Genomic DNA, 72,089 nt, shown 5'->3' with positions numbered 1-72,089 from the left:
GCTTGCCTGCGGGTGAGTCTCTGATTTGACGTTTGTGGAGATCAACTGCACCCACCGCTCCGAGCATTCTGACTAATGTGGCATATAAGAAGGTGCTGATGAAGTGAATTCACGCCTTCTTAAATACCACATGGATCAAAATGCTCGGAAAGGTGGGTGCAGTTGACCTCCACAAACGTCAAATTAGAGACTAACCCGAAGGCAAGCTGGCGGCCATTACCGCTCGCGGAAAACTGGATACTGAGAATACTGACACCATGGCCCAATACACCGGGTTCATCATTGACGTTTGAATTGTGCGCTGTTTACTAAGAATGAATACTTTTCATTCATCGAGTGTTCATTTTTAGTAAACAGCACACCACTCAAACATCAATGATGAACTCGGTGCATTGGACCATAATATAAAATGAATTTGGATTTTGGTCCGCGGATTTTTCCCCATACGTATTTTTACATACGCGGATGAATCCGCCCACGTTTTGTTTCAGTGTACGCTAAGACTGGTGAACCCAAAATGAACTCCCTGCGACTAATGCAAAACGAACTCCACGACGAAATTATGACGTTTAAGCGGGTGCACGGGTCCAGTGTCCAGGACCCAGTGCACCGAATGAAGACAATGTCGATTGAGCGGTGTGCTGTTTACTGAATGTTATTATTATTATTATAATCTTTATTAAAGAGGTTTTTAGCCCAAGGCTAGTTCACCTCCGAAAAGTTTACTGAATGTCATTTTACTGTTTCACTGTCACTCGAATGAACTCGATAAAACATAAGAAGCTTGCGCTTGCTGGCATAAACCGCAGAGCTATTGGACATCATCCGGGACAATGCTATGCCACTATAGCTGTGGAGGCACGCTTGCAGGACGCTTATTGAGCTTATCGTCGATCATTACCCCAAGAGTTTGATGGAGCGTTCAGAGGTGACCGCGCAGTTGCCTGCCATTATCACCGCTTGTTGCTCCGACTTTCGGTTGTTAACAACAACCACCTCAGGTGCTACTAGGTATCTAATGTGTGTCCGCTCGTAGCGCCGACTCTTTATATGTGGTTATGGGTATAGGAATAGATGGCAGGTTTGTTTGATTATTTTTGCTTATGTGTCTCTTATTCCTTTCTGTAGCAGAAATGCTTTCTGTCGCTTGGATTGATGGTGTTTAAGGTACAAATAATAAATGTTCAGCACGTGCGCGATACTGGACTGGAATGCTCGTACAAGCTCGCTTGTGTTGTGTACCGCGAGCGTGGTATTTTCGTTTGAGTTGTACAAAATACAACAGCGTGCGTACTTGAGTGCGTAAGCTCGAGGGAGTTTCTCTAGGCCCCCCTTTACTTACTTTATCACAGCGATGTCATCAATTTTAGGTGAACTGCTGAGCTGGGGTTATTTAAAGAAGATCCACTGTTCATAAGCTCAATGTATGGAATCGAATCTTCCGAACAGCTCCTGAGCGGAGCGCCCATCTGTACATCCAATAGCTAAAGACCAATAAAGCAGCTGGTAAGGATGGTATCGGGTCTCCAGTAGCCTTGCGAGCAAAGGCGTAGGATTGCTAAGTCGGAGATGACGAGTTCGATTCTTGGTCCGGTCTAGGATGTTTTCGGGTTGGAAACATTCTGGACACCCTGTGGATAGTGTATCCATTGTACTTGCCACACAACCCAAGTAACCAGTAAGCATTATATAAAGCATTTAAGTGGCATTATATGCGCCTTTACTGCAAAACATAAAATGCCGATAAGCCCTATAGTCGCCTTTAATGCTATTTTAATGCAGTTTTTGGCCCAATATATGGCTGCTTAAATGCTCAATCCTACTTTGTCGATAAAGTAGAAATTTCGCTGAGTAGCATTTATTCAGCATCCGAAATGCTGAATAAATGCTTAATTTTAAAAACAAGAAAAAGGTTTTCTTAATGACATTTTTTTCTAATTATTTTTTTACATAGTTTTTTTTCATATTATATCGTTATTGTATTTTCATATTTGAAATGGAACATATTTTTTTACTTTCTTCGAGCGGGATTCGAACTCGCGCTCTTGCCACCGACGCTGTAGTTGTCATCGCCCTTACCAGCTGGCCCATAAGAGAGAGATGGTAGCAGGAATAGTTTTGCCCAACATAAACAAAACCCCCTTTCAGGACCATTGAAACTTAATCTAACTCATCTCAGAATGCAATCGTCACAAACGTCATACCCAGTTGCAATGAAACAGCTACAATAGTGCTGCTTTAATGCATCCATTGAAAATAGTGCAATGGAATAATCAAATGTAGCTAAACTATGTAATTAGTGATAGGGTTAGGTTAACACCAAGTACTGCTGTCAATGGTCGGAATGAAAAAAAAAACATTCTGCACGTACCGATTTCTATTTTCAAATGTAAGTTCATTGGACAAATAGTCCCCGCTATATGGTCCATCTTGGAAAACGTTTGACGTATGAACACTACAGGCCTTAAAGTGGCACTAATGTAGCTGTTGCACCATTGCACTTAACAAAAAACAACATTGTGCATTCAAAATGCTGTTATAAGACTATGCCTCTCATGATTGCTTTGAGAATGCTTATTTAGAACAGCCAGGTTTTCGAAATGCTTATTTACAGCTTGGAGCATATGCAATGCCAGTATAATGCTACTATAGTGCTTACTTTAATGCTTATTGGTTACCTGGGAAGGTACATAATCATGCTATTGCGGGCATAGAAAAGCTTTCAATTAATAACTGAGGAAGTGCTAATAGAATAGTTGGAAAGCAGGCGAAGTTCCAGTTGGAATGTAGAGCCATTGAAGCAAAAGAAGAAGAATGGTATCGTAGCCGAATTCATCAAGATGGGCCCGAAAAAGTTGTCCACTTGCCTTCACAAACTGATTGTCAGAATCTGGGAAACTGAACAGCTACCGGAAGAGTGGAAGGAAAGGGTCATCAGGCCATCAGTCAGCCTTCGTGGTATCAGGCCGAAGGACGTCATGCCGAAGTTCATTGAGCTGAATGATCATTAGGCCGAATGTCCACTAAGTCATATGATCATTAGACCGAATGAGAAGTAAGTTCTTCCTACTTTCTTCTCAATTCTTTTTTCTTCCATTTTCTTTTATCCTCTTTCCAGCTTCATTCTAAGTGAAATCTCTAATATGTTTTCGTTGGTTAAGTAGAACGCGAAGTTGCCTTTATTCTTTTTAATGTTTCTTACATTTCAAATCAAATTTACAAGCAATTGTTTGCTGCTTATTTTTTAAGAGTCAATTAAATTCATAGGTAAAGATGCATATCCAATAATAAAACTGAATAAAATACTAATAGACAATCTTTGAAACCTAACATCATGATCATAATAAGCTCTGAATTGTAGATCTATCATTGTTCAGTAAATTGAATCCAATGTGATAGTTTTATGAAGCATTTTATTCACAATAAAAGCAATTATAGAACTAATCGTCTTGGAAACACTGACAGGAACAAAAGCTATTCAGTGCCAGTGGTTGCTTTATCATCTAGCTTTAAGATTTTAATTGACCGGTGAATTCGTGTACGATTTAATATTCGCAAGTAATACGTCTGTTTGTATGTGATAGGATTAAAGAGTAGATAACTTACGGTAAATCGTACGATACAAATCCTGTGTGATCCATCATGAGCTAACTGCTTCAAAAAGGCAAAAAAAAAAATTTGACGCAGAGGTTCACGACCGGACACACAGTTGAATACCTACTTGCCGAAAAATAATGATAGTGCCCAGCTACGTAACGGTGGTGTGTCATTCAGAGGGTGCGGATAGCTGCAGGTATCCATTGCTTGAAGTGATACAATAATTTGAATCAGTAATCGGTAGTCAAAAGATGATTATTAATCTAATTTCTGCTAAGCTGATTTTTTTGTGATTGATGTGCACGGACATGATTGTGCTGTTTTTCAGCTAATTAGAAGGTGTTGTTGAGCATTAACCCCAGCTTAGATTCGATTGTTTCTAGCTGAATATTTAAGTTTTGTTATGAACTGAAAACAAATTCTTTAATATTCCAATATTTATTCACTCTATTCCGGTCAAAAGTAAACATCTAGTTCAGATAAAAATTAAAGTTCATCATTTTCTAGAACATTCTTTAGATATCATATTTCCAAAGCTAGATATCGAACCAAACACTATATGCCTTTTAATACACTTTGCTATTTTCAGAGCAAGCTAAGAATGAAGCTATTACAAAAGTGTTTACTTAATTTTTTGCTACAGCAGCTGAAATAAAGATAAGAAAAGAAAAATGTAAACGCATATATTGGAAAAAAAAACCCCAACAAACATTGGAAGCTGATAGAGGGCCTCATTTTATTAAAAATCGGTTTCTTTAACTCAAAAACTAGTATAATCGGCCTTAACTGTTTGTTGGGAATTGCAAAAATTACAATGGAAGGAATTTTTAAGTAATTAGGGTGTCAGAGGTGGAATAGAATGTCAGTAAAAATAAGTACGGTTTGTTATTGTAGCGTTTATCAGTTTTTCTTTCACATTACCAATAGCGATTTGAACAATTTCATTGGTGGGTACAAGCCTGGGTAATTTATTTGAGAGTAACATTACTTTCATTAGAGTAACAGAATAACATTAGATCATAGTGGTATTAGACTAATCACTATTTCTGGAACAACAGTTGAGATCTGCCCTGACCACGTCTTCGCGAATACTGAGGAAGGATGATGAGTTGCACACCTGCTTGAGAAAGATGCAACGGAATCTTCAATCTTTAATATGTGCCACGGAAGGTTTTTGAATTTTGTATAAAAGGTATAATATTGGGGCCCTCCTCAGCCTAGCGGTAAGACGCGCGGCTACAAAGCAATACCATGCTGAGGGTGACTGGGTTCGATTCCCGGTGCCGGTCTAGGCAATTTTCGGGTTGGAAATTGTCTCGACTTCCCTGGGCATAAAAGTATCATCGACTTAGCCTCATGATATACGAATGCAAAAATGGTAACTTGGCTTAGAAACCTCGCGGTTAATAACACTAAATAGCGAGGCGGCAATGTCCCAGTGGAGGATGTAATGCCAATAAGAAGAATAAGAAGATAGAAGGTATAACAATAGGAATCGTTTTGATAAAACGTGAACGATAGATAGCGAGCCTTGGTTTGAATCTACGACATCTTGCTTATAAGACAGAAAAGGTAGCCACTCGACCACTGTACTCAGATTTTGTTTGCGTGTGTTAAATTCAGAATCGATTTATTGTCATTTCATTAAGGTATTCCAAAGCGCAATAACCTACTGGGAATGTCTGCCAATTCCCTGGTCTGGGTGACCTTAAGTAATTACTGATGGAAGCAGCAGCCAGCCAACTCATGACAAAAGCAAAGTGTCTTTTGACATGCGATTGTCACAACTAGGGCTAAATTAGAACTCATTCTTCCGCGCATGCGCACTGATCGAAGAACAAAAACTAGCTTGTAACTACCAAGTAGCGATATCTGTTCAGCTGGCGAAACGGCTTTTCCGGGTGTCACATTTCAGGGTGATCAGTCAGCAGTTGGAAACGGCGCGCGGTCAGCCTTTTTAATAGGATAATTGTGACATTAGGAAAAGAAAGTACATTTATCTCTGCTGGGTGGCCCGATTAGAACTTGTAACACCTGGCGAAGCCGCTCAGCTAATAAGCTAATATAGTTGTCCGCATTAGTCCCCCGTGATCCGTAACTGCCGGCTAACCGCTCATTGTAGTGCAGCAGTTTTGCATTTACAAAAGCCGGAAAACTGGTTCGATTTGATTGATACAGAGGGAATGAGCAGCGGGATGATGACTGGACGCTGGTAAATGGAGCATTCTAGATATTGGGTGCGCTGGCGACGATGTTTTGCTGGTGGCCAGGTGGAATTAAGTTTGCTGAGTACATATTCATCAGAACAAGTTTGTTGTTTTGCGACAGCGACGATTAGAATCTTAATAACTCGTTAATTTATGAATTAGCGACTATTTTCCGCTTAACTTTTTACAAGCCAGGTGACCTTTTGGGGAATTGAAATACACAATCTGGGACATTTAAAGGCGTTAGTAATTATTTGGTTTGAGTTCGGTTGAATCGGATTTCGTTGGTTGTTTCTAAGCGCATACGTACAGTAGCAAACAATAAAAATGCTATAAAGCTGTTGGAGCACAGCAGTTGCCATCTAGAAAACGGAAATGATAATTACCTTTTTTTTAATAATTTAATATGTACGGTTGTGCCAATCTAGGAATATTTCGTTGACTAATGTTCTTTCTAGGAGCAAAAGGTATTAACCCGATACGCACGTAGTCGGCTATCCCATATTGGAGCAGTTGCCCTTCTTATTTTTCTCATTGACATTACATCCCCACACTGGGACTTTGCCGCCCCGCTGCTTAGTGTTCATTAAGCACTTCCACAGTTATTAAGAGCAAGGTTTCTAAGCCAAGTTAACATTTTTGCATTCGTATTTAAGACCCAAGAAAGTTGAGAAAATGTTCAACCCGAAAATTTCCTAGACAGGACCGGGAATCGAACCCAGCCACCTTCAGCATGGTGCATTAGGTTCATAGCATTTGCTTTGTCTTGCTTGCTTTGACACACTTCTTACCACACGACTAAGGATAGTCTCTTAGCTCTTAGGTATGCGATTGATCAACGTGGACCGTTTTCACCCAAATTCCGAGCATGACTCATATTCCGAACACTGGCGTTTTAGCGTTCTAAAATTTAATTTGCATTGGTTTTTCATCCGGAAGATCTAGATTACAAACGAATTCAATATCCTACGAACAGAATTACGCGAAAAATGTTGAATCGGACATTTAAAAGCGAGTGTTCTGAATATTAGTCAAAACGGTTCTCAACGATTTCTGCATCGTTTTTATATCCTCAGTTGGAACAAATCTGGCAAACTTGTAGGCCCCCATTTTTAAGGCTCCCCCAGGCCCAAGTGATTACATCGCCGCGACGACAGAAATGTTCGAATTCGAATTCACGTTTATTGGAGATCAAGGCAACATTGCTGTTGATTTTTATGTGATAGATTTGGTTAAGTCCTAGGCTAGCAGTTCTGTCAAATATAAACATTGTTTCATTTTCCCCAGCGACTGGAAGTAGAATTTGTTCATTCTTTGAATCTGTAATAAGGTCAGCAATTCAAGTCTCCGTAAATATTTACTTTGACTTTAGGTAGAAGTTCCGATAAAATTTCTCCTGCAGTTTTTAAAAAGCTTTCATTAGATGTTGTTTGCGCATGTTCCGGTGGAAAACAAACAGTGGAGAAAACATGGGTTTCTCCTGCAATGTTAGATTTCAACTCAAAGTTTTTATATTTTATGGTAGCTATTATTTTTAAATCAAAGAGATTGCGATTAAAACTCCACCGCCAGACTTTTTTTTAGATTCTGAGAAATCGCGATCACCCCTGAATACATTAATGTTGCTTCCAAAAAGTTTTTCACTATTCACGCTTTCATCCCAGCTCAGTTGCCAAAATAATCGAGAAGGACGAGCTTAAGATGTTATTATGAATTTCCTTCATTTTAGCTGGGCTTTTAATGCGATTGAAATTTTGACAGAAAATCAAAACTTCAGTCGCATTTTGTTTTGATGAAGAACTTGTTGGAAGTACGTTAGTTATTAAAATATTTACCCCGTCGCACAATGGTCGGATTCGTCAAATTTCACGGCATAAATCGATAACTCGAAAACAATCAGTGCTAAACTTTTGACGTTTTCAGAAGTAATGATCTACAAGAAAAGATCTATTTTTGGTGTAGGTTGTCATTAGGGTGGCCCTTCGATGAAATTTTTTTGGAAATGTACTTTTTCACCCTTTTGAGTTAGAAGTTCATATAACACTAATAAAACGCGACGCGATACAAGACATAACACTTATCGTTTTTACACTCGTCAACTAAGATTTAAAAAATTACTTTCTACGTCAACCGGTTTCGGGAGCGATGTTGCCCATCATCAGGAATATGTCCAACTGACTACCTTTCGTATGTTGCTCGTACACGTTCGGTTGCAAATTAAAATTAGAGAAGGTTTTCCCACATCAACTGACCGGTACACCGTGAGCACAAACGTAAAAAACACCGTCGAGAAGTCACTACACTGGAACCAGAAACAGACAAGGTTTAGAAGAATAAGTGTACCATTTTATCCCAGACTAACAAACCCAATTAAAACTGCACCTCGACGACAGGGATTGCAGATAGTATATAAAAGTGAGAACACTCTACGTGATTTACTCTGCAACCTAAAGGACAAGGTTCCACCTTCCACCGGAAGAGCAGTCGGGAATCTATCAAATTTCTTGTGACGACTGTTCTGCAGTTTACATCGGTCAGACCCGCCGCAAAATAAAAGTACGTTTAAGGGAACATAAAAATGCTGTGGAATCACACAAACCAAACGAATCGAGCGTGGTTGTACAAGCAGTAAACTATGGTCACAACACTAACTGGTAGAATTCGAGACTGTTAAAAACAGTAAGGAAAAACTCCCAGCTCAACGCTTGGGAGCCAATGTTCATCACAAATGCCTAAGAACAGCTGATGAATGAAGACGATCCTCCCATCGTATCTAACCTTTCCGGCCTGGCCGAAACAAACCTTCCCTAATTTCAATTGCAACCGAAATGTTAAAAAAAATGTTAAAATGTCAAAATTATTTTTCGGCTTCTTTTCCACACGAGTTGATTTAAATATTTTTGATGAAAAACGATTCTTTGTGGGCTTTATGGCCGTGCGGTTAGCGCCGTCAATCGTCTAGATGCATGGACTATGGAGCGTGGGCTCGATTCCCGCCCCGGTAAGGACGAAACTTTTCGTGATCGAAAAATTCGCCTCTGTTCCACTGGGTTTTATGTGTCCTGTCAGTTGTCTAGGTGTTGAGTGTTCAGTCTGTACGACCTTTGGTCGAAGACGGTGTTCTTGTCTTTTATTCTTTCAAATATTGTGAAAATCCAGAAGATGATATATGTGTTTCACCCTAATTTTTCGTACAAAAATAATACTATCGTTAAACAAAAGTGGACAAAGATGGACAAATGAAATACCATGGATTTCACGGGCCTGCATGTATACTTTCAGATTACGATTGTAATTTTTGCTAATATTTGCTACTAGCTGCAGTAGAATGCTCAGAAAGATATCACTTTTTCTTGAAAAAACGCTTATAAAATGCTTGAAAATGAAGCTAAAGACTAAAGAAAGAAGAACTGTTGAGACTACAGTGACACAGAGGTGAACAATGTGCGTTCGTCAAGGTTGACAACCTGGCGCTCGCACAACGAATAGTGCAAGAACATGACGAGAAGCATGAAATGGAGCACGCGGGGAAAAATACAAGCTTCGCATCACCATGGAAGATGGATGTGCAAAGGTTAGTACACGACCTGACAGAAAATGTCCCCGAAGAAGAAATCGTGGAATTCTTGAGTGCGTTTGGTGAAGTGTTTTCGCTACGAGAGCTAACATGGGGAGAAGGGTTCGAGTTCGGTGGGATACCGCTCGGCATTTGCTAGTCCATCGAAACATCGATTCGTGGGTAACGATCGATGGACAGCGGGTAAATACTGCAATGAGCTAGCGCATACTGGCATATCATTTGTCCAAAACAATAAGCTGCTAGTCCAGAAGAGCTATGCGAACGTGGCGAAGCAAACTGGGCCACGACAACTACCGAAGAAGAGGCGAACGGTGCAAAACCCCCGAGCGCCAAACCGGTCGGTCAGCGTTCTGTCGCTTCACCACCAGCACTGCTGGAGGCTTTCCCCAAATTGCCACGGCCGTCGAGTCAGACCGAACCGTCTGGCTCAATAAACCCAACTGCAAGTCAGTCGACTACACCCATTGCAAGAACGGTGTCTCCCAACCCGTTGCAAACACAAATCGCGCGCAGCACATCGTCGTCGTTGCGCACACAACCACAGACCGCTGAAATGGTCTTGGTTGACATATTCAAAAAGCCAGCAAACACGTTGCGATTGAAAGACCGAACCGCCGGTAACGACACGGACGATTCATCCACATCGACGAGAAGCAGCCGAAGCCGAGGATGCCCGCTCGGCAAGAAACAGCGATGCAACGACGGTGACGACGAGTAGGATGTGGACTTTCCTCCATAAATGGCTTTCACGTCGTATAACCTCGCATCCATCAACGTCGGCACGATCACGAACCCCACAAAACTGAGCGCACTCCGAACCCTCATAAGCAGCCAAAACCTCGATATCGTGTGTCTGCAGGAAGTCGAGAACGAACAGCTTTACTTGCCTGGCTTCTCACTCACGTGGAGAAGAGCCTGGACAGCCGACTTATCGCGCTGCGAGTGCACGATACAACGATCTGCAACGTCTACGCTCCCTCCGGCACTGCTCAGCGCGCTGCTAGAGAGGAGTTCTTCAATGGCACGCTTGCCTATTATCTCCGCCACCACACCGAGAACGTCATCGTAGCTGGCGATTTCAATTGCGTGCTACGTGCGTGCGATTCGTCCAGCCCGAACACCAGTCCATCACTTAAAACCGCTGTACAGCAGCTGCAGCTGCAGCTATATGATGTGTGGGAGAAGCTACATATGTCCACGTGATGCCGGTTTTACGTATGTCTGTCGAAACGCGCGATCTCGCCTCGATCGGATATACGAGAGCCGCGGTCTTCGCGACAAATTGCAATCTGCCTACACGCACGTTTGCTGTTTTACAGACCACAAAGCGCTAACGCTCAGACTCTGTCTCCCTCCACTGGGACATGAGCCCGGGCGCGGTTTCTGGGCTCTTCGACCGTATCTTCTAACCAGAGAAAACGTTGCCAAGTTCCGATAAAAGTGGCAATATTGGACCTGGCAGTGCAGAAACTACAATCTTCCAACTGGGGGATAGAAGACGGAAGAAAACCACGATCACGCAGTTACAGACAGGAGAAGACGAAATCATCGTCGAGCCTCAAGCGATCGAGGCAAATCTGTTTGATTTTTTCTCTAGCCTCTACTCAGAAGAAACAACAGAAAATGACGGCAATGCCAACAACGGAGACGATTTCGCTTGCGAACGTGTTATCCCACCGGACGACCCACTGAACGAAGCGTGCATGGAGGAGATACAAACAGTAGACATTCTATCTACTATCAGGGCGAGCGCACCCAAAAGATCCCCCGGTGCCGACGGGATCCCACGAGAATTTTATCTCCGGATGTTCGATGTCATCCACCGTTAGTTGAACATGCTTATGAATGAAGCACTCAACGGAAATCTCCCCCATGTCTTCGTAGAGGGCGTCATCGTGTTGGTGAAGAAGAAGGGAGGCGACAACACAGCCCGATCGTACCGGCCCATATCGCTGCTCAACAGCGATTATAAATTGCTCTCCCGCATCTTGAAAAACAGGATGGAACGAATCGTGCAGGCCCACCGCGTCCTAAGCAACGGACAGAAATGCTCAAACGCAGAGCGAAACATCTTCCAGGCCACTCTCGCTTTGAAAGATCGGATCGCCAGTCTCCGTCACACCGTCGCGCTGGTAAGCTCATCAGCTTCGATTTGGAGAACGCCTTCGATCGGGTGCGGCACTCGTTCCTTTTGGAAACCATGCGGTCGCTCGGGGTCAACGAGGAACTCATCTCTCTTCTCTCGAACATAGCCAGTCGGTCCACATCCCGGCTGCTTATCAATGGGCACCTCTCTCGATCGTTTGAGATCACACGGTCAGTGCGGCAAGGTGACCCATTGTCCATGCATCTGTTCGTGCTCTATCTTCATCCACTGGTGTGTAGGCTTGAGCAAGTGTGTGGGGATAATCTACTCGTTGCCTACGCCAACGATATCAGCGTGGTTGTGACGTCATCGTGGCAAATAGAAGCGATGAATGAAATATTTCGTCGCTTTGGGCTTGCCGCCGGCGCAAAATTGAATTTGCGGAAGACGGTTGCAGTGAACGTTGGCGTTTTCGAAGGGGTAACGAAATTTGTATCCAGTGGCTACAAACAGCCAACGTAACACCCAGAATGTGTTACCTTCGCCAACTCGATTAGGCTGATGACTACACGCAACTGGGATGCGCTGGCGGGCAAGTTTTCACAGCAAATGGGGCTGCCTTGCGCACACTAACTCTTCACCAGAGGGTGATTATGCTGAACACGTTTGGCACATCGAGACTGTGGTACCTTTCGTCTGTACTGCCTCCGCTTGGTGTCCACACAGCAAAAATAACAGCAACGATGGGGACGTTCCTGTGGAGAGGAATGCCTGCGCGCGTTCCCATTATGCAGTTGATACGCAAGAAGGAGCACGGCGGTTTAAATTTGCATGTTTTGGCATGCAAAAGCCGTAGTCTGGCCACCAACAGACACTTGAAAGAGATCGACTCCATTCCTTATTATAAATCCCTTCTATTCCACGCAATTCCTTGCCCCCCAATTTCTATAGACAATCCTGGCCTAAAATCGATCCTTTCAAATTTATCCCAAATTCCCCACCATATCCAACAAAACCCTTCCGCCTATCTGATCCACCGGCACTTCGTCCAGCAAAGCGAACTTCCAAAGGTGGAACGAGACAGTCCAACGCTTGACTGGCCACGCACGTGGCGAAATATCGGGATGAAAGAGCTTTCCTCATCGCAGCGATCCCAACTTTAACTGCTGGTGAATGGAAAAATCAAACATCGGAAGCTTCTGTATGTGATGCAACGGGTGGCGGACGAGAACTGTCAACATTGTGACATACAGGTTCCTAAAACGGTTCTGTAGCTGCACTCGTGTCGGCCCGGCCTGGACGGTCCTAAGTACAGCAGAGGCTAGCCGCCTACATAAATGGTTGGAGGCGACTCGTTCGAGGACCTTACGAGACCTGTTTTGCCAGGAATTGGAAGAATTGATGTAGACGCTTTAATGTTTCAATTAGATTTAATTTGATTTGAAAACGCTGAACTACAATTGTAAATAACTGTACAAATAATGACAAAATAAAACTGAAATTTAACCACAAAAAAAATCTCCTAACTCAAAAGGGTAAAAAATACATTTCCAAATAAATCTCACCGAAGGGCCACCCTAATGACAACTAATACCAAAAATAGATCTCTTCTTGTAGATCATTTCTTCTGAAGACGTCAAAACTCTAACACTGATGGTTTTCGAGTTATCGATTTATGTCGTGAAATTTGACGAATCCGACCATTGTGCAGGTCGGTCGATAAGATAGTGCTGCTTTCTTCTGCCGAAGAAGGCGTCCTTACTTACGTCCTTACTTACGTTGTGCTCTCCCGTAGTTGTTGCAGGCGATGTGTCCGCTCGCTGGACAGGTATTGTCGATATGACAGTAGATCAGCTGCAGCTTCAGCTGGCGCAATTCCGTATTCCTGATGAACTTGGCTGAATATTTGATGTAGATGTTCTGGTGCCGTCGGCAGTCCTTCAGATGCAAGGAGCATCCTGATGCTCGTTGGAGTTACTCCCTCGACACATACATTAGCAGACTGGTCCTTCATGTATGCCAAAAACAACCGGACAACCTTCATAATGCTCGGGTCACGTAGTATTTTTTTTAACGAAGGTAACGGAAACGGATCACCACTCTCGACCCACCAACTCCTTCCTCTCCAGTCATTACCCCAACCCGCAATTAAGCAATACTTCGGTTTACTTGGGGAGTATTTTTGAAAATTGACTTTAATTTATTTTAAAACGATTTTTTTTCAGTGTAGAACTCAAAGCGGAATTTGTTAATATTTTCATACGAAAATTTTACTGGTTTTCCGAAAGTACAAGCTACAACAGAACAAGCATTTCAGTTCATGATCATAAGAGTATCCTCAGGGTTTATACTTGACAAGGAATTCCATGACCGTCTAAGAGATAGCTTCAGTTGTGTTCTTCTTTGTTGTGCCAGGACAAGCTGCTTCCAAAGTATCTCTAACTTGGCGGACGGAAACTGCGCACTGGCGGAGCTGTAACGATTGCCGCTAAACGTTGATGAAAATATTGTCGTCCCCGAAACGATGGAAAGTTCTCACCCAGCAGAAGAAGAAATTATTTCCACTACGGGGCCCTCCTTAGCCGTGCGGTAAGACCAATACCATGCTGAGGGTGGCTGGGTTCGATTCCCGGTGCCGGTCTAGACAATTTTCGGATTGGAAATTGTCTCGACTTCTCTGGGCATAAAAGTATTATCGTGTTAGCCTCATGATATACGAATGCAAAAATGGTAACTTGGCTTAGAAACCTCGCAGTTAATAACTGTGGAAGTGCTTAATGAACACTAAGCTGCAAGGCGGCTCTGTCCCAGTGTAGGGATGTAATGCCAATAAGAAGAAGAAGAAGAACGAGTTCAAGTGCCAGTATCAAAATCATCGATTAATTTAGCACGAAGACGTAATGATTAGTCATCGAAAACCTCCCATTGAAAATATGTTTCAAATATCGTGATATTTTGGCGAAGTAGAGCGCGTGGTGCCGATCAAAATATGAAAATTTATTAAAGGCCTCAATATTCTTGTTCAAACACACCTCGCATCTTGCCTCGCATTCATACTTTCGCACAAGTTCTCGAAAAATGGTGAAAAATATTTAGGTCCATTTGGAAAAAATCAGTTCGGAATAATGGTTTGTTTACAAAATAGAATTGTCAGTGGGAAACTCAATTTCAATAGAACAATGGGAAACTCAAAGATGTTGGCTATTGTCAAACGTAGTGGGTAGGATAGGGGGTGCCAGATACCTGGTTCAAGCAGAGAGCTTCTCTCAAATTTTCGTAAACTCCTGCACTATGGGGAATCCCCATACAAGCGAGCGGTCAAAAATAAAATGTGACTTTTAAAGCAAATTTTAACACTGTTTAAGCTGGATTTGGTCAAAACAGCTAGAAAATATCATTTCTAATACCCCTCCCTCTCTTTGAAGGAGCATCCATCAATTACGTTATAATTTTTAATAATAATTCGATTAATGTGACAAAGCAAACCAAATTGAGAAGTATAATTTAGTTTTTTCTAAGGAGAAGGAAGGGGGTTGTCCACAAACTAAGTAAGCAATTTAAGGCCAGCATGCCCTCTCCCCTCTATTCTACTTGTAGACTTTTGTATAATAAATATATAAAACAATATTTTTTGCCTTTCTTTTGTGGAAAAAAAAGTAACAAAAGGCTTCATAAAAAAGAAAAAAATGATAAAACATACAAAAAAAATATACAAAAATTTTTTTCTTCAAATCTTTTGGTTTATTTTCATTATTTTCAACAAGTTATATACATCATCATTCTTTTTCTCCATCAAGGTCTATGTCTTCAACTAAATTTTCTTCAATTTCATCAATGACTTCCACGACTTCATCTAAAGAAGCAGAGGATAAATAACTTTTTGAATCTTCTAAATCATAAAATTACGCACTTCATCAGGATAGGTTAGTGAAACTTTTTTGACGTCTCTTTTGTTATCCAAATTGAACTTAAAAATGGATCTGATTCATGTAAGGCACGAAGGAAAACATCATGCAAGTTTTCCTCTCTTAATCCTTTTTCTGCATTATGAGTTCTGAATTTCTTCAACTTTTTATGCTGACTCTCTGGTGCTTCTTCAGCCAGTGCACCTAAAGGTGCAGGCAAATATACTCTATTACTATTATTAATCTACTATATTTGGTGCAAGTGAGTGAATAATTATTTCACCAGCATGAGCCAGTGCTTTATGAACTGTAGCAGGAATTTTATACCATCCGTACAAATTAAGATACAGTTCGTATGTACTTTTGCAATAAACATCAAACTTGTAGGGATTAATTCAAGACAAAATTTTCAAAACGACTTATCTGCTTTTGTAAACAAAGATTCAAACGGAAATTTGATGAACCTGATAGCTCTCCCCCGCAAACCAACACCATCAATAGGTAGGTGAAGGATTCCGCTACCTATTGATGGTGTTGGTTTGCGTGTGAGAGCTATCAGATTCGTCAAATCGTCGTTTAAAGTTTTGTTTACAAAAGCAGATAAGTCGTTTTGAAAATTTTGTCTTGAATTGGTTCTTGGGCATTTATAGTTATCAAAATATCAAGGAATCTTTTTTTTAACTTTGCATAAAATTATTGTATTATTGTAAAACCTTATTTACATAGCGATTATTCTAAGCATTGAAATTCGAATTCTAAGGCAGATAATTCTGTAGGAATAATTCCTCATCAATATCTAATGAATTCAGAGGCGCATCCACGTTCCGAGTCGTGGGTAGGACAAATGGAAAATACTGATTTGGGCTACAGTCGTGTATTAGCGGTAGCGTATAAATTCGCAGGTGTTACAAAGCTACTCCAGAAGCATTTTGATTTTATGCTTGTTTTTGTGAAGGTCATGGAAAGCAAATTATGGTTTTGGAGATCGTTATTAAATTAAAAATGTTACTTGGGTGGACTATTGTATGGAAGTAGCATCACTTCCATCCGTTTACACAAATAATGATTTTATTTAGGACATCTATACTTAGAAAGGAGCTACGTCCTTTTATCGGTGCCACAGAAGGTTATGGAACAGTCAGTCAGTTATGGAACAGTCAGGTATAACGGTAGAAATAGTTTTGGTAAATCGTGAAACACAGAAAGAACTAAGACATACAGAATAGGAAAAGGTAAAGGCTGTGGTCGAGCTCATGACCTCCTGCTTGTACACAGATAAAAATATGTTGCGATTTTAAATGTATTTTCATGCACATATTTGGAGCATGCAAATAAACGCAATATTCAATTCATCTTACTGTTCTGTTAAATCAAAATAAACTTAAACGGTGCTTGCTAGTAAAATACAGTCAAATTTAATTGAATATTGAATGTTAATTCGCTCAATGGGTTCAGCTGCAATTTTACACGTAATTGAATATTCAAAACTATTTGCTGTGTAGGCAGAAATGATATCCACTAGACCACTGAGCTTGTCTACGAATTGGGCAACAATTCTGGTAATGAGAAATCGATGCACAATGCACATTCTAACTATACTTAATACTACCACTGAAAGCATAACTGTTCCATGTTGATATGAAATCCATTTCGCTATGGGAAAGTTATGTTTGCCATTTAATCAATTTTAAAAATAATCAGGGCTTGAAAAATTCTTACCTCCAGAATATTTCTTCTTCTTCTTTTTCTTCATTGGCAATACATCCCCCACTGGGACATTGCCGCCTCGCAGCTTAGTGTTCACTAAGCACTTCCACAGTTATTAACTGCGAGGTTTCTAAGTCAAGCTACCATTTTTGCATTCGTCGAATCGAACCCAGCCACCCTCAGCATGGTCTTGCTTTATAGCCACGCGTCTTACCGCACGGCTAAGGAGGGCCCCTCCAGAATATTTATATATGTAATTTGAAAAAAATTCCTCGATTTTTAGGACAAATATTGTTTTTCTATTATCGATTATCGAATATATCCTTACAAGCTTCAAAAAGAAGTTAGGGGTCACAGAAATTTGAAAAAATACTCAATGGTATGTATTGCTTACTGCTAGCATTTCCTATTATAGAAAACGTTATGGATCAAGCGATACAAATCAAACCATCAAATCAAATGGTAAAGTATTGCTTACTGCTAGCATTTCCTATTATAGAAAATGTTATGGATCTAGCGATACAAATCAAACCACCAAAAATCACATGATTGCCAAAGAATCTGTTTTGGGAGCTCAGAATCCCTTACGGATAAGATTTTGAGCGGACTTCGGTATGTTTCTGGCTTCTCAAATTTCAATAGATCTACTAACGTTTGAAGAAAAGTTTTTCCGTGGGCTTCTAATAATCGTGCTTTATCATAACTTCTAAATAAATATTTATATATTCTAAGAAGTAAAGTTTAGACATCTTTGAGAGCTTTATGGATTATCAAGTGCCTGAAGTCCTAAAGAACAATCAGTCTTTTTCTTTAGGATCTCAAAAACATCTATGATTATTGTTTGGACTCTGTTAAACTTTAAAATAACATTCTGCTAACACAAAGTTTCTTACCATCGAATAACTTCATATGTTCTTACTATAATCATGGGTAGGACAATGCTTTGACTGTCCCACCCAGAAAAATTCATGCGTAGGACATGTCCTACTTGTCCCACCCACTCCCGGCGCCACTGAATGAATTGTTCAAAAGTATAGGATAACAGAAATCTTTTCTAAACACATTTCCTGAAGTACTAGCACCAGCTCCACCCGTTCGTGGTTGGTCCACTCTAATGCCAAAGTTTTAGTTTAAAATATTGTTTCCCCTTTTTTTCTCGTATTATACTTTGAATAATTTAGTAACTATCCAACTTTTGAAGCTCATTCTATATGAAATATGTAATAAACATTCGAAAAATCTTTAACCAAGCACGCAGAGGAGAAATTCCATAATTGATTGCTTCTATATATTTGAAGCAGAGTAGCAGAGCAGATAGGACAATTCATCATCGATGATGTACCAGTAATATTTGTTAGCACTTTCCCATATATCATACTCAAACACAAATTCAAAATCAATGAGAATGTATTTTTCATTTGGAAGATCAATTTTAACTGGAGTTAATTCACAAATCTCTTTCTCTATTTCATGTTTGGTTTTGAGAATTATTGCTTTGCTTTCTTTAATGAACTGTAGCATTGTAGGTCTGCAGAATCTAATACTTTTGGGCATCTGATTGAGCCAAAATATGTTTGATCTATCTGCTAACGAAAATAATTGAATTCTAGTTAATGTGGATGAGAAACTGCAAATTCAAAAAAAAATTGGGAATAATAATTAGAGTAAATTTTTAACCAATATGGCACGGTAAAAAGAACTAATCGAAAAAAAAAACAAATTGAAATATCTCTACTAATTGCAAATACTGGCAAAACATTTCTTCAGGATAATGTAGTCGAAACTTTACCCTTCATGTGTATCATAATAAAACCCGGGAATATTGAGGAAAAAAAGTTCTTCACATTTTTCACGTTTTTTTTAAGTTTAAAGTTTTTTTAAGTTTTTCACGTTTTTCTAAAGAAATTTTAGTGTATCTGCATTTTATAATTTTTTGTTCGACTGAATACCTTATTTTTTGTTCATTATTTGAAAGCTTATACAAAAACCTTTGTAACGATGTATGAAAAATATGAAACAAATATTAAAAGAAATAGTTGGAAAACAAACGAAAATTTGTCTAATTTTCCACCATTTTTTTACTTTGGAGCCTTGTATCTTTGGAACTAAAGCACGTAGAAACTTCAAACTTGGGGTTTTTTTCTAATCAGGATATGTAATCTATAAAAAATATTAAAAAATGATTTGGGAGACATGACATTTTCGATTAATGATCGCCTGAAATCCTATAGTGTCAGTACAATTCGCTGGTCAATAAATAAGTTAATCTAGACTGATACTCAATAACAGTAATCTGAAATCCGTGATGAACATATACTCAATATAAAAAAGTTACGAAAATAAAGTTTAAAAATAATCTAAAATTGTTCAACGGTAGCTTCTACTAATGAGTGATTTTTGCTTACTCTTAACGGCAATTATGGTAATTTGCCGAATGTTGAAAAATAATGGTGAACATTTTTATTATTATAAATATTGTTCAATCATACAATAAATTCGCATAATATAAGGTGATGATATTACAAACATTACTTCGCACTAATGCAAAACTATATAACGAACAACAGCGCAACATTACACGAGCGCGTTTTGCCAATCCAATTACCCGAGCCCAGCAATGATTACATAAGAATCTGCTAGAAAACAAATCGTACATCACGATTCCGGCGGAACAGATGTTGAGTTCCTTATTAGCGATGCACATTTTATCGCTTTATTATAGAATCATCCCGAGTTGAACCGGCGGTTCCTCAGTAGTTCTGGAATGATTCCAACTTCAGCGCTCATTAGTTAGATCATTACATTCTAATCTGCCCAACAACGCTCGCTAATCGCTCGGCTGGCTAATTCGATGCAGTGCACTTCGCTATCGCGTGTGTATAATCTCGCGCTCGGTCCACCATGGGCATAGTTGAGATAACCTGCTGGCTGGGGCGACTCCGCTTGGTCACGCTTTTAAGCCACACATCAACGGCTCAACTTAGCCGGGGTTGGTGTGCCCAAGTCCTTTCACCCAGAAGCCATTTCCGGTACGCCACACGTGTCAGATGTCTTCTTCTTCTCCTTCTATGGTTCCAACTGGAATTTGACCTGATTTTCAACTTCTATTAGTATTTCCTCATTTATTAATTGAAGGCTTTTCCATGCCCGCCATTGCATGAGTATGCATCTTGTGTGGCAAGTAAAATGGATACACTATGCCCAGGGAGTGGAGAATGTTTCCCACCCAAAAACATCCTAGAGCGGGCCGAGAATCGAATTGGCAGTCTTGCGCCTTTGCTGACATGGCTAACTGAGACCCAAATGTCAGATTTGTTCTTTCTTTATTTGAATAATGATTTCTTTGAGGTGATTTGCAAGCCAATTCAATGGTCAAGTTGATTTTTTTAAGTCAAACGATCACTGTCTTTAAGTTGAAACGATTTGCTATTGCATGATCTAGGTGAGTACACAACTGGCTGAACTTTAAACCCTTAAACGATCAATCTGAAACTAAACTGAAAGAAATATCTAGACTTGGAATTCGAGGATGTGGAACAATATATTGGAAAGTGATGTTCGAATGGGTCTTGATAGTAACCTGAAGGCTGTTTTGTGCTCTGAAAGACGATGTCTCGAGTGCACTTTGACTGAAACTGTGTGAATTTGAATGTGCATTTTTGAATAGTAGATAGTGCCATTATGTTAGTATATCTTTTTTTCTTAAAAAGGTTCTACATTCCGACTGGAACTTGGCCTGCTTTCAACTTCTTCTGTAGCCTTCTGTACCCGCCATTGTATGAGAATGTATCTTATTTGGCAAGTACAATGGATACACTATGCCCAAGGTGTCGCGAAAGATTCCAATCCGATAGCATCCTAGACCGGACAGAGAATCGAGCTCGCCATCTCCGGAATGTGAACCCTACGCCGTTGCTCGCAAGGCTACTGGAGGCCAATGTTATTATATATTTCAATCTTAATTACGATTGGGTTGTTTGGTTGAATACTTGTTAAATTCCGTAATTAATTAATCCACTTAATTCCCATTTGGTTTAAGAGTATGCATATAAATAGCTTGATTTATTGTTTTGCCTGACTGTAGCAGAACCCGTTTTCAATTCAGAGTCATTAGACAGTATACAGCCGATTAAAATCTAATAAAGCTTTTGTGTCGAATACATGTAGAGTATGTACAAGCAAAATTCTGGAAGATTTATGGAGTTGTCGAGCTAAGAACAAGCTTAAAAAGTATTTTGAAAGATTGATAGATACAAGATTTGGATACTGAGACAACCCTGACAGTATATTTGGGTTCCGATCAAGTCGAACGGAATACAATAATTGCGAATTTTCGATTAGGCGTAAAGGATTATGGAGGAGTTTTTTGTTCTCAAAATCACAAGGTTTTTACCTTTTTCCCGAGTTCAAAGGTAACAAGCTTTGTTTATGGATCATTGTAATTTCTAAATGCAGCACCTTCTGGTAACGAAACATATTGAGTTAGTGTGTAAAGCTTTCGTGAATATTGCTCAAATTGATATGAAGTTACATCTTTTCAGTCCATCTTGGTTGTACGAGAAAGAAAAACAAATAAGAAATTGAATAATCCCAAATGCTGCCATACTGGACTACATAAATCATCAATCAACGGATGCTAATTTTTCGTGATTCCATCGCAACGCAGACAAGAAACCGGTTAATATGGTCAGATTGCTTTTACGAAAAACCACGGATAGGTTGATTTTGTCACGAATGAATGCAGAATAAGTCCTAGGACAACATTTGCTCCGGTGAGTGCTGCTTTTTCGAAACATTTACTTTTTTGATCATTCTGAGATAACTCTGACAGTCGTGCCCACAAAATAAGTTTCATCTCTTCTTATTTTATTTCGTTGTGTATAGTTATGAACAATACTATAGTTTTTTTTTTTTTGCTAATTCTGCGTCGCCTTTAGAATCCCGTTAAAAAAATATTGCAACACCAAAATATGTTCGTACCAGTTTCTGCATATGTGGGTGACGTCTCAACTGTAAGAAAGGGCTATTTAGGATGCGACAAATGATGCAAGAACGATATTTTGGATTGTGCATTTGCAAGTTTCCATGTATTTGGAAGTGTGATTTTTTTTGGTACTTCAACAAGTTTGCACGGTAGTCTATACTTCGGTGAAAGAAGCAATTCGATCTCTCATCATCAATTTAGAGCGAAATCTGCAACCCTCGTTTTGGGACAAATCACTTATCTCTAGACGTAAACAAGATCTTCCTCAACAATAGCAACCCCGGCGGTGTCCGAGGTTTGAATCAAACAGAAGCCGGACATTTTTATAAATTTCAAACATTCTTTGCAATATTCTGCACGTATTGAATACGTAGTTCAAAGATGAATACTGTACTCAGTGATTGCAATGGTGATTTAAACGGTGTGATTTAAAATGCGAGTTAACAGGATTATTGTATATCAGAAAGTGCTTAAGCGTCCGAGGTTTGAGTTTGCACGGTACTTAGAAAGGAAAGAAGAGATAGTTGGACACCTAAAAAGCATATGTAGTAAACCTTTTTTTTCTGTCGGAACCAGATATTTGATCTATTGTGGCGGGCCCTTTTTTTAATGTATACTAAGCTAGAGGTATGTATAGTATAAGCTTGGGCTGCAAAATGGTGGGTTGACATCAAGGAAGGAGCGCCCAACAGAGCTCTGGTCCCCACAAGTCCCTATCTCACGCTTCCACGGGTCGTCCGATGACAAAAGACCGCCAGCTAAGGGTTGTGTACTTAGCTGGTAGTGCAGCCTGGGCACTGTTGTCCTTCTGACATCAGCTAGAGTGAGAAGGTACGCCTCGAGCGTCTGTTCACCAGGAGGTGCGGCTCAAACAGCGTCTGCCTGGTATCCAGCGGCTGATTAACGAAATGCTGTATCGCGTCAGCTATACCTAAGGTGGCAGCCCCATCATCGCGATGTAGGTAACGCGACCCCGGTAAGGTAGCTTACTGAAGCCTCTCAAATACCGCACGAAAAATGGAGATAGAAGACAAAGAGAAAGTTATTTTTAGCAACCGACCCGGCAACGAAATAAGGACTATGATTGGAAACTCGGTACCTGCAATGTCAGGACCCTAAATGAACCTGGACGAGTGAGCCTAGTATATGTCCTACCGAAGCCTATATCGATACTGCCACACTAGAAAAAGCAAAACTCATTGCAGAAAAAATCTACTGCCCTGATCCCGAATACGACCGATCACTCGCCCGGAGAGGATTCAAGCTGCAATATTTTCGTCTTCCGCAGCGAAGTATCAACAACATCAGCCCCATTCATCGGATTCTGGAGGTGAGCGAAAACAACAACAAGCGAACGATAAAAAACATACGCTTGACATTTGTACCTATATGTCACTGTCGTTGGAACTACCAGAGACTAGGAACGCTAAAAGGTGGGACTCTGTAAAATATTAGGGTGATGCCTTTATTAAGTTATAAAATTGCAACCATCAACATTTGCGCTATTTCGAATCAGACAAAAGTTGATGCATTAAGGTCATTTATACGTTCGACAGACTTAGATATTATCTTCCTGCAAGAGGTACAGAATGAACCAGCTTGATTTGGTAGGATTTAGAACAATTTTCAACGTACATGGCGATCAGCGAGGTACAGCTATAGCCATCAGGGATCAGTACAACGTTCAAAATATCCAGAAAAGTCTAGACAACCGAATAATATCAGTGAGAATTGGATTAACTACGTTCATCAATATTTATGCCCCCTCTGGCGCTGTTCAGAGGTCTGCAAGGGAAGATTTTTTCAACACTTCCATTGCATACTACCTCCATCATTCTACGGATCAAGTCGTACTTGGTGGCGATTTTAACGCAGTAGTAAATGCAAAAGACGCAAGTGGAACTAATAGTGTAAGTCCTATGTGTAAACGGCTTATGAATGCGGCAAAGCTCGTGAATACTTGGGAAGTGCTTAATGGCAACAGAGTCGAATTTTCTTATAAGGTACACTGGGGGAAGTGGAAAAGGAAAAATCGATAGTGCATGTTTGAATTAGTGTAAAACCAGTTTAAATGATCTAAATGCGTTCAATCAAAATGGGCTATCAAAAACAGTCAATTTTGCACTAACTGTGCGGTAATTCATACCATTTTGGTCGCTTGAAATTTATGGAAATAGATTTTAAAATTAGGAGTTGTTTTTCCACTTACCCTAGTGGGGTAAGTGGAAAGCCCATGTTGCCTTGACCTTCAATAGTGATGAGTAGTTATGTACATATAACTAAAATCAATACGGTAATTGCTCTGAGTATCTTTTGTGGAATAATTTCATTACCTTAACGGAATAGAATCCTCAAGAAATTCTCGTAATAGCTAGGGGAGGGCTGTTTTTGCCTTCTCGAACACTAAGTGTACGTAAAATCTATATGTTCGCCCCAAAGATGATCTTTTTAAAGGAAAAAGGGGACTTACAGTGTTATAAACTAATCAACATAGTTTAACGAATTGAGATGATGTCAGTAAACGTATTTGTATGTATATGTGTGCGCAAAGCCCGTACTAAATTATCAGCTATTCTTAAGGCTCTATAAACCGTAATCAATCCGATAATGACGATGATTTTATTCGAATCCGCACTAATACTAATAAAGTTTTGAACTAAATTCAATATTTTGGGGCTATTTGCCGACTTACCTTCATCATTGCATATTCATTACATTTTCATATTAATTTTTCACTTATCCAAACTAACAATTACTGAGAAATTGCTGGAAAAACGCTGAAAACTGCTTTTTTCCCTGGCCGAAATTCGCATTTTTATCGAACGCATACTAACTCCGAACGTTCGGAGCAAACACATACACACGCACTTGATTTTTCACTTGATCTTTTCCCACTGTTTTCTTGATTTAATCACTCCTAAAACATATTCACTAACTGAGTTTCACATTTTTCTTGAATTTTGATTACCAATTAATTCTCTTCACGTCCAAAAACTGTCAAAAACTGCTTTCCAAAAATCGAAGTGAGAGGCAAATTTGAGGACCGTATTGTGAATGCAATAAAATGCGGAAGACTCAAATTCACTAGCGCAATAAATAAAATGGTGAGTACAAAATCTACGCGATGCAACTTCATTCAATCCGAACAATACAACGTATACGCCAGCCACGACCACGCCAACACGCAAACAAAGGTGTGCATACACAAGAAAATAATCATCTCTTTACCGTTGCCAGATTTGCTTATTGGAAAAAAAGCATTGCTGTTTGTCGGATTGAACAAATATACCAGAAATAAATAATTAAACATGTTATGTAAGCTTCTGTTAAATTCCAAGTGGTGAATAACAAATTTTAAACCGATAAATACCCATATATTTGATACAACGTGAACATGTGTTATGATATAGAATAAACATTTCGTCAAGTCTGGCAACATTATGCATCAGCTGGCATATTTTCAACACCCCATTTCTACCCACCCCAGTTGTAAACAAAATTTATCTATATCTGCTGCACTTTTCCGTACCAATTGCCTCACTATTACAAACAAGCGATACAGTCATTCATTCTCAAAACATTGTGATGGAGTCTTGAGCCTTAAGCACTTGTCCTTAACCAATTTGTTCGCAAAAAAATTGCATTCAACAGCGAAACTTGTTATGAATAAAAATTAATGTGAATTATACAATATATTTACCTATCAGTGCTATTTTTAACTTTCTTATACATTTTTTTTTATATGTTAAACATGTGAAAGGCATCAATACCGATAGGTGGATTAATAAGGCATTTTCTCATTTATGTTAGTCCAATCACCACTGGAATCACAATGATAACAAAGAAGGAACATATTAAAATTCACAGCTATCGAAATAAACCCTGGAGGGAAGAAAAAAATTGCGTAATTAGAACATTATCCACTTCCCCCGCAGTGTTTGATACCTGGGGTAAGTGTAAAATCTATGAATTATTGGCTTTCTTGGTACAAACCACTACCAATTGAATGGGATTAGTTTAATTGTATTATAATGGTCACCTGTGATATAAATTCACTTGAAAAAGGGACAAATGATGCAAATAAGAATTGATTTTATGAATGGAAAAATCAACTTTTCGCGGAATCTAAAAACACAGTTCAAGCGTTAACCGTGCTAGTGTATGTATTATATAAATTTAAACATAGTATTAGTGTGAGCATCAAAGTATATTCTTGCATAATGTTATGATGTGTTAAAAACTGTAAAGTATGTACAATTCCAATTTTTCTAGTCGATTTTTACACTTACCCCCTTTTTCCACTTCCCCCAGTGTACCTTATCCGAGCGAATACAGCATCGTGACTCGATCGTATACTAATACTAAATCAATGAAGTCCCAGCTACACACAACCCATTTCGCAGCCACCTCATTTTCCGATCACAAAGCATACGTGGTGCGCATTTCTCTTCCGAATTTGGGGACTCCCTCTGGACGTGGCATATGGCGTGTGCAGCCTCATGTTCTGGAGGATACAGGAGTTATGAACGAGTTAGCTAGAAAGTGGGTGTATTGGGTCCGAGCGCGAAGAAATTATCAATCTTGGATAGAATGGTGGGTCCATCATGCAAAACCAAAGGTGATCTCATTTCTCAAGTGGAAATCATCAATCATCTATCGAGAGTTCAATGATACAATTGAGCTGTATCGATCTCTGCTAAGAAATGCGTTCGACAATTATCACGGGAATCCAGACGGGCTTCAGACGGTCAACCACACTCTTAAAATATATGAAGTTTACATTTGACTGAAACTTCATTGAACTAAATTATTTGGTGACATAATCTTAAATCTGACTTAGTTTTATGTCCTCTTCGATGTACCCTGCAAATCAGTTTGACTGATTTGAGAAAAACCTATATTTACGTCAACATTTGAAATTTAAAACTGATCAATTGCTTAAATCTATGGAACTCTGTTCAACAAGACGTAAATCCACACGAATCTTGCTCAAGGTTACGCAGCACCATTAACGTCAGTGCATTACGGTAAATTGCTTCTGCCACAATGATAATCACTCAGTTGGTCTCTCTGATAGTTTTAATGTTGATACTTTTTCCTTGCATCGCGATATTGTTTTTTTTTTTAAATACTTCCAAGTGCATTGGCAGAGATTATGGAAAAAAATCGATCGATGGAGATTTTTCAGTGCTTAAGTTTTGTTCTTGCACCTGTTGCGTCGGAGTCTGAACATTTTTTTGTTTTGAGGATATCTATGGCGGTTTCAGTTTGCATTGCTAATTAGGAGAAGCTTTTGCTCGAAGCACGCAGGTATGTAATTTATTATTTCTTGAACAGATACGCGACATATTATCACATACTGTTTCAATTCGAACAGAAATGGCAGCAAAAAAGGATCGCAAATAGAGTGCTTCAGAAGTGAACATGGAAAACGCTAAATTTGCATATTGAAAAATCAACAGGGGCTGTACCGAGGAGAAACATGGAAACTTCTGTATGGCATCATAAACTCACCGAACCATGGAAAAAGATCTTTGGAAGCAGTCTGCCACATATTCATCATCAGCGAAGCTATAAGGTTAAAACGATTTCTTCCAGAGTACTGTCAGAATGAACGAGACGAACTTACAAATCAGTGAAGTGGTGAAATATTCCGAACCAAAATATTGAGGGAAAAATACAAAATTTCATCAAAATACATATTTTAAGTCAACAAACATGAAAGAATATTCCAGCACCACCTTTTCAGCTGCTGCATACGAAAATCCATGACAGCAAATTGAGTTGAATTTAAATTACACGTCATGACGTAAAAATAACTAAAATTTATTTTTACGTCATGACGTGTACTTTCTATGAGTCCCTTCAGTCATGTAATTTTAAGAATAGACGTAAATGTGCGTCAAACGGACCGCTCCTTTATGTGCATCCAATCAGTTGTGAATTTACGCGGATTTTTCGAAGTGCACATCAAGGCACAGATGCTACGAATTCAGAGAAATTGCTCTGAGAAACATAGGAAAAGAACTGAAACTTTCATTTCTGGGGAACCAACATCATTATTCCATATTGCTCAAGTGCATGGGCAAAGATCAAAAACGAGCATTCAGGTGTTACAGACGGATGATAGCACTGAAATCCGCGATCAAACTCAAATTAAAGAGATGATACGAATGTATTTTGAAAATTTATACTCTCCGGCAAACACTGAGTGCTCAACTGATTTTTTGCCGTCAAGAAAACTTCCAGAAAATAACGCTGCAAATGAAAACTTGATGCGAGCTGCTACGCAAGACGAAGTACTAGCTGCAATTAAAGGTAGCTGTTCTCGGAAATCTCCTGGTTGCGATGGACTGCCTAAAGAGTTCTTTTTGAAGACATGGTCAGACAGCTAGATCATTTGCTTCGAGTTCACTAATGTCATTAATGACGCACTTCAAGGAATTGTTATGAAACAATTCTATGATGGAATTCTGGTTCTTGTTAAAAAGAAAGGGGCTGACAAGAGCGCAAGAGGTTATCGACCAATATCCTTACTAAACTTTGACTACAAGGTTCTAGCCAGGTTCTACGACAAAATCTGTCAACTGAAGCATACACGTAGAAGTTCACTGCTAGTTTCCTTCGATCTGGACCATGCGTTTGATCGAGTAAGCCACCAATTTTTGAAGCAAACCTGAATGAATTTCAACCCGAATTTCGTCGACTTTCTCGTTCAGATTTGGAGTCAATCATATTAAAAAATAATGGTCAATGAACACTTAACGCATGAAATCAAGATAAATCGTTCGGTACGGCAGGGAGATCCACTATCTATGTACCTGTTCGTCTTGTACCTCAAACCGCTTCTTGACACTATTTCTTTACGATTTCCCAACGCTATGCCGAATGCGTATGCAGACGATGTTTTCATGTTTCTTGAAAAAAGAGTCGTTAATATCTTCAAAAACTTCGGAATCGTCTCTGGTGCTATTTTGAACACACAAAAACTGTTGCTGTATTGATCGGGAATGTTAATCTTACGGGAGATACGGAATGGCTTAACATTGAGAACTACATAAAAATCCTAGGAGTGCAATTCGGAGACAACATCAAACAAGCACAGAAAGTTAACTGGCAAGCTGTCCTAAATGGTCTACGAATCCGGTTGTGGCTGCATCATCCAAGAAAGCTAAATCTAATTCAAAAAATTATTTTGATTAATTCATCTATATCAACTCAAAAGTATGGTATATGGCTTCGAATATCCCTCTTACAAGAAAATTCGCTAACAAAATTAAAGCAGAGATTGGAAAATTCATTTGGTATGGGCAAAACTTACGAAGAGTAGCATTTGCAAACATAATTCTCCCGAAGTCCAGAGGTGGCCTCAATCTTCACTGTCCTGAGACAAAAGCAAAATCGCTACTTTTAAATAGGTTAATAAGTCTGGTTCACCAGCTGCCTTTCTTGAATAGTTTATTACAAAATCCAAACAACCCCATTCCAGCTATGTTTAGCCACATCTCTGAACTAAAAATGGAATTGACTCAATTGCCGATTTATTTGGTAAACACACCAACGTCTCAAGCGATCTATCTTCATTATCTGAGTTTGAAACCGGACCCTGGATTTGTAGCAGCGGAGCATCGAGACTGGAGAACTATCTTCAAACATCTGCATAGCAAATCTTTGACATCTCTGCAGAAATCCAACTGGTTTGTGGTTATGCACAAAAAAATTAAACATCGTGAGCTGCTGTACCAACGAGGCGTAGTAGACAATCCATACTGTGAAACGTGTCCAGGAGAACTAGAAACCACGATACACAAGCTGTTTCGATGTCAACGAGTCTGTGACATCTGGAGGTTCCAACGAAGACAACTACTGAGCATCGAACCCAGACTAGCAAGAATTGAACCAGAGGAGTTTATTTACCCAGAATTGAAGAACCTTAATAGAACGTCAAGGGATTGTATTATAAAACAATTAGGTCAATTTTTCAGTTATCATATAGAAACTCATGAAAATGTATAAGAATTGGACAACAATATATTTTATATTAACATTAACAACTAAGAAACAAATATAAAGTTTAAAAAAAAGTGTAACATCTATCACAGAGGCGGTGAAAAAGCAGAGCATGGAGTTGGTTTCGTAGTGATGGGCAAGTAGAGGAAGCGAGCGATGCGGTGGAAACCCATTAGCGAACGAATCTGTGTGTTGAGGATACGGGGCAAATTCTTCAATTACAGCCTAATCAACGTTTACGCACCGACAATCGATAAATCCGACGACGTGAAGGACACGTTTTATGAATGTCTTGATAAAGCCTATGGAGAGTGCCCAAAGCATGACGTGAAAATTGTTATCGGAGACGCTAACGCTCAGGTCGGTAGAGAGGACTTTTTCCGTCCCATAATCGGTAGGGAGAGCCATCACTCCGCTACCAATGACAACGGCCTACGGCTAGTAAATTTTGCTGCTGCAAGAGGGATATATTAATAACTTAGCTAATAACTTAGCCGGGAAAACTCCAATCTTCTCGCGGTTTTCTGCATAACATTCTGTATTAAATTCTTCAAGATCTGAATGAGTATCATAGTTCTTCATCGTAAGTTGTGCCGTCCAACTGCAATTCACTGTTTTTGGATGTTTCTGCATACATTTTTGCATATAAACTTCCAACGAGTTTAGCACCGCCCAAACGTTGACCGATTTGACTGAAATTTTGTCCAGAGCATCAAGGCATCAAATAGAACCGAATAAGAGGGCGGCCCATAAAAAAAATGGAAAAAGTTTTTCCCATACTAATTTGAGCCACCCTAGTGCGTCATGCACTGGCCCCCCTTTGAAGCATTACTTTCTGGTTGTACCGAAGGGACGATGGGCTTGGCGGCAATGGAAACGGTTTAGCTGGTCGGGGATGCAGCCCTGCCTCCCTCATTGGAGGTGGCCCCTAACCCAGCACTTCCTGGTCAACCCAGGATGTCTGTTGAGCAGATTCCCCCTCCATTGTTTAGGAAGAAAAAAAAAACACATACATACATACACACATACAGACATCACCTCAATTCGTCGAGCTGAGTCGATTGGTATATAACACTATGGGTCTTCGAGCCTTCTATCAAAAGTTAGGTTTTGGAGTGATCCTATAGCCTTTACGTATACTTTATATACGAGAAAGGCAAAAGCAACATTTTGTTTGGACTTATAGAGCCAAAAACGAAAGTTGTGGTCAAATTTACTGAATCTGACCAAGTGACCCACCGGAATAACTCCGGATATGAGCATCACAAGACCCAAAATGTATTCTGAATTTTGGGATCCATAGGAGCAAAACAGATTTTTTTCCTTCACTCAGGCCAATACGAGGCTGGTAGCTTATAAAGGTCGGGATGAGGCTAACATCAAATGTCTAACGTTTCAGTGGAAAGATATTAAATTTTTAACCAGTTTGTCAAAAGCGTCAAGTGACTATTGCTTCCTTAGGCTGAAAAAAAGTATCCGTGTTGCGTTACCCGCTTTGTAAGCAATTTTGTTGCTGTTCTTTTTTTCTATCCGCGGAAATGTAGTGGAACTAAGCGGGAGCGCTCCTTCAATCTTATCAGTGCATTTTACAATCTATTCCGCAGTGTAATTCGACTAGTTTTGTCGTGTAGTTTTTTCGGTTCCCTGTACTTGACGCCATTGGCTGTTTTCAAGATTTTTCGAGAATACTTTTTCTTTGACGGGACTCCTACATCTGTCATATTAATAATGCTTCTCATATTAATTAATAAATCACAGAGTTTACATTTAATTCTGCCATAAAAACTATTTGACTAATAATAAGGTACATTAACCGGTTGGCTTAGAGCTATAATCCTTAGGTTCACACTGCATATTATATAGTCCAGAGCTCAGACTCATGAGCATTAACATTAATAACCGTATTAAGCTATTTGTAAGGTGCCAGTAGTAACAGTGGCGGGACGTAAGAGGTAAGATTGGAGGATAGAGAGTCGAGACGAGAAATATCATATATCTGGAACCGGTAAATCCTAATGTGGGCACATACCAACTTAACGATTTAAAGTTGTTCTGTCGTGCGTTACAAGGAAAAGGAACAATTGAAATAGTTTCATACTGGCATATGTTTTCTTAAAAATGCTAAAATCGCTATTTGATGAGATGCTTATTATCGACCAATCGAACTTGCACTAATGGATGCCTTCATATTTGGCATAACAGCGCTGTCGACTTGGTTCACGTAATGCCATTGGAACAGGTGCGCGGTTAACAGCTCAACCAGCCACCAGTTGAACTAAATGTAAAATGTTTTATTTATATCATTTGCCATGTTTATTGATGGCTTCCTGAACCGGAATATAATAAATCTGAATCTTTTAGAGCACTATTTGCTGCTAAAACATGTATCGACGATTCGCGGTCCTCCACTAAACGTCCGATTCGGTTCGGAATTAGTTGCTGCTCGTTGTTACTGCTGAGTACTTGCAGGCTTCAAGAGGGAGGAATGTTAATCGAGGGATAGCTTACAATTAGAACATTTAGAGACTACACGGTTATATAGTTATAATTATCGAGCCGAGGAATAATGAGTGACCGTTCGCAAGTGGCGAACTTTAGATATTAAGTCCGGCTTTTTTTGTATGTGGCCTGCAAATGATATGCAATCGTCTCGGTAACAAACCAGAGTTGAGCTGCCGCTGGCGTTAAACCAGCTGTTGATGGGTGTAATAAAAGTACATAGACATATCAATTCAAGGGGATAGTTTGCTCTACGTGTGAAATATTTCACTGTAATATGATTTTTTTTTTGCCGGATTGGTACCATACTCATCGAAAAGCAAGATAAAATTAGATAGTTTTCATCCAATATTTCTTTACCTATTTCGTCGCAACAGGTTTATAAATTCATTATTAAAATTATGAATATAGAAAGGTTGTGAATATTTCTACTAAATCATTGGATTCGGGTATTACCCTGTTTCAATTACTGCTTTTGGATTATATACGCTCTACCTTCTACTTCGTTATGTAAATAAAATGAAAACTGGATTTATAATTAATCCGTAACACCCATTAGAAAGAAGTCTACTAGCTTTATGAATACTTGGCGCATTCCACACCCCTATATTTTTTTATACGAGAACCTGAATATATTTTTGCAATACATGCATTGACTGTAAAAACAAATGTATTTCAGAATCTTAGTGAAAAACGAGAATTAACATATATATTTATATTTACTCAGAACCAGCATATGTGCCAGATATTCCCACAATTTTGTATATGAACCTACAAAATTAGTTTGAAAACTGGATATATATAAAAATTAAAAATTCTTGTATAAACGCCTTACATTTTTGTTAGCGTTTTTTTTTTCAATTCTTTTGTCTACGAATTATACATTCTTATATAGACTGCTGGTTGAATGTACATATAATTAGTTTATAAAACTTGAATGAGTATAGCAAACTCATTGAAATATCAAATCATGCAAAGCAAGATATATGACATGATTGAAAATAAAACGCAAGCAGGATACTGCAACCTCATTTCCATAATCATTCGATCATAGCCTCGAATGAGTCAAGACTGATCCTGTTACGCTTCGGCGTTATTCCGGATGTAACCCTCATTCCGACAGGTTACGCCTCCCCTATCGCAATTGAAAATCTGAAACTATGTCACGTCTAAGGGTATGCGATAACACACTTTTTCCTAACGAAACGAAACGAAACGAAATTTAAAATGTCTATGTTGATTCGAAACGAAACGAATCGAAATATAGATTTACTTTCGAGACTTCGAAACGATACGAAATCAGGGTCCATTTAATTCGAAATTTTTCGAAACGAAACGAAATTTAAATTTTTTTCCGCGGAATTTTATTAAATTGGTTTTACATTTTGTACGGAATTTCGATTTCACTTTTCAAAGTCTTTACGAGTTATAGTAAGAGAAGAAGTAGTCTGTGATAAATCGCCTCATTCCCGTTTATATACCATTGGCGATTAGGCAATACCTCAGCATTTGTGCCGCTTTCAAAGCAATACATCGTGGAGCGTGTGCTCCCGAATCTGAAAAAATAGGTCAGTTTTATATAAGTAAGCAGGGATGGGAAGAATCAAATTTTCGAAAAATCGGGAAAGATCAAACTCACCCGCGATCTTACTTTTAAATTATCAAGTGATTAAAACTCGCCAGAGATTAAGAATCGTTTGAAAATCGTATCATGATTTGAAGCATTTACCGTTACATTTTGAACTCTTTTTCCTTACTACCATGAAACCATAACGCCAAATAGAAGATATAACGTGACTGTTGACAATTAGACAGGGCTTGGATGAATGAATCAATGAAGATGAGGACCGATGCTTCAGCATCAGATAGATTCCCGAGGAAGGTAGCTTCATGAGAGAACAGTTTCAAAGTGCTTAGTGAAGAATGCTTCCTCGCTCCATATGGCACTGCAGTGCACAGTAGAGTGATTCAAATTTTGACTTTTTTGCCCCCCGATGCTTAAACGGTTGCATTTGCCTTTTTATTAACCCACCTAAATTTTTAGCTAATTTGGATGTAAATTGAATGAGCACGGGCGGTTTGAAGTTTGTATGGAAATTGCTATTAAAACAGTAACATTCATGGATAACCATTCACCATTCAAACCATTCAAGCTCTTAAACATACGAGTACATCGGCAACATAAGAAATTTTACAAGGAAACAGGCCGTCTTTGTTGCGAAACGATTTGATGATCAGAAGAAAAGTTATTAGGGAAATACTGAATCGTGGGAAATTCAATTTAACACGTAAAAGAATAACATCAATATCAATAATGAACATTTTTGTTTTCTTCGTAACTTTGCTTCCAAACGAGAAATCGCTTCGCAATCACAACTGCCTTTCAGCTTGAGAAGTATTCTGTGTAGGCAATGTGTTTATTATATTTAAATAGTTCATGGGCCACCTCACGAAACGGTCTTCCACATATGTAAGGGTCAGTTTTCACAGTAATTTCCATACAAACTTCAAATGACGTGTGCACAGTCAAATTACATCCAAAATTGCTAAAAAATTAGGAGGATTATTAAAATGGCAAATGCAATCGTTTAAGCATCGGGGGGCAAAAAAGTCAAAATTTGAATCACTCTAGTGCACAGCATGCTGTACGAAACAGCTGGAGAGTGAAATCTAAAGACACTATATACAAAGACGCGAAATCTGATCCCTGAGCAAATAATTCGACAGGCAACCCTGAATGCGCAACACTGCTCATATTGCATAAAGTTTTCAAATTGGAGTAAGTGCTTTTCTTAGTTTCAAAAAAAATATTAGTAACGCGTTTTTTACGTAAATCAGATAGCAAATACAATATAAACAAGTTGAGAGTCATTTTCTACCATTTGTAGGGGTTTATTAGGCTACATTGATCCAAAAATATTACAACAATAATTTAAACATGTTTATTTGCGGAAGTTAAATTAGCCCTTACCAAATGTTCTGCGTGATTTTTTGGAATGACAGGTCTTCTGCTCGATTGGAATAGCACTGACAGTAAATTTGGAATTCCAATTGGAACATTTCCCGTCTTTGTTTATAGTGTCTTTAGTGAAATCAAGCACCCGCTAGTGCAGAGAATATTTAACTCTCTTGCATCACTTATAAAGAGTTGCGCATTTCTGTTGGAATGAATGTGTAAAAGAGAGGTATACAATGCATTCTCTCTCTTTCTCGCAAATATGGTTTTGTATTTACACAACACTCACTCGCATCTGAACCACTGCCGATGAACGAAGGAAGCATCCTCATTTCACGCTGCCCTACTGAACGATGCCTCCTCGGCACTACCCGGCTTGTGAAGATGCCACGTTCAAAACTCCACGCTTTCAATGTATAAAACGAATGCTTTGTATTTGCCTCTTCCCTTGTTCGTGCAGTCAGCAGCACGTCATCGAGTGCACATCAATCGGTGCACCGAAATTAAAACCTCACTGCGGGCTAAAAACGAAGCATTCGTTCGTTTTTGAACGAATTTTCCAAGGCCTGCAATTAGATGATATTAGTATTGAGCACATTCGAAATAAGAAAATGAATGCATAGATTTTATTTGTTATCCCGTGGGATACTCCGCCGCACAGTGCTGTGTCCCTTGGACAAAAATGGAAAAATCGACTCTCGTATTTAGTCGAATCAAGTAGACCATGATATTAACATATGTTTCAATTATGCTGTATGTGCATTAGTATCTTTGTGAGGTCACTGGGACGATCAAAACAACTCATGTTTGTAAACATTTCCATCGCTGAAAGTGGATGATTTATCACCTGTTAGTGAAAAGCATCTTTTTCATTGCCTAAGTTTTCGAACGGTACCTTTCACTGTGAAAATCGATATGGAAAGCGTAAAATCAAGTTAGTAAGATCCAATTCAATGTGTTTCAGTGGGACATATTTCGATCATTGTGATAAAAGAAGCTTCCAAGTCTTGGGCATGAAGTTATATAGGAAGAAATAATCTACAACTTTAAACAGCTTTTTAAAAAAAGTACATCAAAACACATCTCTGAAAATCGCACCAGATCTCACTTATAGTATTCTTAAGAGAATGGAAGTGATTCCAGCTGCGCTTATTTGCTCTATTAATAGCTGTTAACGATTTTCTAGATGATACTCTTGCGCTCAATAACATGGATATAGACAAACAATAGCTTTCCGTTGATCCGTCCTAACGAAAAGCTCGTATGTTGAAGTTTCTTTCTGATTCATATAATCCAGAAGATTTCTCCGAGGAACTTCAGAAAGAACTAAAGCAGTTTTGCAAAATATTTTGATTGAGAATTGATCAAAAATGGTTAAAGAGCTTTCGATCATCCGAGAAGTTCGAGAAGCAAAACTCTCTGATTGTCTTTGTTGGTAAATCTTCCTCGCAATCCGAGAATAAATATTGAAGGAATTGCCGAGTCTTCATTCAACATCGCGAAGGGTGGACCTCAAAAACCGTTTCAGGAATGTTCGAATAAAACCAAGAAACTACGTGTTGAATACCTTATCAATAAAAATGAACCTGAGGAGTGAGAAGCTAGCATTTTCGGTTAATATATCAAGTAGCTCAAGCGCAAATCATTACCTTTTAATGACAGCGACACAAGTACTGGCGTTGTACATTGACTTGAGTTTATCCGACAGAAAGTACAATCTGCTTCAAAGTACTTTAAACGAGGTGCATGCAAATCTGCTTCCTAGCCTTTACGCGTTGAAAAAGGAAAAGGAAAAAAAATCATTCCTAAACAGGTTTCCGAGTCTGAAACGTCCGCTGAGGTTAATTTGCAAGACCTGATGAATTGCACCTCGCTAAGCATTATGCAGAAATTTTCGGTAGAGAGCTCAAGGACGGTGAAACTTGAATGGAAATAGGGTTTTGATGGACGCATAGGACATAGCACCTACAAACGAAAATTTTCGGAGGATGAGAACTCAGATCAGAGTCTGCTTGTTGCTCTACTGCCCATGATTTTATAGTTGACGTATCAACCATTCGAAATGTCAGCAAATTTCCTTCATTCTGATGATGGTGCCAGTCAACACGAGTACGCTGGCTTCTACCCCTCTGTTACTATCTTCATAATAAGATTATATGATTGTACATATCACAAAGAGCCATGGCTCCGTAAAGAGTTATACACGCCTGAGCCTACCAAATAAACGAACTTGAAAAAAAAAATATAACAAGTTCCAATGATTTCTTATACCGTCGTTAAAAAACAATCCCTCTAATCATTACTAAGGATATTCTGATTCTATAGTATAAAACATGAGAGCTGGCGTTTACATCACTTATGGCGATGATCAATTGAAAATTGGTCAATTGTTGTAATAAAAACTGTTATCATACCACATTATCATATCACATATTTTTCGTAAAAAGATCCTGGTTGTTTGAGGCATATAGTAAAATCTGGCGTTTACGGCACTTATGCAATTATCTGTTCAACATAGGTCAATTGCGCAAATGGTAGTTTTTATCATAAGTGACAATTTTTCCAAAATGATCTTGATTATACGAAGCGTATTATATGTTATGAAATTTGGTGTTTACGCCACTAATGCAATTATCAATTTAACATAGGTCAATAATGCAAATAGTAGAAAAACTAGTTAACAATCATTTTCCCAAAGACACCATTGAATTAAAACGTGTAGAATGTAAGTTATGATTTTTGTCCCGAAGTTCCATACGTTCGAAGCACTGTGCGCCGTGCGTATACGCAGATAGAGAATTGGTAATAGCATACATTTGTTACTAGAAGAATCCTGAAAACCTTTGTTCAATGCACAAAAATATGTATTTCAGATTGTATTTCACAAATGTGACCGCAAAGTTTTAACGGCAGCAGTTTACCAGATATGAAATAATTTTCCTCTTCTTTTACAAAAAGTTGTATCAAAAGGCTATTATTCCTCCCAAATTCAAACTTTTTATAAGAGACTCGGCCCATAGTTTGTGCATATCAGTAATGCAAAAATTGGTGCCAAATTTTCATCATCAACCGACTTCAATTAAGTGCAAGAAACAGCTGTAATGGTCAGTATGAGCTGAAAGCAATCATGAGTAAAGAACTCAGCAATTTTAATGATCATCCAACCCGTTCTGGATTTTTGTTTTTTGCTAATTTCATGCAAAGATCTAGACATTCCCACGACTTTGCAATGTTCCTTACATATTGTGCAAATAGTCAAAGAAGAGCTTAGCTTGGTTAACTATCGTAGTTGCTAATCATTATTGGTCGAGAAACAGCAAATATGCACTGCACAACTCACCAATTGTTTACACTCAATATTTTTCTACACTGTTGGAATCCTTTAATTCCTCGGTTAACCTGAACTTTCCAGCTATTTATAAACCACTTGAATTTCCTTTGATTTTTTGTGAATTTTTTCATAGAGTTAACTTATAGTTTCATTGACGTTAAAGGTCATAATCGTGTAAAAACCAACGTGTTAAAAAAGAACTACTACTCTGGATAAAAAAAAGTTATTACTTGCTTCGGAGTTTCCAATTCATGACCAATAATGATGCCGTGTGTTTACAGTCAATTTATCCCTTAAGGCCTTCCTTACTCTTAAAGTCTTAAGAGGTGCTTATCCATGTCCTTAAAACTGGTTTGAGGAATAAGTGGAGGTGAAGAAATCGGTTATTAATAAAAGGCGCTGAAAAAATACTTCAACGGGGCCCTTGGAATCCACGACACGACTTTGCATCTTTGACAAAGTTATACTGATCTGATTCATATTTGGTTACATTTACACAAATAGGATAGAATAGTTCTCGGGTACTTATTCAAAAGGATGTATGTATGTTTTATAAACAATGATTCAAACGTCGATTTTCCAATCTGATGGCACTCCCACGCAAACCAACACCACTAACAGGTAGCCGAGGTCTTCCCCTACCTGTCTGTGGTAATGGTTTGTGTGGAAGTGCTATCAGATTGAACAAATCTCGCTTAACTTTTCAAAAGGTTCTAAGTAACATTTTTTTCGTGAATCAATTTGAGTACTGCAATCATAAGCTTTCATGTTGTTTTATTGATTGCGCTATTCAAATTAATTCATTAAAAAAATGTTACTTAGGTCCTTTTGAAAAGTTAAGCGAGAAATCGACGTTTGAATCTTTGTTTACAAAATCACATACGTCCTTTTGAATAAGTACCCGAGAGTTAAAGATACTTTTCGTTTTCTGTTAGATATTTCTAACAAAATACTGAAGACGTTTTAAAGAAAAAAACTAAATACGTAATTGTCGACTCAGAACGGGGTTATGTAGTAAGCATTTCAAACAGCCATGCGAGCAAAGACGTAGGATTGCCAATCCGGAAATAGCGAGTTCGATTCTCGGTCTGGTCAAGGATGTTTTCGGGTTGGAAACTTTCTCGACACCCTGGGCGTAGAGTATCCATTGTCTTGCCACATAAGATACATACTCATGCAAAGGCGGACAAAGAAAAGTTTTCAATTAATAACTGAGGAAGTGCTAATTAATACTAAGTTGAAAAGCAGATCAAGTTCCAGTTGGAATATAGAACCATTGAAAAAGAAGAAGTAAGCGTTTAAAGAAAAATTTATATAACATAAAGTTTTGAAAATAGTTTTATGATTTAGTTCAGCGGCGCAGCCAAAATTTTCGATAATATAAAGTGTGGTTTAAATTTAAATTTGTTTCGAAATTCCGCGGAATTCCGTTAAATTTCGTAAGAAGCTAGTTTTTTCTAGCGAAATTTTTGTAATTTTACGAAACGAAACGAAATGAAGAAATCAAATTTCGCCATGCTCAAATTCCGCGAAATTCCGCGGAATTTCGTTTCGAACCACCTGAAACGAAATTTTTCGAAATACCGCATATGCTTAGTCACGTCAAGTAAAATGCCCAATGGGACTATTGAGATCGAGTTGTAGATGTGAATATTATCCAGATACACTGATTCACGCAAATAACGGTCTTGATTGATTAGGCTAATTTTTTTAGTAAATGTGCTTTGAGCAGGGATTGAATCCTAAAGAGAAAGAACAAGTCTCACACTTATCATCTCTGTATACATATACGATACGTAGCATACCGCGAGAGACTTATTTCGCAAGCTGACATGATAAAAAACTGATTCGGCATGCTATACCCCATGATAAATTTCTTTAAGAAAGCTCCGAATCCGGGGAGCACTGGCGCTGATGATGCATTTCAACTTGTTCTACACAGCTGTGCAATAACCAACACGATCGGAGCGAAAACAAAGCGAGAATCATTATTTTTCTGTGGGGGCTGCCTATCCGATTCTGTTTTTTCAAACTTGTATACAAGTTTGATAAATTTGTTATCATGGCTTGTTAAGATTCGGAACAGTTTTTGCCTCTTTTTTATCGTTGTTCGTTATCTATTGAGAGCGATTTCTGCAAACCCTGGCATTGAGCTACATTGTTGACGAAGAACTCATGTTTGTTTGAAGATGCAATCGTGCAATTGAGTGGTATCTAGGATAGGAATGCCCGCGATTCAGCTTATTGCTTAGTTATCAAGAACGAAGAAATTTGACTCATAATGTTTTGGTTTGTTTCACATTCCCCGCATGGTATTTTGTATATCACATTCGATGGTTGGGTATATTTTTTTTGTTCAGTCAAGCAAACGACACCAAACTAGTCAGTAAAAACTTAAAAGTGATTTTGTTTATTAAAATATAACGAACAACATGAGTAGTCGCTTTCTCAACTGTTGTAGGCCGTTTGCAGGAAAAAAGTGTTCAAAAGAGTTACGAAATCTCACCGAAAGCACCATAGATAAACTGAAAGCGATTGGTTATGCTCCAATACTGCCGAGCTACGTAGACCAATAACTGAACTGAGTGTTATTTCAAAATAAATTTGGAGCTCATAGGAGTTATCCGGAATCATTTCAAAAGAAAAAAAAATCCGACAAGAAAGAAGATGGGTTTTGCCCTCCGACAATCATAGGTTGTCCGCTAGTGCTGGCAGAAACATTGATTTCTTGCATATGGTTTAAACAATTAATTTTTGAAACGTAATACAGTCCACTCTCCACATCTCGATGTTCTGTATCTCGATATCTCTCCCTATCTCGATGTTATCCTAGGTCCCTTCTATCTACATACATTTGGGCATTCTGCATCTCGATCACCTCCCTATTTCGATATCTCTCTATCTCGATGTGTTCTGATCATGTTTTGTTCTGGATTCACTCTCCTTATGTCAATATGTTCAAATTTTTAGGCTACTAGACCATCTTTGGACAATAACAAACATACCAACATCAAGGAATGACATTTGTTTTGTTGTCGTTTTTCATAGCAACAAGCTTTTTTGGATCTAGTATCCATTAAAATTTTACTTCCATTCCTCAATCTCTTCCTATCTCGATGGTCCCTTCAATATCGAAATGTGGAGAGGCGACTGTAACATTGTATGTAGGCCGATTCAGAAAAACCTTGATCTCACTTGATCAGATGAAGTTTGCGTTTTCCATACAACTGCGCCCCACTCTAGTACACACGCTTCAAGGAACTTCACGATAATATTAAAGTAGGTTTTTCCTCATTTGCAAGCCTTCGGCCAAGGCAATGTAAGCATCTTTCCAATTCAGGGGCACATAATGTGTGTGTGTGTGTGCACAACCCATGAGAATATTTACCTTATTTTACATTGTTTGAAAAGAATCAATTCAACAAAGGATATTAAAATCTTACCTGGTAGTCTTTTGTGTGAAAATACAACATCGAATCGCTATCTACGATCTTATTCGGACTGTCCAGATTCTTCATCAATGGAAAATACTTTATTCGCTGAGTTTGAAGAAAAATATATTGATCAGTTATCATTTGAGCAATGGGTGACCACGGATAGGTGTGACCAAGATGAATACACCACTAGGTGTTCCAATCTGCCAAATTCACGATTCAGCCATCTTGGATTTTAGTATGGGAGAGCCAGCCGGTTTGTTTATGTTTTGCACCGAAAATTAATTTTTCACCCCCGCCTTCTTCTCGTCCATAAATTGGACAAATTGAAACACCTAGCTGTGTATTCATCTTGGGTGTGACCTAGAAACTATTGTAAAACCTGTAGATGAGTTTGTGTTATATTTTGCTTGAAATTAGAAAGTTTAATCCTTCACGATTTCATTAAAACAGAACAATCCAGCTTTTTGAAAAATACGAAAAATACATTACAGAATGGTGAATTTTTAGTAATTTGTAATTTTTCTGAAAATTACAGCTTTGAATTGAGTAATTCTCACTAAAACCGGGCCACTATTTGCACGAGGTTCTTAAAAATGCCTAAATTTATATTCTTTCGAATGCTTTCGGCGTCAGTTCCTTGATTTCATACACTATTCTAAGCCAAATATGTTTCAAAAATGCATATCTACAACAGTATTTTATTTGAAGGGCTCAAAATTTTTGAGCATAGTATTCAAGTTATTGTATTAAATAATTCAAGAATTTTGGTATTGGTAAATAGTACATAACTTTCGATAGAAAAAACATACATCTGAGATGTTGGAAAAACAGTTTTCAAAAAGAAATCCAAGATGATGGGCAAATTCAATATAGCTGCTTATATTTTTATTATTGCAAATTGAGGGTACACTCTTCCTCTTCCCAACGATATGCTGATCTCTATATCGGTTGAGAAATGTTGGAGTTATGACAGTTTTGGTGAGGCGAGAATTGACAAAAATCCACCCAGGGGACCATTAAAATGATTGCGTGTATAACTAACAAGGGGTTCATCTATCTGAAAAATTTAACTCGGATTCTCAATATACACGCCGAAAGCATTCGAAATAACATAAATTTAGGTATTTTTAAGACCCTCGTGCAAATAGTGGCCCGGTTTCAGCGAGAATTACTCATTTATACATATAATATACATAATATCGATGAATACGAAAATATGGAATATCATGAAAACAACTTGTTTAACTCACGAAAGACCCTTAACAATAAAATAAGAATCAAACTGCAATAAGGCAAAGACAAAGGTGCTGTTTGAACGAGATGGCGCCACAACATTTAAAGTAAAATGAATTTCATTGTATGGACAAATCATCCGTTCTCATTAACTACGCATCGCATCAATATGAAACCTAGGTCAAAAAGCAACAAATAATTTTTAGATTTTTTGTTCCCACGACTTGTTTTACAGTTCTAAACAATAAAAGAGATTTCATTGTACCTCCATACTAAATTCTAGCTGTATACTTTCAATTTCTTCAAGACTGTTTTCCACCTCGTGTGTGTGGAAGGAACATTGAAAGCTTACGATATCGAACAGCAGCTGTCACTAGTGTATATGCAATATTACATTGATACATACACACAGCAACACCACCTGTCGCCTGATAATGGAAATATTGCAATTATACCGTCAGGTGTAGTGGCTGTTGTTAAAATATTTAGGAAGGGCCTCAAGCGGAATTTTTGCTAGAACGCAACTGACGATCTCCTCTCGAAAAAAATTAGACGGATTTTTTTTTGTTTACTATATGTGAAAATTGTGAAATGTTTGAAATGTCATAACTTTTTTGTTTATTAGGTTACCATCATTTATGGTAGATAGCTAATATTATGGGCCCTGTGGAGCCCTCCTCAGCCGTGCGGTAAGACGCGCGGCTACAAAGCAAGACCATGCTGAGGGTGGCTGGGTTCGATTCCCGGTGCCGGTCTAGGCAATTTTCGGGTTGGAAATTGTCTCGACTTCCCTGGGCATAAAAGTATCATCGTTGTTAGCCTCATGATATACGAATGCAAAAATGGTAACTTGGCTTAGAAACCTCGCAGTTAATAACTGTGGAAGTGCTCAATGAACACTAAGCTGCGAGGCGGCTCTGTCCCAGTGTGGGGATGTAATGCCAATAAGAAGAAGAAGAAGAAGAAGCTAATATAATGGACCATTTTCTCTAAAAAAAATTACGTTCGTAAAAAGATAGGTTTTTGATATATTTGAGTTTTGTGACAAGAATGATATTTTGAAACATTACAAACAAACATTGAAAGTTTACATTTTCTTAAGAATCCCATTTAGTTGTCTAACTTTGCTGAAAAAATCATAACAATCAATAACAATCACATTCCGTTTTTGCTGTGCAGCTTTTTAAATATGTTTCAATCATTTTCACATACACCCTTTTGAAAAGTTAGTCGTGACTCAATATGAAGATTTGATATCGAAAAATGACGATTCAGATGAAATTGAAAAACTGTGCAAAGTTTCAACTCAATAGAGAATCACGAATTAAAAATTTCTCATATTTTGATGCTGTTGCTTGGAATCGCTCACATACCCTATTTCTTCTTCATCTTCTTCTTATTGGCATTACATCCCCACACTGGGACAGAGTCGCCTCGCAGCTTAGTGTTCATTAAGCACTTCTACAGTTGTTAACTGCGAGGTTTCTAAGCCAGATTACCATTTTTGCATTCGTATATTATAAGGCTAACACGATGTTATTTTTATGCCCAGGGAAGTCGAGAAAATTTCCAATCTATCTAGCACAGGGAATCGAACCCAGCTACCCTCAGCATGGTCTTGCTTTGTAGCCGTGCGTCTTACCTCACGGCTAAGGAGGGCCTTATGCCCTATTTTATCATCCCAAAATGAATAATTGGGTGATTTTGGGGTTTTTTATGACCCCAAAATTCACCAGGGGGTGATAAAATCGGGATATTACTGTAACTCGGCATTCTGTTCCTAATCAGATATGTTTGTTTTGTTCTTACGGTTGAATTCGTAGAACGCATATCTCATCAAAAATAAATAATGTTGTGAAATAAAAAAATTGTGAAAATGATTAAACCTATGAATAGCCTATATATAATAAAAGAATAAACAGAAACAACAAACTCAGACAGAAACTTTTAAGACATTTTAGCGGTAATTCAAAATTTACTTTGAAATACTTGGAACTCACCAGGCTTTCAATTGAAACTGTACAGCATAATAAAATAGGAAAAGCTCATTATTTCCAACGACAGATATTTCTCATAATCTAAAAAAAGTTTAAACGTTAGGTTTACAAAAACTCCAGAAAACTATCACAATAATAGAGATTGTATTTCAGATCCTGTATTTGGGTCTTACATTAGGAGCAAGCGATTAATAAATAATTAATTAGTTAATAATTAACAGCAGCTCTTACCACATTTTCCCCGATACGAAACGTTTCTAAACTTTCCTGCTAACATAAATGCCACCAGATTATTCGTACCTATTATCAAGGATTTGTTTAAGAATTTATCACTGCCCATAACAGCATAGCTGCCCCATATGGATAGGCAATCAGGCAAATATGGGTCAGTTATGCTTGCAGCGGCAGTATAGCCTTTTGCACTTTATTGTACGACTAAAACGACTCAATGCACAGATATATTCAAATATGTATTTCAATTATGATTTTGTGTCTCTTCGTATTCGGGTCAGATTTGGATGTGAACGCATGCGCCTTTCTCATGCCACCAGCGTCGTCAGTCGGAGAATGATATAAACTAGCACATTCTTGACACCAACCGCAGCATCCAAGACACAAACGATTCGAACAAGGAATTTACCGTCACCACCGCACCGCACCGCTAGCATCGCCCAGCAGATACAAACGCTTCAAAATCGTCTGCCTCACCCGGATTCCGCCAACGCTTCCAACTGCTCCATTATGCGTTGCATGGCTATTTCCATTCGATTCAATCGTTTCACCAGCACTTTTTCGGCTTGATACAGCGAGGGCTCTTCACCGGCGAGCATTCTTCGGAAAACCGCCATTTCGTCCTGCAAGTGCTGATGGAAGTCCGGCTCGTGGAGGAATGGTTGCACCGTCTGGGTGAATATTTCGTCATTCGGAGTTCGCGCCAGCACCGTGAGCAGGCGATGTATCAGCGGAAAGCGAGAACCATGCATAGGATCAGCTGCTCCGCTGGCTAACGTCGAATTCAATGAAGCGTGGTGGAAGTGCTGGGATTTAAATAAAATCATATAAATATCAATTAATTATAGTAATGCGTGTTTTAAAAATGCAATTAATGTGATTAATTATGTAAGTTATAAAAGAACTTGTATTCCATTGTTTTCTCTTTGAGAACAGATTGGATTAGTAAACCGTTCTCACCTCTACATTCGGAGACTTCTCATATTCTAAGCTCAAATTAGTAAAGCCGCGGCTGCTGTCTAACGCCCTGCTATCACCGTGATGTTCGGAAATCAATTCATTGAAGCCTCGGCCAGATTCCAACGTCCTACTGTTGGCATCAGAATCCACCAAGGTCTCTAGTTCGGCTGCTTCATCTTTCAGGTAACTCCACAACGTTTTAACCAACTGGAACAACCGTTTCTTGATGGTCAACTGCACATCGTACCTACAGGATGGGGTTGCGTTGATTAGCGCCATTACCAGAGCAGTAATTGATTGCAGCAGTAGCAAGTACAATTCTGCTCTTTTCGCTTCGGAAGGCATTTCAAATTTCAAAGGGTTTTAGTAATCATATGAAAGCTAAACGGGAGATTTGTTTCCAGGATTTGTCAAACTGTTGAAATTTTGCCACATCGAAGCCTACTATAAGTGATAAATGTCTTAGACAGGAACTAGGACAGGAATAAAAAATCGATTAAATGGTAGATTTTCAAGAATAAATCTTAGACTGCTTAGCGGAGCCTTCTAACCATGATTAATATGTTCAAATACCTGCTGTAGCTTTTTTTAAATTGTTTTTTTTAGCTAAATGGAGTTTCACAATAAAAAATTGAACAACAATGATTTGATGCAGCATTTTTATGCTGTATCGCAATGACTTAGTATTTTATTGCCCCCGACCGGCCACACATCGGCCACTTCATTCACTATTTTTTATTCATCAAGGCACTTGTATGTATTTAAATAAATTTATTCTAAATGGCAAACATTCAACTCTCTTATGGCATTGGTAAATAGAAACTATTCCCCCACCCATCTGCAACGTGAATCAACAATTAGCGAGAAATATTATGAACGATTAATACCGTTGACAGGAGTCCAGCCCTATATGAACTAATGAATTAGCTAATAATACAACATCACGTTTCCATTCTGTTCTTTCCAAGATCTCGCCCGCCGCAGTCCACCCATCTAGTCCTTCGGCGAAATGCTATCACTCTTGCCCCGGTTGTAGGTCCGTGACCCGCTCAGCATCCGGTCGATCTTCTCGATGAAACTCTGCTTCGACTTGCGCTTGGCCGCTATCACCTCCCGGCAGAGGTCGTGGAATGCGTCGGCCACCTGCAGCACGTGCTCGGCGGCGGAAATTTCGCAAAACTTGCACTCGAAGTCCTTGGCAAGGATTTCGCCTTCATCGGTGCTGACCTGCCGCAGGTGGACCATGTCCACCTTGTTGCCGACCAGGGCCACCGGGGTCGTGTCGCACGGTAGCTCCTCCTTGGCTTTGCGGATGTAGTTGAACGAATCGCGATCCGTAATGGAGTACACCAGCAGCAGGCCGTCCGCCCACTGGACGGCATCGGAACCGGCCGTCAGGGTGGCTTCGTTGTTTCCTTCGATCTGGGGAGATTGAGAGGAAATGTTGTTATAACGGGATTTAAAGTTGATATTAATATTCGAACACTCAAATATTCAGAAACATCGAAACAAAGTTGTTGTGGAAATTTAATTAAACACTGATAATAATGAAAAGAAACATATCAGGAGAATTGTCTCTTGAAATTTTATTCCGAAACTGTTTTTGTTTAACCTAAATTCTTCAAAATTGCTTAATTTTTTTAATAATCCTATCAGTGGCTCCGGGAGTGGGTGGGACAGGTAGGACATGTCCTACGAATGAAAACACTTGGGTAGGACAGTCGAAGCATTGGCCTACTCATGATTATGGTCCTATGGTAATAAAATACCATATGGATTACTAAAAGATATAATACTATCATTTAAACGTTTCAAATTTAATCAGATGTTTGAAAGTTTATCAGAGGTTAAGCTGACAATCGTGGAGGTTTCGGGTATTGTAAAGGAGAACTCTATTCCGAATAGCACCTCAGAGTCTGTGAATAATTCTTTCTGTTCCAAAAAGCATTCAATGATGTATTGAAATTTTCCAAGAAGTCTTGAAGTTTATAATAGTTTCTGCTCTTCCATAAAATTGTTGATTTTTTTTCTGGAGGTACGTAATTATTTCTGCAAGTTTAGGGAGGCTCAGAGAATTGCTGAAATTTTATAATAGACTGAAAGGTGAATTGAACAAAAGTTTAATATCTAAACGAGGATATAGCTTAGTTTAGACGGACTGTACTTGTTAATGGTTGATTCTCCGTGACTTATCAGAACGCAATGATACAAATGGATAAAGTTTTAGATTTTCCACCTATTCTGGATATACACGTTTCAGCGCGTTCAAATATAGATCAACAATGGCGCCAGTCAATTGAGAAAGGAGAGAAATGTTAGTGTGTAGTTTTTTATGCTACTAGAGACCGAGAATTCCTTTGCAACAGAAGTATAGATCAAGGATTCACTTAGAAAACACACATTAGCACATCCGGATGTGTGATAACAAGCTTATAAGAAAATTGGATTGTTTAGAGGTATTGATGTTTTTACATATTCTGAAACTGCATAAAAACTGAGGCAAACCCCAATTTTTCTGAATTTTTGCAGTATTGGAACTATTTTTTATTTGCATTTTAAAATTTATATGGGACTAAGAATTTGTTCTTATGCTACATGGGCCAACTGTCATTCTACGAATCTTAGTGTCATTCTATCGATTGAAATGGCTTATTGTTTGCTATATAAAAATGTATATAAAAGGTTTACGAACAAAATAAAAATATGTTGGAGATCAGAAAAGCATGCTCTTTATGGTAAACTATAAAAAAACCTCATATTTTTCTTTGCTAAACAACCCAATTTGGAGTATCATTATTTTTGAAATTTCTGAAAACCCGTAAATGGTACTGAACACCCTGAAAGTTTCTTGGACGATCATAAGCTTTACTGTTAGACCGTAGCAATGTTTCTGGAGATTGCCAAACGTTCGAATTCCTAGAGCTACATAGTGATAATTGATTGATGAAATCATTAAATATTTTCTAAAACTACAGAAATCCATAATCACTTCTGGAAATCGTAATGATGTTCGAAGACATGCTTCTTGGAAATGATCTACGAACTCTGAAAGTGTAATGATTGTCTTAATAGCCATAGCGAGTTTTATATCTTATCCAAGGATGTTCGAAAAAAACTCTTGAAATCCCAGAGGACTTCCGGAAAGTCCCTGAAATTCAAATTTTGTCCTACCCACGTCTCGAAACGTGACCGCGCCTCTGAATCCTATAATTTTCTTCCAGGTTTTCCTACGAAAGCCACATACCTAGAAAATGCAGAAAGAGTTTATTGCCTCCTTTTGAATTATTTTATCGTAATAGTCTTCCACTCAGTGTAGAATCATTGCAAAAAAGCCATTTTGTGGACTAGTTTGTGCTTCAGAAAAGGAAGTTTATGATATATGTCGTTAGGTATGTCGGTTGTTGCGGTTCGAGGTGCCAGGCAATATTGGTCCGACACTAACAGCAGACTTGAAGACGATGATTTAGTCTAATTCAGCTAAAAAGCTGTAAGTTTTATTTATTAAAAACATAGTTTTACATACTTAAATCTACTTACAAATTCGGTGCATTATTGTGAAGGCAATTGCTTCTATCCTGACACTATTGACCGATCTATCGACACTATAGTTTCTCACTCCTCTTTATTACAGTATTTCCTTTGCTACTGATTACCGCGTTTGTTTCAAGAACTTTGAATGATGCCGAATCTAAAGGAAGCTTTATCTTTAATTTGGGCTATCAACAAATTCAAAACTTATCTTCACGGTGTCAAGTTTACATTATTAACCGATCATAAACTCCTAACGTTTCTGAAAAACTCTTCTAAAAATGATAACATTTTACGATGGGCGCTTGATCTGAAAAACTATCCTTTTGATGTTTTATATATAGAAGGAAAGACTAATGTTGTGGCAGACGCATTGAGCAGACGTCCTGATGAAAAACATGTTAATCATAACTCTTCCGTTTCAGGTACCGGTGACGATTCAAATGATGATTCACCACGTCAAAATAATCCCCCTTCTTCTGATAACCAAGAATCCGATGCAGAAACAATTCATTCTACAGACGACTCGCCCGACTTCTATATTCTTCATGTAGACCGACCAATAAATTATTACCGTAACCAACTATTTTTTAAAAAAGCTAGAATTACAACGGTCATTTCTGAAACAATTTTCCCACATTTTTAAAGAACAACAATTGTACAACCAGAATTCTCAAAGGAAAATATAACTGAATATCTTAAAAGATACCTTTCTTAATTGATTCGACTAAGATGGCGACGTTTGAGGTTTTGGCTTTCAGTCTTTTGGGATCAAAAACGGGGTTTTATGTTTTCATCCCATCATCGTGGGTGGGATATCTTTTCCTGTTTTCCCACCCACGATGATGGGATGAAAACATAAAAACCCCGTTTTTGATCCCAAAAGACTGAAAGCCAAAACCTTAAAAGATACCATAATAGTAAACAAACCGCCATTCTTGCACCAGAAGACATGCTTTAAATCATTCAGGATAGTTTCAAGGAGAATTTTGGAAGTAAAACCATTTTATTTTCACTTCTAAAATAGTCGATGATGTCGATAGTGAAGAACGACAAAACTTGTTAATATCAACCGAACACGATAGAGCTCATAGGGGTACCAACGAAGTTGAAGCCCAACTGAGAAGATCTTATTTCTTCCCAAACATGGCAAAACTTATTAAAAACTATTCCGATTAATGCCCCCATTGCTATAAACATAAGTACGAAAGAAAACCCTATAATATTGAAAATTTCCCCACGCCTAATAGCAGAAAAACCCTTTGAAAGAGTCCACATGGATATTTTCATAATAGCTAAATGTAGTTTCCTCTCATTAATCGACTCTTCCTCGAATCACTTACAAATGCATTCTATTAAGACAAAAAACTTGGCCCATGTACAGAAAGCCCTAAGCAAATATTTTAGTGGTTACCCAATACCAGCGAAAATTGTAACGGATCACGGGACAACATTCCGCTCAGTTCAACTTAAAATTTTTTTGAGTCAATTAGGCTGCTGCTTAGAATACGCGTCATCTACAGAAGCTAACGGGCAAGTTGAAAGGGCACATGCAACGATTATAGAAAATTATAATTCAAATAAACACAAATTTCAGAACTTAGGAGTGATATCGAGAATTAAATTTGCAGTTGCGTTGTATAATGAATCCATCCATTCCAGTACAAAACTCAAACCAGTAGAGATTGTTTTCAATTTCAATAATGTTCGTAATTCTGAGGAAATAATAGGTAAAGCTCAGGAGATGTTTGAAGAGGCAAAAACCAACATGTTAAAGGCTCAGTAGAAAATTTTAAAGAAAAATGCAATTAAAGAGGACCCACCAGTAATTCAGGAAGAACAGGAAGTTTTCGTGATACCAAACATTAGAACTAAAACTGAACCAAGGGCTAACCCAACCATTGCAAAAAATGTAGATCAGAAAACCTTTGTAAACTCTAACAATGTAAAAAGACATAAAAACAAGATTAAAAGATTGAGGAAACGTTAACTAAACAATCATAACCAACTAACAATAACTAACTCAATTTTTCCGCTATCTTCTATTACTTCTAGATGAAACTCATCGTATTCGGACCGATAATCATTATGATAGGAATAAATTGTCAAGAATTAGGAATCAAACTAATGTGACCATACGTCCCGCGTTTCGCGGGACAGTCCCGCATTTTCATTATTCGTCCCGCGCTGAAAAGCGTCCCGCGAAACGTCCCGCGAAACGTCCCGCATTCAGCTTATTTCTAGATAATGTCCCGCAAAATACAGAAAAATAGAATACATTTTTAGTCATTGCTTAGTATTTTAAAAGAAATTATTAGATTTTTAAAATTTATAATTTTGACTAATACTAAGTTTTATAAGACAATCATATGGATCATAGAAATCAAGAATAAAATGTTCTGTGACTCAGACTACATTATTTCTATTGTTTGTTTTACCATGGGAATCTTGTGAGCAGATTTTGCCTCTATGTATTTCCTGCTGCGTAATTGCTTGTATTTCGACACGGAACATCCAAAATATCACTCCATTTAAATGTCATGCGGAGCAAAATCTTGTGGAAAATCTACTCCAGATGACCTTTAGGTGCCTGCCAGAGTAGACGCGTCTACGCGACGCCACGCGAAAATTGCACGCAAAGGAATAACAATCAATAATGAACTGTCAAATCGTATGGACGCTTCGCATTTCGCGTTTTCTCTGGCCGCACCCTTACTGTGTTGATATTGGATATCGATAACAGTGTTGGGAAAAACTCAAATTCTTAGATCTCATCCAAAGTTCAAATCAAGCGCGAGTCAAACACCATCCGACTCATGGCAGAGAGAATCGTTCATTATTCGACTTGTGGTTTGAATCATTGCTTGATTTCTACATATCATTCTCCGTTGAATTGATTGAATTTACTTTCTTTGCTTAAAACATTGGAAAACAAATCCATAAGTCACATAAAATACACTTCTATTGGGTTTTGGTTCTTTTTGAAGCGAAATTCTTTTTGGCGATTAAGCGGAACGATGCGATTCTGCATGCAAAACTCAACCACGATGCTCTCCCTGCAGAATCGCAAGCGATCTGAAATTGGACGAAATTTTTGATTTTCTGAGCAGATATCTATTCAGTCTCACCTGTTTGGAAATAAATTGGAACAATAACCGTGGACCTGATTCCTGAAGGCGAAAGCTTCAACCAGAATAGACTTTTAGAAAAATATGATCTAATTAATTCATAACCGCGTTTGTACCTGTCGGTAGATTTCCAAGCTCTCAGCAACATCAAGTTTCCACGGAGAAGAGACATTTCTTAAAATTTTAATGTTTGATGTCGTAATTGAATGATTTTCCTGATATACATGTTCAGCTACCTTAGACCTAAACTCATAATCATTATCATAATACTATGCTAATCGAAAATACTATTCTAATCATAAATGCAAAAAAACCACCTTACCTCATCGAGCTGTGGACCGAATAATCGAAATCTAAACCGGAAACTTCATCATAACATTTTCAAACTGCACAGTTACCTTTGAAAACCTAACCTTCTCGTCACAGGAAAGTACATCTGAAGCTAAGTTCATGCAAACAGCTCTCCACATCCTCATGGAAAACTGGTTACAAAAGGATCCAATCATCACCATTTTAGACGACCGCACGATTGCCAACAGGAATCTTCTACATAACGTGTCTCTCAAGCATTTCGACAACGAGTTACGAATTTGGAGTCTATTCGAAGGATTATCGGTAACCACGATAATATCAATAACCCTAATTTGTATCTATCTTAGACGGTCAGTAAATGAGATATAGCAAAAAGTCTCACGCCCAAGGAAACGCAAATCTGCAGTAGAAATTAAACCCAAGGAAGTTCAAGGAGCTGGAAGCAATAATCAAGAGAAATCGAGTGCCGAGGACGACACTTTTTCACCTCCCGAGGAGTTACATCCAGGCCAACCATTGATCCATTGCTACATCAGCTATGAACATCCGGTCACCGAGGAATCTGCATCATCAGCAGTTCAATATTATATCAATCCGTTTGGTGAATAAATGTCGCGTTTTTTTTTTAAAGCCCGAACCGTTCCCTATACATATTATTATATATTATGTCAAGGAATATTTAAGATCCTTTTTAAACTATTTAAGGGCCATCGTTAACCCTTCAAACAATGTCACCCATGGAAAAAAACATACAATCATATTTCTAGTGATAATGTTGCTCATTTTCTAATCATTACCAGGTATAGAGAATAAAAACCACCATTTTCAAGAAATCTTTGATTGCTGCGATCTTGTAAACGCGCAAATATGCGCAAGCAAATCACTCACAAAAAGTTGGTACTAGGGTTGATTTTCAATCCCCTATTTACAGATGAGGGGTCATTTGAGGACATTAGGATTGCGGGACCATTTTATAGCAAAGAATTATGATAACTAAAGTTTTTCTTCTACAACTTTTTGATATCAATCTTTACGTGTAAAACAAATCAAACTATCTCAAAGCTAAGGTTTTAAGCTTTGAAATGGTATATAAAACCTTATATTTGGATAAAAATTGACTTCATAATATACAAATCAAAGTAAGGAATGTTTTTTTCATTTTCATCAGCTTTTTTCCCTTCGCCAGCCCATATCTTTTGACTGAATAAACACAGCGCTTCAATATTTTCCAATTCTCTTATCTAGGGTATATACTTTCATATGATATATAAATTAGACAAATTGAAGATAGTAAATTTTTCGATTAATGGCCACCCTTTTCCCCATAGTGCAGCCTGAGCCATGAAGAAGGTAGAATTATGCTTGCATGCCTATAGGTATTATGCCAATGATGGTCTACCTTGACCAAAAGGCCTTAGCTTAATAGTAGCTTGTAATTTGGATTGTAAATTGTACGACAAAATAGATCAACAGGTAAAAACTACAAAAAGATAACTGGGACAAAAGGTTCAATGCACCACAGTTGGAGGTTTTATTCTAGACTTTTGATCTTTTAGTATTGGGCTGTTCTTTCGAATTTAGCGTATTTATATTTATTCATGACTACACCCAACAGATGATTGTTAGATTTTCTAACAATTCTGTATAAGAACCTACCAAAACCTGTATAAGAACTGGGCATATGCGAAAATACTAGATTCTTATACAATTGTACGCAATCTCAAAATTTTGCAAGCTTTTCTTACAATAATTGTTCGTGAGCTTACATTTTTAGTATAAGAATCTAACAACTTCGCATAAGCCCAGTACTGGTAAGTTCTTATACAGTATTGTTAGAAAATCTAACAGACGCTGATTGGGCGTAGCAACCCTGTCGATCTTCGTTTCACCAAAAATTGATTAGGTATTATCAAAATTTGTATTTCATTTGTATGAGAACCCCCTCTTTTAGAGCGGGAAGCTGTCTCAAACTATCATTTCTTAATGATATGGAAATGCTAATATCATCTTCCAAACTTAGACGTACATGTTCATGATAGAATAAGGCAAAGACAAAGGTGCTGTTTGAACGAGATGGCGCCACAACATTTAAAGTAAAATTAATTTCCTTGTATGGACAAATCATCCGTTCTCATTAACTACGCATCGCATCAATATGAAACCTAGGTCAAAAAGCAACAAATAATTTTTAGATTTTTTGTTCCCACGACTTGTTTTACAGTTCTAAACAATAAAAGAGATTTCATTGTACCTCCATTCTAAATTCTAGTTGTATACTTTCAATTTCTTCAAGACTGTTCTCCACCTCGTGTGCGTGGAAGGAACATTAAAAGCTTACCATATCGAACAGCAGATGTCACTAGTGTATATGCAATAGTACATTGATACAAACACACAGCAACACCACCTGTCGCCTGATCATGGAAATATTGCAATTATACCATCAGGTGTAGTGGCTGTTGTTAAAATATTTAGGAAGGGCCTCAAGCGGCATTTTTTCTAGAATGCAACTGACGATCTCCTATTCAGCTGTTATTGGTCGACGGTACAGCAGCAGTGCCTTTCTCTGCTTGTTCTCTCCGAGGCAGCTAAGTTGGTTGCGACGAGACGGACGCAATGAGAAAACAGAACTGTGCAATAAAAATCCTATTCGACTAAATGCTGATGTCATATTGAAAATTTGGAGACAGTACTCGTCGATAGAAAATCCTTCTTGTTTGCTTCTTCCTTCTTCCTTCCAAATTCGTTTTTGTACTGAGGTCTGATTTCATTGCGTTTGGCATTTCGGAATTTCACCTTTACACAGAGCTCTAATCAGTCAGAGCGTTCAGCAGATCCACCAAATTCGTATGACCTTCTTTACCAATTAATCAGCGCTCTGATTCATGTCATGGGCTTCAAAACCAACCTAAGATTGAGTTACGTTTTTATAATTTACTCCATTGACACCACCCAAAAAGTGCAAAAGATGAATCATCTAAAAGCAAATTATAGTCATTCCATACTCTTCCATAAGTATTAACAAGAAAAGTAAGAACTACAGCACAGTTTGGTAGATCTTACTCCGTCCGTAATGCACCACGAAAGGTGTCTATGTCTACCCTGGATTACAGGCTCCGTCACCTGCCTGGCTGAATGTTTCACCACCAGGCCATTCATCCCCTCGGCACGGGTCGCTTGACACCTTGGGATTTGGGGTTAGGGACGTCATATTGTAAGCTTCACTGTTGTACCGAGCCAGGCGACGTGATCGGATTTACACCGTTACGCACTACTTCAGAGCATCCATTCCCCAGCGTAACAGGAAGTCAGAAGCAGTTACTGTCAGATATATTTATAGCACCCGCCATTATGGATACCAACTGTTGACGTTGGACAACGTCTTACCCGAAGGTACTGGGTGTCAAATCAGAACCTAAAATTGGAGACCGTCACGAAATCATGTAAGATTTTGAACGATAATACAGCCTGTATCTTTCAATGGATTTTTGAGATTTATATATCAATCGACTCGGAAACTCTCCAGCAATTTGAATTTGTCAATTTCATTGCATCTTTTGATTATTCACGTTAAGCTATTAGAAATTTCAATTTTTGTCCTACCCAGTAAAAATATCAGAATCAACCAATCCCGTTCGTGCATTCCTAACATGGACATCAGAATGATATAAGTCACGGGCCTTTTAACCCACCGTTTCATTTTCTCTGAGTATAAAAAGATCTGTGTTCCGCGCCCGCACGTCATTTCGGTTCGGTTGGAGAGCGGACAGAACGATGCCAATAAAGGCGGTGTTTTACTTTACTTACTTATGGATCTTATACACCTCCGGTGGTGCAAAGGGCCAACTTGAAAGATCTCCATCCTGAGCGTTGCTCGGCTATCGCTTAAACCTGTTGCCAGGTTAGATTTCGTTCGACTTCTTTTTTTTTTAATTGAGGCTTCGCCGCCATGAGCCTCTGGGTCTGTCTCTGCTGCGATGTCCCGCTGGGTTCCAGTCTAATGCTTGTTTACAGATTTCGTTTCCGCCTCTAGGTAGAGTGTAGCCTCACTCACGATCCCGAATTTCTGTTGCTATCGGCCTCTGGTGACAACGACGATGGAGCTCGTTGTTTGAGATTCAGTTGTGAGGCCACCAGGCCCGAATTATATACCGCAGGCATCTGTTAATGAACACCTGCAGCCGTTGAGTGTTCTCCACTGATACACACCATGTTTCGCTAGCGTATAACAGCACAGATTTCACGTTAGAATTGAAAATTCGTATTTTGGTGCAGTATTCCTTAAACTCGCAAAGGCCATTGCTTTCTTGATCCGTGCGCCTATGCTGATCTTGGTACCACCGTCTGACGCTATTTGGCTACCAAGATATTAGAAGCTTTCAACATTCTCCACTGGTTGCCCGGCTACTGTGAAACTGGAAGGAGTCACCGTGTTTACATCCAACGATTTGGTTTTGTTGACGTTGATGACTAGGAGGAGGAGGGGCGCTCGGCAAGGTCGTTGAGCTTACTCTGCATATCAAAGCGCCGTTGCGCAAGGAGTGCAACGTCATCAGCCAAATCGAAGTCGTTTAGGTGCTCCATGGTTATAGACTGCCATAACAGCCCGCGGTTTGGTTCACGGTCAATCGCATCTACCAGAATCTTGTCGATTACGATGAGGAACAGTAACGGTGATAGAATACATCCTTGCCTCACATCACCCGGATAGGGTCGGACAGGACCCCATTGTGCAGCACTCTACATGAAAAGGCCTCGTACTGTGCTTCCAAGTAAAGGGACTCTTGGAATTCGTTGACCTGCTCCAGAACGATGCGGAGCGTGACAATCTGGTCACACAGGATCTTCCGGCACGGAATCCGGCCTGCTGCCGCCGGAGAGTCACATCGATCTTCTCCTGAATCCGGGCTAGGATAATTTTGCACAGAACTTTGAGAACGGTACACAGCAACATAATCTTCTTCTTCATTGGCATTACATCCCCCACTGGGACATTGCCGCCTCGCAGCTTAGTATTCAATTAGCACTTCCACAGTTATTAACTGCGAGGTTTCTAAGCCAAGTTACCATTTCTGCATTTGCATATCATGAGGCTAACACGATGATTCTTTTTATGCCCAAGGAAGTCGAGACAATTTCCTGTCCGAAAATTTTCTAGACAGGCACCGGGAATCGAACCCAGCCACCCTTAGCATGGTCTTGCTTTGTAGCCGCGCGTCTTACCGCACGGCTAAGGAGGGCCCTGACAGCAACATAATGCCTCGCCAGTTATCGGATACAGTCAGGTCACCATTTTTGAGCACCTCCACTAAGATACCTTGCATCCAGTCGATCAGGAATATTGCGGTGTCCCAGATATTACTAAATAAATGATGCAGTAGTTGAGCGGATGTCATGGGGTCAGCTTTGAGCATCTCCGCTGATATGCGGTCGACCCCTGGGGCTTTATTCGATTTTATGCTTTTGATGGCTGTTTGAATCTCTAGCAGTGATGGAGCTTCGGTATTGACGCGTGTTATACGTCGGATCCTAGGCAGATCATGCCGAGGTGGTGATAGCCTGGCTGGCACTTGAAAAGTTGTTTGAAGTGCTCGAAGCAGCATTTCAGCTGGTCAGTTAGGTCGGTCAATAACTGATCATTCGCGTCTGTCACAGGCATCGTTGCATTCATCTTCGCCCGCTTAAGTGTCGTGAGATATCGTAGAGGGAGGCGAATGTCCCCGGTTGCGGCGGCTCTCTCTCCCTCGTCGGCCAGAGTCTGCCCACGGTCGCTTGTCCCGTTGACATGAGCGTTTTACTTCCTTCTCAAGAGCCGCGTATCGTTGACGGGCTAAGGCTTTGGCTCCTCTGGTTTTCGATCGCTCTATCGCGGCTTTGGCTTCTCTTCGCTTCTCTATCTTCCTCCAGGTCTCATCGGAGATCCATTGTTTTCTCTGGGTGCGCAGTTCGCCCAGATTTTTTTCGCTGGTGGCGATAAAGGCATTCAAAATAGCGGTTCATTAGTCTTCCACGCTACCACCTTCCGGAATATCTGCAGCACGCGTCTCCAGTTTTTCAACGAAGGACCGTTTCACCGTGGCATCTTCCAGTCGGCGTGTGTTGAATCGTCGTCCAACACTTTCCTCCTGCCAACGAATCCGCGCAATGCGCAGACGTATTTCGCCGAGGAGGAGGTGATGATCAGAAGCGATATCAGCACTACATTTATTCCGTACATCAAGAAGGCTCCGTTTCCATTTTCGGCTGATGCAGATGTGGTCTATTTGATTTTCTGTAAAGCCGTCACGGGAGACCCACGTAACCTTGTGAACCGGTCGATGAGGGAAGAGCGATCCTCCGATCACCATGTCGTTATTACCACAAAATTCTGCGAACAGCTCTCCGTTTTCGCTCATTTCTCCGAGACCATAGCGTCCCATAATGCGCTCATGATTAGAGTTGTCGGATCCGATCTTCGTATTGAAGTCGCCCAAACAGATCTTCATATCACCCTTAGGAATTCTATCTACGACGGCATTGAGTTGACTGTAGAAGTTCTCTTTGTCTTGCAGATCGGCAGCATAGGTTGGCGCATAACATTGGATTATAATAAGGTTTTGGACCCGTGTTCTAAATCTGGCAACGATTATCCTTTCACTTTTAGGTTCCCACTTCATAAGCGCAGAGTGTGCCTGAGCGCTTAGTAGGAAGCCAACTCCGCGATGCCGGGGAGCGTGTTCACCTCGTAAACCAGAGTATATCAGAACTTGTCCCGACGGCATTCTGTGTTCTCCAAAGTTTGACCAACGGACTTCACTCAGTCCCAGGATCTCAAGCTTCATGCGGCGTGCCTCATTGGCAAGTTGTGCCAATTTACCCTGCTGGGCTAGGGTTAAAACGTTCCATTTTCCTATTCGTGTCCGTTGTTTCGCGCTAAGAGCCGTCGCCGTAAAATCAGTCCGTATTCTTTCATTATCGGATTCTCGAACAAATTGATGTTTCGGGAACAGTAGGTTGTTGGTTCAAGGTTCCCTATCCACCGGAATGGGGCTGCCATCTTAGGTATAGCTTCCGGGGAATAACATTTCATACTCAGCCGCTGGATGCCAGAACAGACGCTGTTAGAGCCGCACCTCCTTGGTGGACAGACGCTCGATCAGTCGGGTCAAATTTATTTAAATTCCCACCCAACACAAGGACTAGGCTAGTGCGCTTTGAGCGGCACACGGTCGCCTTGATAGGGCCTGCTTGGGGACACATGCAGTTTTTTATAGAAGTTCAACAGAGCCCACTACCAGCTAAGTACGCAACCCTTAGCTGGCAGTCAATTGTTATCGGAAGACCCGTGGTATAGAGTATTGGAACTTGTGAGGACCAGAGCTATGTTAGGCACCCCTTCCCGAATGTCAACTCACCATTTCGCAGCCCAAGAGACTAAACTAAACTAAGAGACAGTCCAACAATATTAGTCATCATAACATGGAGCAAAAAGTACGCTGAAACTATGTTAAGTTTTTGAATACAACTGAATTATTTTCAAACTTTACCAACTCAAATCCAATAGATTGAGGTTATGAGAGTGCAGATGATTTAAAAATCCGTCTAACCAATGTTATATCTCATCTTTATATTGCTCTGAAATAATTTGAAAAGCCGTTGTGAAGTGTCAGAATATCAAAAACAAAACAAAAATTATCGTTATGAAAACTCATATGTGAATATGTACGTTATGTGGAAGGTATTGATTTGGAAAATGTATTGGAGGTAACCACTTTCCCTTCGATGGGACTCGAACCCATGACCCTACAGTACGCTAGACTGGTGCTTTAACCAACTAAGCTACGAAGGACCTCCTAGCGGCTACTGAACGAGCTCGAGATTCCCAAATTGGACACATAGTCAAATCACTCGCAATCCATTTCTCAAGCCAATACTTCCACATGTGTATTGTACACGTCCACATTAGAGGAGCGTGAGTATTTAGAATGTCTGGCGGCTATACACATTCTTCATCAGCAACGGTACTGATCAAGTGAGGTGTGTAAGCTATTTGCCAGTCGGTCGTCAAGCTCAGACCCGACCGCATTGCGTAGGCAAGAGCACGCAACTCAAGTTCAGTTCAATCCTAGGTAATTGCGTGATTGAAACAAACTTGAGGTGCGTGCTCTGCAATCACTCTTGTTCTAACGATATTTATTGTAAATTAACGTCCAAGTCGGGTGGTTTAATCCCCGGAAATAGGCAATTACCTTTGATTGAACCAAAAATTATCGTTGATAATGTCAATGATGTTGTCAATATCCCGAAATATTATTTTATTCTTTTCTAAATTAATATTTATTGACATTTTGGTGTCATTTGAGATTTCCCATGTCTCCCGCACAAGCTCTCTCGAAAATACTCTTCAAACAGATTTATATGTTTGTCTTCCATTTATATTACGTAGAAATAAACTCACAAATTGAAGAGGTAAATATTTTCAATCATTTGATCCCAGGAACAGAAAAACAGATACACACACTATTAGTCATCAGTTCGTCCAGTCACGAGATCGAACGTCTAGAATGCGTAGCACCTACCTTCGGACATGTATCCCAAATTTCGCACAGCACCGCCTCTCCATCGACCATGATTTCATATTTGTGTCTATTTTCTGTCAAACGAGATGAAAAAATTAAACGACAAGAATAATATATGAACAACAATTTCAACCATCTCATCGTTCGGTTATATATTTTTTGCTTCGCATGCGAAATTGAGCCAAAGTTGGGAACAGAGGGAAAAACGCTGTTGTCAACTCACCTGCTTGATGGTCATATTCGCCAATGTACCGCTTGGTGAGGAAACGAACCGTTAACGCTGTGGAAATCAAAGGGAAATGAAAAAATATCAAATAATGCATTGAAACAAAAAATATGACATCTGAAATGAATAACGGAGGAGAACAACGAGTAGTAATAATTCCGTTTAATTATTCAGGTGGGCTTATGCGTGGCTGTGATGGATGGGGAGGACGCGATGTTCGCGCATTGGTCAGCGGCACGCCGCCGATCCGACAACGAGGAAGAAAAATTCACAATCATGCTTGCTTGCGGTTACAATCGCTATTGTGATGAATAATTGATCAAACTGTCTGCCGGTCGGCAAATGGAATTCATTGGAAGAGCAACAACGGTGCGTTCTTGTGGGATGAGAAGCGCTGGTTGTGACAGCGGATCAAGCTATTAAGCTTCCCGAATCACGGACCAGATGTCTTTAAAGCTGTTGGGTACATTTTCAATATGTCAGAAATTCAGAGAAATTAAGTAATAAACAAATATATCAGAAATGGTTGGAGAGGATAAAATGAAGTTAATCTCTATCAACTCCTTCTTCTTCTTCTTCTTCTTATTGGCATTACATCCCCACACTGGGACAGAGCCGCCTCGCAGCTTAGTGTTCATTAAGCACTTCCACAGTTATTAACTGCGAGGTTTCTAAGCCAAGGTACCATTTTTGCATTCGTATATCATGAGGCTAACACGATGATACTTTTATGCCCAGGGAAGTCGAGATAATTTCCAATCCGAAAATTGTCTAGACCGGCACCGAACCCAGCCACCCTCAGCATAGTCTTGCTTTGTAGCCGCGCGTCTTACCGCACGACTAAGGAGGGCCCCCTCAACTCCACTAGCGTTTAAATACATATTAGCAGATATGTAAGTGTATGTCTGCTTGAATGAAATGTTGTCTTCAGATTGTAAGCACACTAAATTATGTAATTCTTTTTCATTTTTCGGTGCTTTTTCATCATCAAGTTGTGCTTCATTTAAAGTATTCAGTAGTGTTTTGTTGATTTATCATCTACGGAAAAACACGCTTCACTAAAAGCATTTACATTTTTGGCTCGATATGACCCGAACATTCGAAAGTTTTTCTTAATATCCCAAGAAGGCTGATTGGGCTAAGCTCCAATTATCAAAACTCCAACTAAAAAGTGCGCGTTTGATCGCGTCCTGCTCCGTACGCAGCTGCAGGTGAATCACACAATCCGTTATCGTTTTGCTTTGTACGGCCGAAAAATGTTGACGTGATACTCGCTTCGGAGGAAGCCGACGAGTCATCTGCACTTCCACGAGAAATCACTGGGTTATTGGATATACGGAGTAGGGTTTGGTAAACGGTATGTCGATCTTGTTTTGACGTCTGACAACGTCTTATTCGAACGTACTGAGCCTAATCAGAACTTTAAATTGGGATCGTCATGAAATCATGTAAGCTTTTGAACGTTGCTAGCGCCTTAATCTTTTGATGACGGATTTTGGAGATTTATATCCAGGGCCGGATTTAGCTGGAAGGGGGCCCCGGGGCCGACGGTATGTGGGGGCCCAAAATGTACAAAAAAGGTTGGTTTTGGTACATAAGATTTGTGGGGGCCCGGGGACATGCCCCCCTGGCCCCCTATAAATCCGGCCCTGTTTATATCAATTGACCAGTGGTGGAAATACGTGAACATGTCTCCTTTTTTTTTATTCCTTCTTAGCAGTTTACTCGCGAACAATCTGCAGTCAAAATATCTAACCTGTTTTGGTTCACGAGCATTTGTAAACAAGCATGGCTTTTACTCGTGAGTCATGTTTTGACATGTGTTCCACAATGAAGAGTTCATCGCGTCCCAAATGAACCATGATGTTTTCAAAAGTGCCTATTACATATTACCGTTTGCCGGAAACAGAATTGTTATTTAGCAATGAACTTTTAAAATTTCCATTATGTTTTTTTAATGGAGGGCATAGAAAAGCTTTCAATAAATAACTATTTTCTCAGTAATATAATACTAAGTTCAAAAGCAGGCCAAGTTCCGGTTGGAATGTAAAACCATATAAGAAGAAGAAGCTTTATGCATTCAACGACCGACTTTTTGTTTATTTCTACTTGCGAATTGCGTTGCGTTGCGTTGCGTTGCGTTGCGTTGTAACGGAGTATTTCGTAGATTGCATACTGATAGTTGTCATGTATATTCTTTACCTTTCTTACCCCAATTGCTTATGGATTTCCATTTGGGATTCAATGGAAATCCAATTGGGGGTCCAAAAATCATAAAACATGAAAGCTATCATTGCCGGCCACGCCCATCTTCTCCGTTACTAGGAAAGGGAAGGAAATGATGATATGACATCTACTTAACGAGAGGCCAGCGACTCACCGACGCCCTCATAGATGTCAACGTCAAGGAATTGGATGGTGGGTAGGGTATGTGGTTTAGGAGTATCATTATAAGCAAATGATAGAAAATTTGTGGAAATACGTTGGGAGTGACTTTGCTAAGAAATTTATGTCACTCCATTATCTTTGCCGATGATTTTCCTCGGATGGGGCGAAGGTATTAGCCTTGCCCTGGCTAATAGCCTAGGTTTAAGCGCCTTTGCTCGCTCTCTGAAACGAAAAAGAGCAAAAGAAATTAAATTCCCTTCCCCTGATATGATAATGATTTTGATCAACAAATGAATTCTAAGTGGATGAATAAATGATCAAACGGCTGCAAACAAGCCTCTATTGTCGTAGCAGAAGCAAACCCGCCTCAATACGACAGGCAGAAGCACATGTTTGTGATTCAAAGCTCCCCATACGAATGATCCAGAAATATCTACATAACTCGAGAACTAATCAGAGGATAAATAAATTTTAGGCGAAACGAAGTTCGTCGGGTCTGGTAGTACTACATATAAGTACGCCAAGTTGATGCAATTTACTAAATAATGTAATAATAGCTAAAGGCACTCACCTTGTTCCAAAAGTTCTTACCCTCTTCCCGATATACTTATGGAGCTGGATCATTCTACATCCCATGAATATTTCTCTGACACGGCAGTTGTCATTAGCGAAACAGGAGGCACGCCACCGATCCGTTGGAAGTCATTAACAGCCACCCGCCGCGGAACTGAATGAATAGTTGTAGGGCTGTACGTCCGGCATCTCGTGAATCCAACATGCTTTGGAAATTCATTTCCAAACTTCGGTCATCCGGGTTTGTTTGATTTCTGCACTAATAATTTCGTCCATTACGGTAATCGATAGTTGAAAAAAAATTTTTTTTTGTTTTGACGCGTGGAAAATTTTGAGTCTCTTTCTGTGGGGAATGGGATGTACTAGTTGTTCGTAACAGGTACAGCAAAACTTCACAAGGACGCCCTTATTCGTACTAACTACTCAGGAAGTAGAAGGTCGAGAAGAGCCACCATTGCCAACTAAAGCGTGAACCGGATATCTGGGACTCCACAATATCCGCAGCAATAGCAACGAACGATGCCCTGTACGTATTTAGTGTTGAATTTTACGATTTTTTTTCAAGTTTATTAAGCAATGAAGAACGGATAGATAAAGAACAGTAATGTGCTAGCAGCTAGGGAAACAAAAATATTTTTAAAAAATATAATGAGTACTACAGTCAAGTTTGAAGTGTTAAATTAAGGGATCATCCATTTATGCAAATATCGCTTTTTGGAATAGAAGTAATGTAAGGAATGTAACAAATACAAACGGTTAATAACAAAAATTCAATATTAACAATAAATATAATGAATATTATGTCATGCCTTATTTGCAAAGACATAGGATTGCAAATCAAAAGATGTTGAATTATATATTTGATCCGTTGCATGAGGATTGTTGGTATGACGCATTGTAGACCGTGGGGTTAGAATTTATATGAAGAAATCTCAAAAATGCAATATACAAAATTTAATAAACAAGAGGAATAATTGGTCAACTGTAATGGATCGGAGTCGAAAGGAGTTGAAATAGAAAGCATGAAACGAGCTCACCATATATTCCATCGAAGTGCATAGTATATAGGGTAAGACACCCAGAAATCGCCCTCCCCCCAGTTTTCGCCCACCTATTTTAAAATCTTCATTTCTCGAAAACTAGTTGTTGAAAACAGTTACAGTTAAAGTTTTTCCATACAAGCATCAATCAATTATGAAAAAATCTGAACTTTAACTGTTTCCAACAACTAGTTTTCGAGAAATGAAGGTTTTAAAATAGGTGGGCGAAAACTGGGGGGAGGGCGATTTCTGGGTGTCTTACCCTATACGAATTCCATGATCTTCTTTGTTCCCCTTGCTTGTTTTGTTGGATATCTGAATGGGATCAATACACTGATGACGGGCAAAATTCAGAGTGCAATTTGCAAAAATCACTATCATGCACCACTGAAAGCCTCAGGAAATCAACGAAACTCGCAATGTCAAACTAAAATTAACTCGCGAAGCTGTGCTCATCGAGATTAAATGGATTCCGATCATATCACTTGGTATTTAAGTAGCATAAAATCACTTTCGGATGAAATTCCCCACGCGAAAACATAATATTAAAGATTATTATTGTTTGACGTAACGGAACATTTTTTTCCACGTCCACTCGCGACCGCGGCACTCTTCGATCCATCTTTGTTTATTTCTACTTGCGAATTATACTAAAATTAGTTTTATCATCAACTACTATGACTAAAAATAATTGAATAATAATGATGTGATATATAAAACGAAATTTGTAGACACTGGGAAAATATATCCGAAAAAAAAACATGGAACAATGTTTGCATGAAAACAATAAAACTGTTAAATTTAGTGTATTTTTGCTATTCATATTAAAAGAAATCAGACAATACATTTAGACAATATCTCAAAATACTTTTCTCAACTGTTTACTTCCAATTCTTCATATTAAAAATAAGCTCTTTCCAAATGTTATGATCGAATGCGTTGAGTGTCATCGTTGCCGCCGCGCTAGCTGTGCTGTTTCGATTTTTCGCTGTTTTCTTTTTTTAATGCCGTCCGATGAAGAATTTCTGGCTTGTGAATATACGAAGTGCCTACAAAAATGGATGAGTCCAGTGAATATCATTGCGGAAAGTAATCCGGCTACCATGGAAGTTGTGATGGCTGCGGGAATCGAAGTGACGACAGTGGAGCGAAAACCTGGTGAATCGCGAAATCCCTCGAAGCGTTCAATTATCAGAACCTATACACAGGAGCTTTTTGTGAATGGGGAACATAATATTCGCTGTGTGTTGGTGGATAATTGTGAATACTCGCAGAAGTTGTTCCGTCAAACAAACTTCGAGCGTCACTTCCGGCTGTGTCACCCAGCTGCCTATGAACTCCTATGCATTGGTCCAGCTGCTGCGAAGCATAGCAGCTCGAATGCGGAACCAGCGGTAACGATACGGATGACGAAACAAAGACTGATAGGAGGAGTGGTCAAAATGGTTACCATACATGGGCTTCCTTTCGAATTCACGGAATGGGATGGTTTTCCAAGAAATTGTGGAACCATTGCTGAAAGCTTTCAATCTAACTGTCAACAGACACAACATCAAACAGTATGTGGCGAAAGCGGCAGACGGTATCGATTGCCTTATAATTCAGGAGCTGCATGGGTTGATGATTTCACTCAAGATGGCCATCGTTTCGAAAATGTACCGAAGTATGCTTGGTATCAACTGTCAGTACATCAACAACACTGGGGCTGTTGTAAAGCGAAATCTCGGTAAGCTCCAAAAAACAGGCTTTGTTAGCTTTAATTTATTTGTTGGCTATCATTATCTGGTTTCACAAACTAATCAGCATTTTTTTACAAACTTTTTGCCATCCGTACTAAGTGAACATCCATTAATTACGTAACCCTTAGAGGGAGAGGGGGGTTGCCTGAAGTGTGAGAATTCATACAAAATTTTCAGATCGTTTTTACAAAAAGCGTGACATAGGGGGGGGGGAAGGGTCTAAAAATAGCCAATTTTTTGTTACGTAATTAATGGATCTTTCCTAAACACTTCTTTCATTGTTTGAGTATTGTGTTTTATTCTTTTCCATAAATAAGTTGTTTTTCTTTATTCCTCTGCTTTTTTAGGCATTATTGAGCTGCATAACCGACACACCAGCCAATACCTTAAAGACGAATTGCTTAAAATCTTGAAGTTCTTTGGCGTCGACGTTTGTCAAATCGTTGCTGTTACTATAGATAATGCTTCAAATATGGTTAAACTAGTGAAGTTGCTATCCGCCCAGAGCGAATCGGCAATCGATTACTATGTGGATTCCGAGCAGTTCGAAAAAATTCCGTTGAACGAAATTGAAGTCGATGACTCAGATGTGCTCGATACCGATTCTCCAGAGAAGCTTGTTGATCAAGAGTGGGCACGTGTCCTTGAGGATTCTGCGCCAGATGAATTTATTACGGCTGTCCGATGCGGAGCACATACGACCCAGCTGGTAGTCCATGACGTTTGTAAGCAGAGTGTACACAAAGCAGCACTCCGAGAGATCAGGAAGAAGGTGAAAAAGTTTCGGTCGACTGAGTACAAAACATTCTCCCACCGCTTCCGAATGAAACTCGTTGGAACTGATGTTGGAACTCGGATTATCGAACTCGGATTATAAGATGCTTCTGGAGTTGAGTAAGGGAAGATCGTTCTTCGAGAAGCTGGGAACGCAGTACCCGGATTTAGGTGAAACACATTCACATATGATATGCTTTGTACGTATATTAATAAGCTCTCATTTTTACCTTACAGACCTGTCCAACTATTGGGGATTCATCGAAGATTATGTTACCGCATTCAATCCGCTGTATCAATGTACAATCGCAGTTCAGAAACTCGAGCACACTCTTTCTGATTTTTACGTCGAGTGGATTCGAGCATACGGCATAATTTGGGAGTTGGAGAATTCCAACAGGTTCAAAGCACACTTAATTACAGCAATGGATCAACGTCAGCAGAAACTTTTCTGCAATCGCATTTTTCGAGCGGCTGTGTATTTTGACCCTCGGCTCAATTTCAATGGGTCCAATTTGCTCTCTGCGGCGCAGAAAGATGACGTTGTGGTAAGAATCCTCTATAATACTAACCCAAATTTAAACACTTCAATGTGTTCCCCAATTGATGTGTTTTATTGGATAATCAATGTTATTTTTTTCAGAAATTTTGTTTGAAAATTTGGCTTCGAATCAAACCCGGAGGTAATGTACCCAATGAAAATGATTCAAACGCCGCAAATACTTCATTAAACGAAATAACTACCGAATCTCCAACATCCAATAAATTCAGTCTGAATGAATATTTGACTCGCACAATTGGATCCGGGGTTTCTCAAACGGTTCAACTTACAACACTGGAACCTAAGTTAAGAAGTGTTCAATATCAGGCTCGAATTGACGCTGATAAGCCTTTCAATATAATTCAGTATTGGGCGGGTAAACGATTTGAGGAGCCGCAGCTGTGGATGGTCGCAAAAGTAATTTTTGGTGTACCTGCGACCCAATGCTCTGTAGAAAGGGATTTCAACCTTTTTGGTTCAATTTTAACCAAATCGAGAAACAAGCTGAGCTCAAAAAGTCTACAGGATGTGCTCAAGGTACGATCAAACAGCACACTTGTAAAACCAGCGCTGGCATACATATTCAACAAAGATAAAAGCACTTTGGAGGAACTTCCAACATCAGCACCTGCTTTATGATGTCAACAACATTCATCGAAACACACAACAGTTTAAACTGGAATTGTCGAAAAGGAGTACGAGCAAAAATATAAAACCGAAGTAGAAACTTAAAGAAAAATAGAAGATTGAAGACTGGTTTTAACCAGTGCTTAAAAGAAGAGATAGAATGAAGGACTCGTTTACATCAAGAATAATAATTACAAACGATACGAATTAAAAATGATTCATTTCCAAACTATTTTATGTAAAATAACTTGTCAAACAAGTACATTGTTTCAAATGTTTTCAATAAACGTAAGATTTTTAAATCCTATTTTTTCGTGTTTTCTGAAGACTTTCATTTCATTCGAGATTCTTAAACAACTTTTTCTTATTTTCTTCTCCAATGTACATAAAAATAAAATTCTGTCTGTCTGACCCTTATAGACTCGGAAACTGCTGAACTGATCGTACCGAACCGAACCTGTACCGAAAAATATAGAGATTTTGGAGCCGAGGAGGGAAGATTCTTACGATGGTTCAAGACCCCTTCCCCTTCTGGAAAAGGAGGGCTCCCATATAAATTAAACATTAATTTCTACATAGCTTGAGACAGTGGCGTAGCCAGAAAGTTGGGCTGGGGGGGGTGTGGTTTCCCAACTTTTTTTTTCGAAAAAAAATATTCTTCTTAAAAATTTGTCTCTTGGGTGGGGGGGGGATGGGTGTGGGTTATGTCTGCATAACCCGAAATTTAATCAAGCAAACGGAACCAAATTCGGCATGTGAAGGTTTTCGAAGACAAAAAATGTTTCTAGTGGTTCGACACCCCTCCCCCTATGGAAGAGGGGAATTCTTCACAAATAAAACACAAATTTCTACATAACTCGAGCGCTAATCAGGCATTTAGAACGATATTTTTGATGTGGAAGTATTTGCTGAGAAAGTTCGAGACCCATCCCCTCCTGGAAAGAGGAGCTCCCATATAAATGAAGCAGACATTTCTGCATAGTTCGAGAACTAAATAAGCGAAAGGAGCCAAATTTGGAATATGATGGTTTTTGAAGACAAGAAATGTTTCTGTGGTGGATCGAGACCTCTCCCACTCTGGAAGAGAAAAGAGAGAAATTTCTGCATCAAGAACTAATCAAGCAAGTAGAACCAAATTTGGCATGTGGAGGTGTTCGAATCGAAGACAACAAATTTATCTACGGTGGTCAGAGACCTCTCCCCTTCTGGAAGACATTCTCCTTCCCCAAAATTTTCCACGATATATGTGAACTGCCTCTTATCAGATTGTTAGATAGCTAGATGAATTTTGGATTCATTCAAGGATTGTACAAAGAGTTGACTATGGTTAATAGCAAATAATGGTACCGAAATTCCCGCCGAATGTTACTAGTTAAAAGTAAATCGGCTAATGCTTAGCTCCAACTGTGACTTACAGTTAACAATCCAAGACGGCAACACACAGTGGCAATGCAGTGCCAATGAAAGAAATAAAAAGATGAAACCATAGTTGTTTTTTTTTGATAATGTTTCCAAATTTAATGAATAGTGACCACATAATCGCCAGATGGGCTTAAATGACCCCAAGTGAGTTGCCTTAGCTTATTTAATAGGATGGATCACTGGAACCTGGAAGAGGTGTATTATCGATAATAAATTCCTAGTACATTTTGAATTTCTTTCTCACCTTTCTCAAAACTTTTGGTATAGTGGATGGATTTTTTTTTTTTTTTGTCTTTATTTAGGAGGCTGGCTCGTCTCCGGATTGAGAATAATTGTGTATTTCTAAATATACTTGAAACATACCACATGTATCAAAATGTTCGGATAATTTACAGATCGGTGAACCGGATTTGTCAAAAGTGAGCTACGAATCATTTACTTACATCAAACATCCGGATCATTTTAACGATTCCGGATCTGAAGGCCCATGTCTAATTATCAATAAATGCTGTT

The 72,089-nt window shown here is 39.1% G+C and overlaps 2 protein-coding genes and 1 pseudogene across 3 annotated transcripts; 1 reads left to right on the top strand and 2 right to left on the bottom strand.

Annotated features, from left to right (window-relative positions):
* Positions 1 to 45,944: 45,944 nt before the first annotated feature.
* LOC134202516 (uncharacterized) lies at positions 45,945 to 47,174 on the bottom strand. Of its 2 annotated transcripts, XM_062677515.1 has the most exons (3): positions 47,037 to 47,174; positions 46,721 to 46,967; positions 45,945 to 46,566 (listed from the first exon to the last, which is right to left on the bottom strand). In XM_062677515.1, exons 1-3 carry the CDS (start codon positions 47,063 to 47,065, stop codon positions 46,234 to 46,236), a joined length of 609 nt encoding a protein of 202 aa, XP_062533499.1. In that variant the 5' UTR covers positions 47,066 to 47,174; the 3' UTR covers positions 45,945 to 46,233. The 2 variants fall into 2 exon arrangements, with proteins under 2 accessions (XP_062533499.1, XP_062533498.1); XM_062677514.1 differs by having other exon boundaries at positions 46,721 to 47,174.
* Positions 47,175 to 47,430: 256 nt separating this feature from the next.
* On the bottom strand, positions 47,431 to 63,179 carry LOC134202515 (ras-like protein family member 11B). Its single transcript, XM_062677513.1, has 3 exons — positions 62,470 to 63,179; positions 62,247 to 62,320; positions 47,431 to 48,142 (listed from the first exon to the last, which is right to left on the bottom strand). The coding sequence occupies exons 1-3, from the start codon at positions 62,567 to 62,569 to the stop codon at positions 47,714 to 47,716; spliced, it is 603 nt and encodes a 200-aa protein (XP_062533497.1). The 5' UTR covers positions 62,570 to 63,179; the 3' UTR covers positions 47,431 to 47,713.
* Positions 63,180 to 67,534: 4,355 nt separating this feature from the next.
* LOC134202517 (uncharacterized) lies at positions 67,535 to 70,375 on the top strand (annotated as a pseudogene).
* Positions 70,376 to 72,089: the final 1,714 nt, after the last annotated feature.

This window comes from Armigeres subalbatus, unplaced genomic scaffold, assembly GCF_024139115.2.
Source record: "Armigeres subalbatus isolate Guangzhou_Male unplaced genomic scaffold, GZ_Asu_2 Contig1251, whole genome shotgun sequence".
NCBI lineage: Eukaryota > Metazoa > Arthropoda > Insecta > Diptera > Culicidae > Armigeres > Armigeres subalbatus.
Note: the sequence above shows the minus strand (reverse complement) of the source record. Positions and strands in the feature narration are given on the sequence as shown.

Bases quoted from the DNA above. Each gene is read 5' to 3' on its own strand.
- LOC134202516 (XM_062677514.1), bottom strand. From the start codon at position 47,065: ATGCCTTCCGAAGCGAAAAGAGCAGAATTGTACTTGCTACTGCTGCAA. The intron at 46,567-46,720 runs GTGAGAACGGTT...TTTAAATCCCAG, and splicing joins AGAAGTCTCCGAATGTAGAG to CACTTCCACCACGCTTCATT.
- LOC134202515 (XM_062677513.1), bottom strand. From the start codon at position 62,569: ATGCATTATTTGATATTTTTTCATTTCCCTTTGATTTCCACAGCGTTA. The intron at 62,321-62,469 runs GTGAGTTGACAA...CTCGTTTGACAG, and splicing joins CGAATATGACCATCAAGCAG to AAAATAGACACAAATATGAA. The intron at 48,143-62,246 runs GTAGGTGCTACG...CAATCTCCCCAG, and splicing joins TTTGGGATACATGTCCGAAG to ATCGAAGGAAACAACGAAGC.